This window comes from Mustela nigripes, chromosome 15 (genome assembly GCF_022355385.1).
Source record: "Mustela nigripes isolate SB6536 chromosome 15, MUSNIG.SB6536, whole genome shotgun sequence".
NCBI classification, from domain to species: domain Eukaryota; kingdom Metazoa; phylum Chordata; class Mammalia; order Carnivora; family Mustelidae; genus Mustela; species Mustela nigripes.
The window spans coordinates 60,268,911-60,340,910 of record NC_081571.1 but is presented as its reverse complement, the minus strand read 5'-3'; the positions used below and the strand labels follow the sequence as shown (position 1 = coordinate 60,340,910).

Here is a 72,000-nt window from a genome sequence, read left to right as displayed (position 1 = left end):
AAAAAAAAAAAAAAAGAAAAGAAAAACCTCTATATTTATTTATATTTTTATGCCTTTAAATATTTTAAATATGTAAAACAAAATGATGTGATGACCATTTACCAAATTTTATATATATATATATAATTTTATATATATATATATAAAATTATATATATATATATATAATTTGATTCTTATCATGCAAAATACAAACTACAGCTATTTATAGGTCCTACTGCTTCCCATGGTTTTGTGTTGTAATTGATGGCATTTTAAAAATAGATTTTAAAGCAAGTCCATTTATTCTGCCATTGATTTATTGATTTGCTCCCCTCCTCTTCATGCCATTGGTGAGGGAATCAGGTTCTAGGGTAGTGGCTTTTCCATCCTCTAGCTTGGCCAAACCACAAGACCTGACATGGTTGATAATTGACATTGACAGCAGGGGAGCTAGTGCAGCAAACCATTTGCCAGAGACATGTGTGCTGGTACTAGTTGTAATAAGACTAAAATGAAAAAAGAAAAAAAAATCTCCTTTGCATAGATTGGGAGAGCAATTTCAACATGTCTTTTGATTGACATGCTTGCAGATGTTTAAGATCTGTGAAGCAAACTGTAATTTATGGAAAGCGGATTTTTGCATCCGGTTGATTTCCCTTAGAAACATTTCACTGAAATATGACATTTGATTTTGATTTTTCACGACCACCTCAGAGACAAAATGTTATGTGCTGTCTCCTAATGCTATTAACATATTCTGTGTGCTGGTAGTGACTATCAGCAAGTCTTTCATCAGCAACACCAAGAATTGTAAATATGTTCCTAAACAAGTGGCAAATCTAGAAATAGATCATACATTTTTAGTGAGAGTCATTTCACCCAAAAGGGGAAAAATAGACTCCAAAAAATTGGAGTGACAGACTGTTAGATATTACAATGGTTTTTGAACCTCTATAGGGCCACAGGACAAATAGGATATATAGAATAATCTCTGTTATGAAAATTTCATGGGTGCAGGATTAGGAGAAAAAGAAGTCTGAAAAGGCTTTAGGGTTGGAAATAAAATGGTTTAAAAAAAAAAAGTTAAGAAACAATAGTATAGGGGCACCTGGGTGTCTCAGCCAAATGAGAATCTGCTTCCGTTTAGGTCATGAGCCCAGAGTCCTAGGATGGAGTCCCACATCAGGCTCCCCGCTCAGCAGGGAGTCTGCTTTTCCCTCTGCCCTTCACTAGGCTTGTGCTTTCTCTCATTTGTATTCTCTCTCTCTCTCAAATAAAAAAATAAAAAAAATTTTTTTAAAGAAACAATACAATAAACCCAGTCATTTAGGGTTTGAAGCTATATACTTAGTTTAACTAGAACTAATTTATCAAGCAAAGGACAAAATTTTGCTGAACTGGTAAAACTATAAATAAAATAAATACAATACTGTGCTAAATAATCATCTTCTAGAGAGTTTCTTAAAGGTGTTCTTTTAAAATAAGAACTGAAAACAAGTACAGCTATAAAAATTTCAAATAAGTTATTACCACTACTTATTTTTAGATGTAAATAAAGGATTAAAAGCATGAGCAAAATTATATGTTTTTAATGTATTATGCTTTAATTAATATATTTATTTCCAATTTCAAAGGGGTTAGAATATTTGATAATTATCAGTAAGATATTTTCATTTCAAATTAGTAACATTTATTACAGTTCCAAAGACGAGAGGCATTAAAGTCTAAGAAATTTTTATTGTGTATTTATTTTAATTATTATTTCCACTTAGATCCTAAATCAAAGGGACAATATTTACAATTTATTGTAGCCATATTTTTCAAAGACAGTTATTTTTATGCAGATTGTATGCTCACAAATAAACAATTGAAAGTAGTTAAATTCAAAAAGATTACAAATAAGGTAACAAATTAAGCTAAATCCAACCAGATTCAAGCACTTTGAGGTCAATTACAGTGATATGTAAAAATCAATGGCTGTGTACAAAGGCATTTTAGAAAGTTACTGTAAAACAAACTTTTGCTAAATCTACCTTTAGTTAGAACCTATTCTACAAGGGTTCCTGGGTGGCTCAGAGGGTTAAAGCCTCTGCCTTCAGCTCTGGTCATAATCTCAGAGTCCTGGGATCGAGCCCCACATCAGGCTCTCTGCTCAGCAGGGAGCCTGCTTCCCCCCCTCTCTCTGCCTGCTTCTCTGCCTACTTGTGATCCCCCTCTGTGTCAAAGAACCTATTCTACAAAAAAAAATCTTTTTCAAGAAAACAAGTTACTGTATGAGTTTTAAAATGCAAATCTAGTATCTAATGTAATAATTTCTGACATAGCTATTAAATTTGCTTTCTTTATTTAAAGGTTTTCATTATATTTGAAATAATCTATGCACATATATTTTCCAAGCCAGTCAATGAAATTTTTTTAGCATGATAATTTCAAGCTGTGCCATGCTGAAAAGAGGAGTAAGTAAAAAAAGGAAGGCAGAAAGAGAATATTATAAGGATTATAGACAAAGGATAGAAATTGTCCATTTTTTATACAGAATCTTATGTTCTCAAAAATAAGTTATTCCAACTTAATTGGACTAAAATAATAAACAAATGATGATAAATAAAATTAGTCACTTTTCCAAAATTCATACTAATTGGAAACTACCAGCTAGAGACAGAAAACCACACTTCAGAAAACATATTAACCCACACAAACATATGCATGTATACTTATATCTGTGTGTATGTATGTATTGGTACATATACTTGTTTATATTAACTTATATTAGTAGGTACTAGATATGACATCACATCCTAAGCTAAGTGATAGCCTTAGAGGACAAAGGCTTTGAACAAAGCAACATATCCCAGGAAAGGGATACCTCACTGCAATTTAGATATTAATTTAAGCTTGAAGTAATTGGAAATTTATAAATATGTTTAATGAATGGCTGTAAGTATGTTTAATAAATGGCTTGTTCAAGAAGAAACAGAAATGTAGCTAGTTAGCCTAGCTGCAGGGACACAAGTAGAATGAGAAATAACAAAATTCTCTCAAGGGAATTATGCAAGCCATGCAGCATCATATGTCAACATCAGCTTACCTTCTGTTACCTTCAGTGTAACAATTGAATATATGACCAAACGGCCACAAAGTTAAAACAACCTACCTACTAGGCATAGAGCCTACAGTCACCTACAGTGACACTGTGGGTTTTCAAACGTGATTACGAAGTTTAAATTCCTGTTCTGCATGCCTGTCCCATCATAGCCTGAAACCCTGAACCATCTTTGGGTCAAAATAGCCCCAAATTGCCTACTTTTTTGTACAATTTTTTTTTGATAAACGAGCATTAGAAAAAGGATTGGTAGAATTTGGGGGTAATAACCAACACAAACCAGACTTCCCTAGAAGAATAAGAAGGTGTAGTTAATCAGTTCATCCCACTTCAGATCAGTTTGATTTCCTGATTTACTCAGGCAGAAAAACCATGTAGAGAAAGGTAAATGAGTAGCTCCCAGAATTTCTGGAAAAATCAGAGAACCAGGTTGGGTACCTGGGCAGGAAGGAAAGTGGCCCCATAATCAAAATTGGTTGGAATTCTGCTGTAGCACTCCTCCGCTGAGGATGGTACTGCCAGTGCTCTATCCAGCAGCAAAAAGCTTGCAACAATGCCTTCCCCAACCTTGGACCCTGAGATGTTCCCTGCCGCAGCTGTGGAGGATATTCTCATTACTGCCATTGCTACTGCAGCCAGAGGTAATTCTTCTTCTTTTTTTTTTTTTTTAAAGATTTTATTTATTTATTTGACAGAGAGAAATCACAAGTAGATGGAGAGGCAGGCAGAGAGAGAGAGGGAAGCAGGCTCTCTGCTGAGCAGAGAGCCCGATGCGGGACTCGATCCCAGGACTCTGAGATCATGACCTGAGCCGAAGGCAGCGCCTAACCCACTGAGCCACCCAGGCGCCCCCAGAGGTAATTCTTTCACTAATTTTCCAACGTGTCAACAGGTCTAATTTCAACATCCAGACACGTGAGTCTGATTGGCCAGACCGAGTCATATGATCTGCCCTAGCTACCTGCAGATCTGGGAAAATGGGTGCCTAATGTTTTTATCACTTACGATAATATATGTGGTTTATCTCTAAATAAGACTTAAACGGTGGGAATTTGACTAGTATCAGGAATGGAGTAAGAGATTCCCCCATAAGCACAGTATATCGCAAAGTATGATTTCCTGAGTTTGATGCCAAAGCACATGATATTTTCACTGCTCTAGGCAACTGCTCATGTGAGATAATGCTTTTTCACAGTCTAATAGTTACCATAAATGCAAGAACTGCCAATTCCAACTGATTAGAAAATAACATGTTTCCTAATTTAATAAATAATATTTAATCCCTTTTCCTTGGGCAATTTAATGTCCTATAAGATTTCCATTTTTCATAATATTGAAATCAAAATTAGTTACTAATACATAGTGCTTGTGCAGAAATCTAAAAAAGATGGCGTTGACCTTTTTGTATCCACCCCTTTAATTAAACACTAGCCATCTGATTAGACACTAGCCATCTATGTGATGTAATTTTAATGGCCATCATAAAAAGACCTCGCCTCTCTTAAATGCATTTCTTTACCTGGTTTGCAATAGTGCATGTGATTTTACTTTTAGACATTTATTTCTCTGGATCAAGATATTGTATATCAAGAATCAAGAGTGAGAATGTAAGTTGTGGTATTGTCCATCTTATAATTTTGTATTCTGGTGTTTTGTATGCAGTAGGTAGAAAATGATACATTGTGCTTGCAGCATATACGTGTTTGTGTGTAGTGAGTGTGCATGTGTGTGTGTGTGTGTGTGTGTGTGTGTGTAAAAATAAATTAGTTATTTTAACCCTTTTTTTAAACTGATGAAACCGAATATGGGTATAATATATTTTTTAAATAGTGTATCATCTTGACATCACATAAACACTTGAAAGACAGATGGTCAAATTTTGTCTTGAAATAAGTCCCAAGGAAGACATAGTAATGTATATGACAAAATAATAACACAACTAGTGGGACAAGGAGAAAGACAAAGAAAGAAAAGATTTTATAAAAGAAAACAAGAGGAAAAGAAAAGATAATTTAGCTTCTTTAAGATTTTGCTGTAACTGTGAAAAGACTAACAGAATAGCAAATAATACTTCATTTCTATATATTTTTAAAACCTGATCAATAATCTGAGAAGTTGACCTCACTGGGTCTACAGACTTTCATGATTTTTTAATCTTTTATATTCACAACAGCTAATTTCACAAGCCACGTACTCTCACAAAAGCAGCAATGTGTCCCTATCTTTAGCATCGTCACACATTTATTGTCATCCAGGTGCATGGTACTGTACTAACTCTTATGGGATACACAAAATGTAGGCTAAAAACTCATTTTCTTGAGAATAAAAGAATTTCATAAATGTATGCATGATAATACAGGAAAAAATATATGAAGTGCACATAATGCATGGAAAACATGAAACCTAAAAATGTACCTAAATAACTCACAGATTGTATCACTTTCCCAGGTAACTAGTTTGTGAATTAATCCTGTCTCTGAGCTTTCTGACTCTTATGGTCTGTCCTATTCAGTTCATCACTACTCACATACTGCTTTATTTCACTGATGGAGTGTACATACATATGTATTAGGCACCCAGTACTCTTGCTAGGTGACAGATACAAAAATATAAAAGGGTTTGAGCTCTGTCTTCAAGCATAGTCCATCGTAGTGAGGAATCATTGCTACAAACAATTTTTAAAAGAATATACAACTTACTAGATACTATACTTAATCCAGTAAGGTGAAAGGGACTCAGACACATAGGTGGCTTGGTCTGGGAAGGACTCACAGAAGTAATTTTAAGCTAAAATATATCTTAAATTTGAAAAAAAAATGAGAAAGCAAACATACTCAATAAGTAATCATAAATTGAAAACTATTTGCTCAAGTAAATGGGTCAGCATTGGCTTCACTTTAAAAGTACTGACCAATTGGAAAATATTTTAAATAATGATAAATAGTGTTGGCAGGGGTTTAAGAAAACAGCAGATCTCATCTACTGCTGGTAGAATATAAACTGGCAAAATTTTTGAGTAAGCAGCTTGTCAGTTTGCATCAAAAGTCTTAATATTTTTCTTACACTTTGACCTGGCAATTCTACTTCTAGGAATCTGTAATAAAATAAATAATAATGTTCACAGTGATCTATGCGCAAGGTTGTTCTTTGCAGCATTACTTATGAAAGCAAATATTTTGGTAAGAACCCAACAATGTGAAGTAGTTCAAAGAATTACTCTAGGTCATTCATAGGAATTCAGCCTCTAATATATAATAGTGGTCATTTAATAACAAGGAAATTTATTTATTTGTTAGCAAATAAATGTTAAGTGCAAAAAATATATTGCAAAATATGTGTGTTTATACTAATTTCTAACCGAATTCTGTTAGAATTCTGTATATTTTATTTCACTTTTTTGCTGTTGTTTTCAGTGTTTTCTAAAATCTATACAAGTAACATGTATTGCTTTATCTCAAAATGTAATACATTCTTTGTAGGAAACAAAAACAGAATTCTTTATCTGTAAGTATCTGCAGGGTCTTGTTAGACAAATTTTAAAAAGTAGAATAGGTTCTGTTAAAAACAACACAACAGACCCAAAATGGAGTTGCTTATGCTAAGTCCTGCATCACCAAACTAAGACATAATTAGTTTTGGCTCTCCCAGAAGTGGAATCTTAAATCACCACTAGTGAGGTAATCTGCCCTAGAGACCCCTGCCATGTTCTGAAGAAAAAGTGACCTTGCCACAGCCAATCTGATTTTTGCTAGTACAGTTTCCTTGTTCCTGTTCCCTTCTGCCTATAAAAGTCTTTCATTTTGTACAGCTCCTCAGATCACTTCACTGTCTGCTAGACAGAATGCTGCCCAGTTCATGAATCATTGAGTAAAGCCAGTAAGATCATTAAAATTTACTCAGTTGAATTTTTTTTAATAATTATTAACCAATTGTATTAAAGCACCAATTAATATTAACAATTGTGCATATATATATGTTTTCATTTCATTGTAGTATAATGCATAGTTTTATACCGTTGACTCTTGAAAAACCTGGATTTGAACTGATGTCCCACCATTATACAGATTTCTTATGTTAGATACACTATATTACTATAAATGTATTTTCTTTTTTTATGATTTTCTTAATAACATTTTCTTTTCTCTAGCTTACTTTACAGTAAGATACAGTATAAAATACATATACATGTATTAATCAACATGTATTAATCAACTGTTTATTGATAAGATGTCTGGTCAACAGTAGGCTATTAGTAGTTAAATTTTGAGGGAGTCAAAAGTTATACGAGGATTTTCAACTGTGCAAAGGGTTGTTCAAGAGTCAACTGTATATACCTAAGTGTGTTACCCTTTTCAGGCAGATCTTTGTTTGCTTGATTTATGTTAAATTTAAAAAAAGAATTTAAATTAGAATTTTAAAAAAGAAATAAATTAGAATTTCCCTATATACAAATTTATATTTTTGATCAGTATTCTCCTCAATATGTTCAAAATAGTGATTCATATCAGGTTTATTAGACAATGAGACTTAATGAGAAAAATCAGTTCCAGTCAAAGATAACCAAACATTGGGCTCCTGGGTGGCTCAGTGGGTTAAGCCTTTGCCTTCAGCTTAGGTCATGATCCTACAGTCCGGGCATCTAGTCCCGCATCAGGCTCTCTGCTCAGCAGGGAACCTGCTTCCTCCTCTGCCTGCTTCTCTGCCTACTTGTGATCTCTGTCTGTCAAATAAATAAAATCTTTAAAAAAAAAAAAAAAGATAACCAAACATATGACCCAAAGCAATATAAATTTAAAGTAATATAAACATAAAAAATAATACTTCAGGACACAAGTAAAAATGTGAAAGTTTTGTTTGTTTGTTTGGTTTTTTGGCTTTTTGGTTTGTTTTTTGTTTTTTTTTTTTTTTTTTTTTTGAGAGAGAGAGTGCTCCTGTGCGCCTGCGCCAGGGGTTGGGGAGGGACAAAGGGAGAATAAGACAGAGAATCTTAAGCAGGCTTCATGTCCAGTGTGGAGCCCAGGGTAGTGCTCTTACCACCCTGAGATCTTGGTCTGAGCCAAAAATCAAGAGTTAACTGCTTAACCAACTGAGCCAGTCATGTGCCCCTGTAAGAGTATTTTTATATGTTCTACTTAGTTTATAAGTATATTTAGTGTTTATTTCCTTATAAATAAAAGCTACATTTTGACAAGTAACTAAGAAAATATTTTCAACATATATCTTATGGCTTTGCCTTCAGAAGTCATATAATGTGATAATTGTCTTGGCACACCACTCCCAGAAAATTATTTACAATCATACAAAAAGGAAATAAAAAGAAATAGGTGGAAATCTTGCATTCTAAGCATGTTAGTTTCCAGGTATAATTGTTTTATATTCTCATCTCTGAATTAACAGTTGTTATCACAGAAGGAAGAATTCCAGCAACCCCTTTATATTGTGAAACATAGGAAAGGAGACTAGTAGATTAAACTCAGCACTAATGAATTCTATTCTACAGTGCTTATTACATTTATTCTTGGTTTCAAACCCTAGTGACTATGCAAATACCTTAATAAAACATTCCAAGTCCAAATGTGAAAAGTCTAAGGAAGCAAGAGACACTGGTACTTTTCTGAAATTTTTAAGTTTTAGATTTAGAAAACACAGCCTGAAGGGGCCAAAAATTTCAATGAATTAATCTACTAGTAAGGAAACTAACGCATGAACAGATTAACTAAAGCAAAACATTTAGAGCAAATAAGGACTTAAGAGTGAGAATAAAAGTTTAGCTCATTTGTGTGTAGCTGTCACTTTTGGCAAAGTCAACTAGTATTATTCAATCTTGGTAAATTACTCAGTACTCCTCCGTTTCAGTCTCCACATCTATAAAATAGAGTAATACTATCAAAATGACTATACACAAGTTTGCTGTAGTTCTTTCTGGAATAAAAAGCATGGAGGAAGGCTAAAGATGGACTTTCTATATATAATTTTGTGTTTCTTAAAAGGTATTTTAAAATTAAAAATTAAAACTGAACACTTTTAAAATTGTGCAGGATAAATAATGAAAATAAATTAATGTTGGTTATGTTTTCTAGTCTTCCATCTTAAATATGTAGTGCACATATGGAAACATTGGGAAATTTGATCCCACTTGGGGGAAATAGATAATAAACTGGTAATCCTATTTTTAATTGTAATGATTCTGTGCGATATGTACAGCTAACTTTTGTCACTTGATCGATGAACCTATTTGAGGAAGAATAAGAAAATATGAACATTTAATGATACAGTTGAAGTCCTTCTGGCCACAGCCTAGAAACAAAACTACAGCCCTGAGCAAATATTATCAATTCTCATCATCATCTGGAGTATCCTTTATCTCAGGCTCCTGAGATCATCTGTTATGAGAGGCAAAGCAATTGAAGTAGTTCACTTGAGCTCAAATAGATATAGTAGAACCCTTTTAAAAAGAGTTCATGCCTAAGATATGTTTCCCCAAGGCATTAGAAATGTTTAGATCGCATACACATTGTCATATTTTTTTTTATTTCCTATCAAGAAATTTACTGTTATACCTGAGGAGTTAGCCTTTAGAGGGATGGATATGCTATTCCAGACTGCTTTACTTCTCTGAAATACATTTATTACAAAAATTATTTTTTAAAGAAAAATTTTGTGGGCTCATTAATGAGGGTGCTTTTTCAGCTGAGGTACATGTGTGTCTATGTTCTTGTAATTTTGTATTGAATATCTTCATATGAGTAATATTACCTTAATATTCTTCTGAGATTTGGTTGCTCATCTGGCTATACCAGAGACCTTTTCTTAGAGTGCAGAGATGATAAACTATTTGAGGAGGGTAAAATTGAAAAAAAAAAATTGTATCACATTGAAATAGAAAATCCTGATTGTAAATTTTCTAATGTGATGGGTGCTTTGGGAGGCAAGAAGCAGTCAGGGGACAGAGATATAAAGTTTAATGGGTGGGGCCAGGGATGAATTCTGAGTATCAGTTGCTTGTTACCTCAATTCTATTCATTTAAAATCAGCTGAAATATGTTCTTTGGGTCTCTTCATATAAAGTATTTATTCAGCAAGCTGAATAAACGAGTAACCAATTAAGTTTAATAGTGGGATTTTAGATGATTACCATCAATATTTTTCTTTCTAAACAGGGAGCATTTGTCTCTCTCTCTCCTTTAGAGCCTTGCCTACCTCTATCAATCACAGACAATGCAATGCATGAGGCTGCCTTCTTTCATAGGGTGGTTTCTGGAGCCAAGAAGTTTCAGACCTGAGTCCTATTAAAAAGATACAGGAATATCCTTCCCTTCAGGTTAGCTCCTCTTGCACATCTGCACTTCTCAACTGCATAGCAGTTTTCCTGTGACATGGTTTCAGATTAAGCTCTTTCTCTTTCTGCATGTAGTAATGGGTTAAATGAAATAAGAACCGAACTGTTTTAGAAGAGTAATAGGTTGTCTGTAAAAGGCCTCTCTCTCTCTCACACACACACACAACCAAACTGAATGTTCATCCATGCCCTCCTACTGAATTTCACCAGAAGACAATACATTTCATTATATGAAAATATTATATACAGATAATGAAAACTGCCTACCCCTAAGAATTAGCTTCTGGACCCAGGGAAAAAAATTTCTTCTACACTTTCCTGAATTTCCTCATCCTTGGTCCTTCCTGGAATTCTTTAACTCTCTAGCCTTTTCAAAATGCACACATCTTTGAATATTGGATCGCTTACTCAGATTATTAGTAGGCATATTAACAGGGGTCCAACTGTGTAAGACCTAATTAAAAGGGAAACTGATGTAAACATATTTCTGCTTCTACTGAAGAAAGGAAATAATAATAATATCCTATAAATTCAAACCCTAAAATCATGCACTCAAGTTTTAGAATATATTGATGGAAAAGGTGTCAACTCTGTCAAAAAAAAGTCAGCAGAACAGCTGACTTTTCCAACAAGCAGCATTCTCACATTTTCTCCCTTCTCAGATGTTTTTAGAACTTGGTGTTTATAAGCTCCATTTAAGTTTGAGGAACCAGATGATTCCTTCTCTAGCTGGGTGTTCCACCAGCACCAGTGACCCAGAGAAGAGAAACTGCCCACTACCTGCAGATAACATTCACACTGGGCTTTAGAAATCAGTGGTTTCTTTCTGTCTCTCTCTCTACCTCTCTCTCTCTCTTTCCCTCTCTCTCTCTCAAAGTGCAACTGGTTATTTACTTGTAAGCATTTTAAATTCGTCCATATGGATTCGGAAACTTTGTGTGTATGAGAGAGAGAGAGAGAGTGTGTGTGTGTGTATGTGTGTGTGTGTGTGTGTGTGTGGTGCGCGTGCCAGTCTGCCAGTGGGTATTTAAGAGCAATCACGAATCATAGTGGGATTTTTTTTTCCTGCTCCCTCCCTCCTTTTCCGGTTCTCAGTGAAAGCTTTAGGGTCTGGATTCAAAGACGCAAGCCATTGCATTGTATTTTCACTTTGCAGACTTAAATAACATCCAAGAAATATCATCAGAGAAACCTAACTCTCAACGACCAAATTGACTAAAATTCTATGCCAAGTTTAAAAAAGAAAAAGTATGTGTCTAAATTATATACCATGCAATAAAAAATCCATACCCAGTTATATTGTTTAAAAAATATATATGATATGACTATATATTCCAAATAACCACTTTCAACATGCCAAAAAAAATTCAAAGACATCAAATAGCATAAAACATTGTACTGCAGAGACGGAAGAAATGCATTTAAAGCACCGATGAAAATGGCGTGCCGTATAATTACCTCAAATTGCTGTTCGCTTGACACCCTGACACTAATTTTATTCAAGCCATTGGGAAATAAATGTTTTAAAAGCACTCCTTTCCAAATGCTGGAGGTAGTGGGGGCTGTGAGGTCGTTAAGGAAAGGAAAGGGTAAAGTTTTCAGCACGCAAAAAGAATTAAATAATCCATTTAAAATAAGCGTCTATATGGATCGACAGCCTTTAATGCCCACATTTTTAACGCTTGCCCTGTACGTGGATTGATTTTTTTTTTTTTTTTCCTTCAGCATTCCCTCACCAGATGGATTTTTGCTACTGCAGATCAGCAGAGGGTGTCAGATCTTTCAGAGTGCACCAGGCTGGAACAAGCAGAGCTTCTTAGCAACTCTCTTCTACCCCCCTCCCCATTCTCGCGTTCTCTCCCTCCCTCAGAAAACTCGCCCCCCCGCCCTCCACCCCCTCCACGTAATTCTGAAAGAGCAGAATAAAGAGGAGAAAAAGAAAAGAAGAGCTAGTAACCGAGAGCCGGAGCCCAGAAAAAAAAGCTGAAGAGGACCGAAGGGAAGGAAAGGAAAAGGATGGACAGCTACAAAACGCAGCGATTGCGGAAATTTTCCAGCGCCATTGGCTCGGCGGCGTGAGTTCCTCGGTCGGGCGTGATTTCAGCACCGGGGGGACTGGACAGCACCTCGGGGGGACTTCTGGGCAACCTGCAGCCACAGCAAGAACTCCATCAGCCGCCTCAGCTACAGAAGCCGCCGAAAACCCTGCTTTATATCAGAGGCAAGGTCAGTCCGACGCACAGCCATGCACAGGCAGTGCGCCTGTACTACGCTGCAAACCCTCTGCTTGTTTCTCTAACATGCACTTGCTTCTAATTACTAGCATTGTTCCTTTCCTGATTAGTGAGGACCACTAGACCAGGTTCTGTAAGGGTGTATTTTTAATTTATATGTATATATTTAACTTCTTTTGTTAATTTTAAAGGGTTGAGGGGGAGTGGGGTTATTTTTTTCTACTTTCTTCTTTTCTTTCTCTTCTTCCTTTCTTTTTCTTTTTTTTCTTTCTTTTCTTTTTTCCTCCTTTTTATTTTTCCTTTTTGCTTGCCTTGCACTACGTGCCTGGATAGTCTGTGGATATAATTATTGACTGGCGCCTGGGTTGTTGCAGTGCGGGGGGGTTAGGGAGGAAGGAATCCGCCCCCACCCCCCCAAACCCTTTTCTTCTCCTTCCCTGGGTTCGGACATTGGAGCACTAAATGAACTTGAATTGTGTCTGTGGCGAGCAGGATGGTCGCTGTTACTTTGTGATGAGATCGGGGATGAATTGCTCGCTTTAAAAATGCTGCTTTGGATTCTGTTGCTGGAGACGTCTCTTTGTTTTGCCGCTGGAAACGTTACAGGGGACGTTTGTAAAGAGAAGATCTGTTCCTGCAATGAGATAGAAGGGGACCTACACGTAGACTGTGAAAAAAAGGGCTTTACAAGTCTGCAGCGTTTCACCGCCCCGACTTCCCAGTTTTACCATCTATTTCTGCATGGTAATTCCCTCACTCGACTTTTCCCTAATGAGTTTGCTAACTTTTATAATGCGGTTAGTTTGCACATGGAAAACAATGGCTTGCATGAAATCGTTCCTGGGGCTTTTCTGGGGCTGCAGCTGGTGAAAAGGCTGCACATCAACAACAACAAGATAAAGTCTTTTCGAAAGCAGACTTTTCTGGGGCTGGACGATCTGGAATACCTCCAGGCCGATTTTAATTTATTACGGGATATAGACCCTGGGGCCTTCCAGGACTTGAACAAGCTGGAGGTACTCATTTTAAATGACAATCTCATCAGCACCCTACCTGCCAACGTGTTCCAGTATGTGCCCATCACCCACCTCGACCTCCGGGGAAACAGGCTGAAAACGCTGCCCTATGAGGAAGTCTTGGAGCAAATCCCTGGCATTGCCGAGATTCTGCTAGAGGATAACCCGTGGGACTGCACCTGTGATCTCCTCTCCCTGAAAGAATGGCTGGAAAATATTCCCAAAAATGCTCTGATCGGCCGAGTTGTCTGTGAAGCCCCCACCAGACTACAGGGGAAAGACCTCAATGAAACCACAGAACAGGACTTGTGTCCTTTGAAAAACCGAGTGGATTCAAGTCTCCCAGCGCCCCCTGCCCAAGAAGAGACCTTCGCTCCTGGCCCCCTGCCAACCCCTTTCAAGACAAATGGGCAAGAGGATCATGCCACCCCAGGGTCTGCTCCAAACGGAGGTACAAAGATCCCAGGCAACTGGCAGATCAAAATAAGACCCACTGCTGCGATAGCGACCGGCAGCGCCAGAAACAAACCCCCAGCCAATGGCTTGCCCTGCCCTGGGGGCTGCAGCTGCGACCACATCCCGGGGTCGGGTTTAAAGATGAACTGCAACAACCGGAATGTGAGCAGTTTGGCTGATTTGAAGCCCAAACTCTCCAACGTGCAGGAGCTTTTCCTTCGAGATAATAAGATCCATAGCATCCGAAAATCGCACTTTGTGGATTACAAGAATCTCATTCTGTTAGATCTGGGCAACAATAACATTGCTACTGTAGAGAACAACACTTTTAAGAACCTTTTGGACCTCAGGTGGCTGTATATGGATAGCAACTACCTGGACACGCTGTCCCGGGAGAAATTTGCTGGGCTGCAAAACCTTGAGTACCTGAACGTGGAGTACAATGCAATCCAGCTCATCCTTCCTGGCACATTCAATGCCATGCCCAAACTGAGGATCCTCATTCTCAATAACAACTTACTGAGGTCCCTACCAGTGGACGTGTTCGCTGGGGTCTCCCTCTCTAAGCTCAGCCTGCACAACAATTACTTCATGTACCTTCCGGTAGCAGGGGTGCTGGACCAGTTAACCTCCATCATCCAGATAGACTTGCACGGAAACCCTTGGGAGTGCTCCTGCACCATTGTGCCTTTTAAGCAATGGGCAGAACGCCTGGGTTCCGAAGTGCTGATGAGCGACCTCAAGTGTGAGACGCCGGTGAACTTCTTTAGGAAGGATTTCATGCTCCTCTCCAATGACGAGATCTGCCCCCAGCTGTACGCGAGGATCTCGCCCACGTTAACTTCGCACAGTAAAAACAGCACTGGGTTGGCGGAGACCGGGACGCACTCCAACTCCTATCTAGACACCAGCAGGGTGTCCATCTCGGTGTTGGTCCCGGGACTGCTGCTGGTGTTTGTCACCTCCGCCTTCACTGTAGTGGGCATGCTCGTGTTTATCCTGAGGAATAGAAAACGATCTAAGAGAAGGGACGCCAACTCCTCGGCGTCCGAAATTAATTCCCTACAGACAGTCTGTGACTCTTCCTACTGGCACAATGGGCCTTACAACGCAGATGGGGCCCACAGAGTATATGACTGTGGCTCCCACTCGCTCTCAGACTAAGACCCCAACCGGGGTAGAGCGGGGGTGGGGAGGGAGGCGATCCCCCCCCCCACCACCAACCTGTCCCCACCCCGCTGTCATCCCCGGGGTCAGAGGAGCCCAGACCCAAACCCAGCGCGCCCCAAGGCTTTATGGACATAAGTAAATAAATAACTATGAACTCGCTCCAGTGAGAGGGTTTGACCCCTTAGCTCCCTCCTGGAAACAAAGAGCAGACTGTGGCGAGCTGGGAGAGCGCTGCCAAATCGCTCTTTGCTGCGAGCTCCCTTTGATAAAACCCAGCAGGGGCCCTGCTCAAAGAACTAGCCCTCTGCGGTGGAGCTGATGGGGGTGGCTGCAGCGGTCCTATACATATATACATATACCCACATCTATATAGAGAGATAGATATCTATTTTTCCCCTGTGGATTAGCCCCGTGAGGAGGGGGGCGTGATGGCTCCCTGTTGGCTATGCAGGGACGGGCAGTTGCACGAAGGCATGAATGTATTGTAAATAAATAACTTTGACTTCTGACAAAAACAAAAAGTGCTGCATGGCTCGCATGGAAACCACGCGCTCCAGGGACGCTGCCCTCCTTGGCGACTGGAGACGGCGTCACGTTCACAGCACCCACCCTCTTACCTGATAAGTCCCATCGTATCAAACTTTCTATAAACAAAACAGTATAATCAGAAAGTGCCATTTCGCCATTATTTGTGATCGGTAGGCAGTTCAGAGCGTACGTACGTTTACTGTGAAAAAAAAAAAAAAATGTAAAGGTTTTATTTAAGACATTTGCATGGCTAATCATCAGTCCATTTTCTGAGTTAAAAATGTATTTTGTTGAGCGAAGTTTTATGGGTTGTTTTGGGGGTTCTTTCCTTTATTCTGATGGTGATGGTTTTTTTTTTTTTTTTTTTTGAGGGGGAATATTTTTCTATAGATATCCAATAATGCCTTCCATCTGAATGTAAAATAAGTACCCATGATTTCTATTATAGTATCAGTGTAATTATTAAAAAAAAAAAAGATTTTGAGGCAGTTAAGCATGACCAATTAATGTCATTCTAGTGCTTAGGCTGCGATCTTATGGTAGCAATTCTGTGCTGGTGTAAATCTTACTTATACAGTAGGAAAAAAGAACCGAGGAAGCACGTGAAACTTACTAATTCTATTCGAGGATTTTATAATGGCATATTTTTTCAGTATTAAAGTGAAAATGTTTTCAACTCTGGGTCCTTACATTTTTCCAGCTTCAAGTTTGCAATTGATAAATTGGATTTGCCGTGGAAGGGACCTGGGTGGGGGGGAGGGTTGGGGGTGGATCCCTTCTAGAGCGGTATCAAGGCTTTCTCTCTAATCGTTTTACTTAGCTCTTTATCCTTTACGTAGCTGCCCTCCTCCTCCATCCCCACCCGGGCTTTTCCAGCTTTCCCCTGTCGGTGAAGTAAGGTCTTCCCCAACATACCCTCCCCCACCCCTTTTTCCCCCTCTCCTTATGCGGCAGTGAATCCCTTTATTAATACAGGAAATCCTTCCCTGCTGCTTCTGCTGTTGCTGCACACACTGCAGATATATTAAGGATGTTAGTAGAGATTTGATTTAATTGACTCTGCCTAGATCGGTCTCATTAAACAGAGTGGAGATTTCATTGGTCAGCACTCTTCGATGAAAGACAGCCCTAATGACTGGCATTTGAGATGCTGCTGGCGTTTTGAATTCAACATCTGCTGAAAACGGTAAAACTAATTAGTGCCCACCCACCCTCCCCGCCCCAACAACTGCATACTGAAATTTGTTAAAGCACTCATCTTTATGGAAATCAATCATTATCCTAAAGAAGTGTTTCTTTCCCATCATTTGGATTTCTGGTTGTGGCCTAGTAATTAACAAGAAAAGCATTGAACTGTTGGAATTTTATGAGCCAGTGTAACCTGGCCTCAATCATACTCCTCTGGGATTTCTAAGCAGCCTATTTTATCAGCAGTTAAGGAACAAAAAGCAAACAAAATTACACATGTTGATGGGGGGGGGGTCTGCATTCCACCACATGTCCACCCTGGAGAAGTTTGTTAAAAGACTACAGATTGAAGGATATATATATATATATATATATATATATATATATATATCAGCTAATGAAAGCCCCCAGAGCAGTAGTAGTAAGATTTGCCTTCTAGAATTCATAGAACTCATATTTTAAAGAGAAGTAATTTCCCAGAACACTGATATTCTGGAGTATGTATTATTTATTTTAATGATCTTTAAATAAAATCTTTATTATAAACTATGACTATCCTTAAGGCCATTCATCATTTTTCTCTCTTGATTTTTTTGTTTGGGAGTGCATTTCATAGTGATAAAATTGGAACTTACTATCCTCTGACAAATATTATGGGCTGCTTATTTATTTTTCTTATGAAGGCCTTAATTTTTTTTTTTTAAGTACAGCTGGGTTCGTAATAAGCAATCTACAGATTCACTTGTAATGGAAAAGTTGGAGGAGGGAAAAAGTTTTATTCAACAATATTATAACCTTAAGAAGGAAAAGAAAAGATGATAGATATTCTACATCGTTGGTGAGAGTTGATACTTAAAAAATATCTAGTTAGGCATAATAGTAATTTTTAAAACTAATACATGATTAAGTCAGGAAACTAGAACTTCTCCTAGAAGATGTTCACTGGGGCAATAAGTTTTCTTCATACAAATTAAAAATAAATTATCATAGAGAGGACAAAATTTAATGAGTAAACCTATTTCTCAAATGTTAGCTTTAACAGCTTTTAGTGGTTATTATGTGTCAGGCCTGGGCTAAATGGTTTACATAATTATTTAATTTAACCCTTATAAATACAGAATAATTTAAAACAATATTGCTATTTCCATTATACGGATGAGAAAATTGAGGCTTAAGGAGAGTAAGCAATAACTCAGATCATAGCTGGTAGATACTAGAGCAATATTTAAATTCAATTTGCCTCATACTACAAAACCTCATTATTTGAATGGCACGGTCATATATATGGTCATATATATTAACAGGAAAAACTCTTAAAGAAGAGTATCCTTAAATACATACAGCTGTAAAAATACTTTATAACAAATCAAAGACCCAACTTGTATCTTCTTAATTAAGTATGAATTGGTAGCCCTTTATATTTCTAATATGTCTTCAGCAAAAGAAAATTGCCTTACATTTAGAGGGTATAACTTTAGTGTGTTCTCCAAGAATGTATAAAAAGGGAACATGTAAGAAAAAAGATGAATTGCTATATGCTTTTGTGAATTATAGGTATTCAGATCACTAAATTATCTATTTATTGATTCTAAAAATTAGAATTGTCAAATATTTTAATAAACACCAATATATGTTTTAAGATCCATGTAGAACACATAAGCAATGACTTAATGTAAAAGAAAATTCATTATTTAGAGAATGCTTTTTCATTTTGATAAAGAATCTCTGTGACAATTATATATATATATATATATATATATATAAACTAATATATAGCTATATATATTATTTTGCTTTAAAGTAATATATATTATGTATTAGTTTGGTTGACAAGATATACGGTCTTAGCACATAACTTTCATTTAGAAGTACCTAGCTTATTCTTGTTGTCTCTATGTGAAATGTTCATATACCTGTACCTGCCAGTGCACTAGTTGAGATACCTTGTTTCTAGTTAAATCATATTTAATTCATCAAAGTAAAAGAGATTTTAGTTGTACCAGATGGAAAAGGAGGAAAAAAGGAAATATCTTGTTTAGTTCTGCTGCTTTGAAGAAAGCAGTAGCTTCTGTGGTTGCTGCTGTGACTAAGAATATCCTAGAATTTAAGTTGTTGCCATAGAAATTTATTGTTTAACCATTTTTACATGTTTACCCAGGAGGAAGCTGGAATGGTTGATCTAACATTAATGTAACAGGATTCTTTTTCTTAACAGTATTTATATCAGATGTAATTAAAATTGTCAGGCATTTTAACAAGTGTTAAAAATTACATTGGTGATTCCAAGGACAGTTTGCTAATTTAGTTTTTTCCAGGTTGCTAATAAATGTCATTTGGTGTGTACAAAGAGGTGGATAAATGTGCAAGTGTGGGTACCGGAAGGATGCATTTTTAACGTGTTGGTAGAATATTAAGTAGATTGGTTTCTAATTCAATTCTTATGCTAGCTAATTTATAAATATTATTTTTTAATCTGTAAGCTTACTTGAAGTAAAATGGAAATATAAAATGTGCTAAAGATTTAATCTTAGCACACATTATTCAGTTGAAACATTATTTAATTTTTAAAAGATGAACTAACTCTGTATGGTATCAGTAGATACAATAAATGCATACTCAAGATTTTTAACTTATCTGATTTGCTTCAGTGTGGTGCTGAACCATAAAAAAAAGAAGGCTAAAATTAAATTTTTCATATAATTCCCTGGCATTCCTTTTATCTCTTTCTTTTATTTATTTCTTTTATCACCAAAAATATTATTATTATGAAAAGGAATATGCAGAACATGCAAGACTTTCTTCTTAGAATCAAAATTTAAAGATATGCCAATAATGTTTCCATGAAAACACATGTTACAAACAGAGCAATCCTGAAAGCTGAACCCATATTGACTCTACTGTAACCCATCAAAATTTGATGGGCTTTCAGAAAAAATTGAATAGCTAAGATAATTACAGATTAAGTATTTAAGAACTACAGTTGTATAATGAAATGAACCACTCAAAAAAATCATCTTAGATTATTGAAGTTCAGTATAACCCTTTGGACTCAATTGGCAATTTCAGTATATTGGCTTAGACTTCAGTTATCGGATTACTCTCTTCCTTCCATTTATTTGTTAAATTATGCTATATTACATACTTGAAATATAATTTTATTTCCATCTTAAACTTTGCACAAGTGTACAAGGGGAAAATTATCTAATAGTTTAAAGAATTTTGAATGAGTTTGATCTTAAATATTCAATAGACAACATTAATTGGCCACTTGCTATGGGAAAAATACTGTAGAAGTTCTTTTGGAAAAAGAGAATAAGGCATTTCTAACCTCAAGGAGTTTACAACCCACAAAACTGAGATGTATCCATCCTTGTAATTATAGGATAGTACATCATTTGCAATTATTAAAGAATACCACTAGAAACTTTTTTGTTTCTTTGGAGTAGTTTAGGTTTTTAGCCATTTGGAAAAGTGCAATGGTCACATCAGTTTTATCACTTACTTCCATTTTATGAGTTGTTATATGAATAGTTTAAAATCTTAAAACAATATTTTTAAATAAAAGAAGAACTTTATTACTTTGGTAGATTTATTTTTCTGTAAAATGGGAATAATATCTGCAATTTTATAACTTCAGTCAAGTTTTTTTAACAAATCATTTCAAAAAGAGACAATCAAGCCAATTTTTACCTTAAGTGAATGATAATTTTTCAATTTTAATTATTTGAGAAGTCAAATAAGTTTAGGAAATTGAATAAAATATTTTATGATATCATAAGAATTTCAGGATGGTTATCTTTGGTTACTTAGCTTTGATTTGCGTTTAGATATATAAAATACATCACAGTAACTTTAGTATAATATTAAGCATGCTTTTATAATTTTACTATAAAAATCTTACTATAGCCATTTGGAGTTTAGTGAAACCTGATATTCAGTTACTTAGTAGTATGGCCCAAATGTTTAACATGCAGAAAGCAATAAGCAAAAGCATACATGTATTCACTTCTATACCTTATTCCCTTTACCTCTACTTCAATTTCTTTTCTTGGCAGAAGAATACAGGAAGGAAACATGTTCAGTGGCAGCATATCAATAGAAAAAGTCAATATATAGTGAAAAATGAGAAGTGCTTCAAATATAGATGATAAATGGCTAATCCATCCTGCTATCAGAGAAGCAGTGCTTCTCAGGAAAGGGAGATGAGTGTAAAGGACCACTGTTACCATAAACGGTAATGGCTTTTACCAGATTCTGTGGTATTTATTGTATTTTCTCTTTTCTTAAATCGAATTTTTTTTTAATTTTATTTATTTATTTGAGGGAGAGAGACAGAGAGAACATGAACGGGGGAGAGGCAGAGGGAGAGGGAGAAGCAGAGTCCCTGCTGAGCTAGGAGCCCAACATGGGCTCACATGGGGCTCCATCCCAGGACCCTGGGATCACGTAACTGGAGTTGAAGGCAGATGCTCAACCTTCTGAGCCACCGAGGCACCTGTAAATCAAGATCTTTTTAACATTTGCAAACTGCACATGACGTGAGAAAGTAATGCTCCTTATTATGATAGCAGTATGATTTGGATAAATTATATATATATATATATATATATATATATATATACACACACACAAAGAACTTCTTACCACCATAAAATATTTTTACCACTGAAAATTTTTTGCCACAAAATAATAGGATAACAAAATAATGAATGAATTTGAAAATGTCATTACCTATACACTATAATAATCCATATGTCTTAGGCTATGCATTTTTGTTTATTAAAATAATTATTTTTATCAATTATAATTAGCCCTACATGATTAAACCCATTTTGCCTAAAATATATGTTGTGTAATATATAAAATGGTATCATATAATAATTATGTGCTAGTTTCTGTTCAGTTACATAATTTCTATAGCTAATCTGATTCAGTTGTGAGTCCTGTTAAGTTTATTTAATTGGATATATTTAGCACCAGTTTGTGTTTTGGTAGCTTATACAGAAAATGGTTAAGTATGGGTTTGTCATCATGGAGTTGTAAATTAGTGTTAGTGAACTTTTCAAGGATCCTAAATAATGAATCTAAATTGGTTTAATTCATTATCAGATGAATCTAAAGGAAATGAAAGTACTACAGCAGAGAGCTTAATGCTGTTATTCCTCTGTTTCCTGAATGACTAAATGTTTTCTGGTGTTTCAATACATGCTTTATTGAAATTATGATGATGATGATGATGATGATCAGAATCAGGGAACATTATATTTTGTTATTTTTCAGCAAAACTTTGATTTTATGACATTTGTATTTTTCACTAGAATGGTCATCTCTCTAACAATCAAATTTCATGTTACAGATGGTATTTGGTATAATTAGACATAACAAGCAGAGTATTTCAGGAGGGTATTACATCTTTTGGTGTAATATTATGAAAAATAAGACTTGAAGCCAAGAAACTAACAGCTGGAAGCAGCAATAATCCCCAAGAAATGAATTACATGCAATGTCATGTTACTATTATAACTCAAAATTTATAACCTCAAATTAAGAAGAAAGTCAGATCAGAGCACTTTTGAACATTATTTGCATAAGTGTGGCATCACTATTAGCCAGCCCAAAGTTATTTATCCCACAAGCTTCTTATTAACCTAGAACATTTTTTCAGCATTTTTACATGAATAGCTAATATGGTGCCTATTAAATCTCTATCCCTGCAAACCCAATTTATACACTTGGTGAATAATCAAATACATAAATTGGAAACAGAGTTACTTTCTTTTATAAACTCAGTTTTTTCTTTAGTTCATAATATCTTACACTAGTATGACATACATAAAGAAGAGAAATTTCAGCCCATATTTATGTTGACTTTTCAACCATGATTGAGAATTGTTTTGACTATCGTCTTTATATTGCTGTATTCTTCAAAACTAACACAGTTCTTTAAGGAAGCATTATAGCATTGGTGTCAGGGAGATGCATTTTAATCATGGCAAGTTTAGAAAACAAAAGGCCAAAAAAGAAAGAAAAACTATGGATGATGGAAATTTTACTTTGTTTGATTCAATATATATTTATCAATTATCAACTATGTGACAGGCACTTATCCACAGGCTCTAAAACCAAATGGAACAGACTGCATTTCTGCTTATCTGAATTTACATTCTATAGGGGGGTTACAGAAACAAAACAAAAATAATAGTTAAGATAAACTGGAATAATGAAGAACCATGTATGAAATGAAATGGGGGAGGGGCTGATAGCCTCTTTAGAATGATCATGAAAGTCCTATCTGAGCTCATGCATGAACTGATTGCAAATGGTAACAGACAACCATTTGAAGATTTGGAGCAAGACAGATCCTGACAAATAAAACATCAACTATAAAACATCCTGATTTTAAAATGTGCCTAGAGTGTTTGAGGACTAGAAAGAAGGCTCGAGTGGCTGGTATCTGACCATGGGCAGGGTTGAAGTTGAAGAGACAGAGAGAAGCTGGATAATGCCTATTAAGCCATACCAAATAATTTAGATTTTAAGTATAACAGAGAGTTTTAAGCAGTCAAGTGCTATGGTCCAAGCAGTATATTTAAATATCCATTTTGACTTGTGTTGCAAGAATGAATTACAGGAAGGCAAGGAACCGAAGGAGCTGCTGTTGGTTTGGGAGAGACGTGACGGTTATCTTGTATAATAGAGGCAGTAATGGAGATGGACAGAAGTGTGGAGAGCTGGTGGGCATATTTTTGGTGTCAACAGAAGTCCATATTGCAGCAGATATGAGTGAAAGATAGAAAAAATAGTTGTATGTGAGTGTGTGTTCTTTATCAAACAATTTGATGGTGGTGTCTTTTGTTGAGAAGGGAAATCTAAAAGAAGCAAGTGGTAGGTTTGGAAGCTGGGTTTTGGACATGGTAACTCTGAGATGCCTATTTACATATTCTAGATAGGCTGTTGGACATGGACATACGGAGATCAGGCACAGTTTAGAGAGGAAAGTATACACTTGTAATTTATCATTAGCCTTTTATTGTTGACTCCATTTAGTAGAATTAAAAACTAAGCCTGTGGTTGCATTTAACTGGTATACTCTATCTTCAGGGCAGATTTACTCAACATTTAATGTAAAGTTGATTTTAGAGGAAAACGATGTGGAAAAGTTATAAAACATGTGTAATACCTTTAGTATCTATACATTTCCCTGAAAACACAACACTATATATAAAACCTAGCAAACTATTGATTTATGAAAATCAATTGTAGACGGAAAAAATCATATGGGAGAGGATAAAAAACAACTTGTGATTTAACCATACACTGTAAATTTTAAATTGAAATGCTTAAGCTCTTTGCTTTAATAAGCATAATTCTGAATGAGAAAGAAGCAATAAATCTTACCCACCACAAGTGATAAAAGACTTCCTTTCATCCAAGAGGAAAGGTTTCTGACAAAGGAAGATGAACTTTAGGAATCAATAATAAGAAAAGAATGAAGATCAGGTCATTCTTAATTGATACTCAAAGGTTGGACTCCATTCTGGATGCTTTAATTTTACCCTTGCCTATGGTCAACTCCTTGGTCTGATCATTTTTTAAAAACCCTATGACACATTTGGCTTTTAGTCCAACACTTGCATAGACAGCAAAATGACATGCATTTCATGTTTTCTTCATAGAACCATTTATCCACATGTACCATTCAGCTCACCATCAGTAATGGGCCTTAATCCTTTATAATGTAAGTGTAATTGAACTCATTTTCTAAGTAAATTGTGATAACCTTTCATTTATTGAAGTCCTGCTATAACTTAAATTTTCATTTCAGACATTGTGTAAGGATAGTTTTCCATCATCGTAAGATTCTGAGTGGCTTCAGTTTTTTCTGTATAGGTGTGATGCCAAGTTGTAAATACTCAGTTTATTTTTAAAAAGAAAGTTAACTGACTGAGTTAACCGACTGAGAACTTTGCTTAGATTTTCACAACACAGCTTTATGGTGAGAGAGTTCAAAGTCTTCAGAATCATTTATGGGGTCCACAACAATGAACCTGCAATCAGAAGACCTGGATTTTGGATTAAGTCATTCTCTAACTAGCTCTGTGATCCTAGACGAGGTTCTTAATTCATACCTGAAATGAGACTGTTGGACTGGAATAAGAACTCAAAAAACGTTTTCTGTAATGGTCCTAATGTAAGTATTTACTCTTTGTAGACTAAGAAGCATAATCTAGGACATTATACATATTATATACATAACATATATACATATATATGAGAGAAAACGAATTTCCAAAAGTATGTATTGACAAAATTTAAAACTTTAGTCATACATACCGAAATTTGATTTTATGTAATTTTTATATGTCACAAAATGTTATTTTTATTTTTCTCAATTATTTAAAAATGTAAATACCCTTCTTAGCTCACAAATGGCATAAAAACAGGCAGCGGGACTGATGTGGCCTGTGGAAGGTAGTTTGTGAATTTTTGGACCAGATAAACTCTAAATTCATCTAATAAAGTTCATAGTCTTTATTATGTAGTCATTATAATATCTCCAATTATTTTGCTCTACGCAAATTATGTAAAATTTCCAAAATTATACAGGATGTTTGTCTAAATGTTTTCCATTCAGTGTTTTATATTTTAAATTATGTCAGGGAATTGCATCAGATTATAATTATAAATGTGTATAAAGTAGCCCAGGGATAAAATAATGATTGAAGAGAATTGACAATAAATTAATCATGTTTGATCAAGAATTATTAGAGTGGTTAAGAGTTCCATCTCTAGAATTAGACTGTATCAATTCTTATCCTAGCTCTGGCTAGCAATGTGAACTTGACCAAGTTATTAACCTTATTGCTCCTAGATTTTCTCACTTGTAAAATATAAATGACAACGTTAGGGCCTACTTCATAGCTGTGCCGTGAATAGTAAATGTGTTAATACAGTTAAAGTGCTTATAAGAGGTTTTGATACATTATGAACTTTCAGAAAGCATTAGCCATTAATTGTGGCTCTCTGTTGCATAAATAATTTTACATAATCCTCAAAACAATTATAATTAGTAGGTCATTTTTTAAAATCGCTATTTTTCAAATAAAGAATCTGAGGATTAGAAAGCAACTTGCCTGGGAGAATGCTGCTCAATGCAGAGCCAAAATACAAAGCCAGATCAGAGGGACTTTAAAACAAATACATTTTAACTACACAACCATGTATTTGATGAGAGATTATCAATGTCTATCCACTCCAACCTTCTGTGACATTTTGCTGACATCCATGTTGTTTTCTCTAGGATTGCAGGTTTATAATGTTACTATACTTTATTCCCCTTCCATACTCACCTGAAAATAAACACATTTTTTTTTAATCTTATGCAATTAAATTTACCCCCCTTTCCCAACTTGTTCAATTACTGGACAGTAACTGACATTCTAAAATTTCGTTTCTCTTCTTTTTGTACCTCCACTTCCTAAGCTTCTTTTAAATTTCTGCATTGTAGCTGATGTTAGCCAATGCACAGAAGGAAAAGAAAAATAAAAAAACTTGGATATGTCAAAATTACTTAATACAACAATTCTCTGCAAGAGGTGAGATACTTAAAAATATTTAATAACAGTATGTAACAAATAAATGCATTTTTATTTTTTTATTTTTATTTTGGGACCATAACCTGAGCTGAAGGCAGAGACTTTAACCCACTGAGCCACCCAGGCCCCCTAAATGCATTTTTAATGCTAGCATTTCGACGGGACCCTTGGTAGGAAGAGTGTTTCTTAGGGATTCTAATTACATATAAATAAGATATGCCAGCTAACAATTTTTTTTTGCATTTTAATTTATTTTATCATTATTATTATTTAAAGTAATCTCTACACCCAATGTGGGACTTGAACTCAGAACTTTGACATCAAGAGCTGCATGTTCCAATGATGGCACCGTCAGGCACCCATTTTATCATTATTTTTTAATTGAAGTATGGTTGACACAAAATGTTACATTAGTTTCAGTCATACAACACAGTGATTCAACAAGTTTATGTGTTATGCTATGCTCACCAGAACTGTAGCTCACTTCTAAAAAAAATCTTTAAGTTAAAAAATCAGAGAGGTTGCTTCTGATCATATCAGGAAATGAAAATGGGGAATTTTGCCTTTTTGCTGCTTCCAAAGTGTCCAATAGAACTGGAGAGGGAATTTAGACTAGTGTTTATATAAGGCAAATTCTCCACCCAAGTCAATTACAAAATTAGAGCAATTATTATATTTGGTTTTGGAATTTCTGTATTAGTTATATATCAGGGACCACAGTTCTTTTTGCTTGATTACCTGTCTTCGAATGACTGTATGATATAATATTGCTGCTACTGTGAGAGCACTAATAATCCATGACATCATTTTGGAAGGCAATTCATTTCACCTTCCAATACCAAAAGTGAAGCAGGGTAAGATGTCAGGATACATTTGCTTGGGATAGGAAACTTGCTTTTTCTCCCATGAAGTACTTGTAATACAATCTGTGTTGATTCTGTAATTTATAAAACCATGTTCCATGATTCCAAACGTCCAGGAGATAACAAAAAATCTGTAGCCTCTAAAAATGATTTCTTGACTTCAAAATTTGGAGAAATACTGCATTGTGTAACTTAAGTAATGATCTTTACTCTAGGACTTCTCTGATGTCAAGAAATACTCTGAAGCTCGGTCAGAAATGTAGGTGATATTTCCCATTTATTGACCTCAGAAACTCTACCCTCCTGCCACCGACCACCATTTATTTATTTGTTTCTTTTTTCAGAACCCTTATTTAGAGACTTGAGCGGTGAAAGAGAGAATTGCATGATTAGAGAATTGCCTATCTGGGAGGGAAAACAAAACAAGCTCAGATCTTAACTAAATTTATAAGGGGTCTAAAATAGTAGGCTTAGAGCTGGTTACTTCTGACAGGAAATTAATAATCCAGAGAAATAATAATGATAATAAAACAAAAAGAGAAGCCATTATATTTACTTCCTATGGCTTTCAGGCATTTCTGAGTCCAAATTGTGTTCCATTTACCATGAAGAGCTTGGACTTCCTTCAATTGTGCCATCTGTTGAAGCACAGGATAGATCACTACTTCATGACCTAGTGGTTCAAAATAGATTGTTTCAATAAATATAGAACACTCCATTGAACAGGTTTTCTCTATTAATTTGATTTTTGAAGATTCACCATTTAGTCCCATTTCTTGGGAATAAGATTAATTGATCACAGTAAGAGCTTCTTAGAGAACAGTGTACAATTCCAAATTATCCCAGTTGTCTATGAGTTATCTTTTTCCTATATGGACTTAATTAGCCTTACAAAAAAACATAACTAATAATAAACTAATAGTCTATGCTGATTAATAGACTAATTAATTAACTAACTAATTAATAAATGCAGGTCCTTAAATCTGTAACTGGGTTACTTTCTTACCCAACTTTATAAGCAAGTTTATTTCCTCTAATTTGGTGTGTTAAAATGCTGATTGATTTTCCATCTAAACTTATCAGTTAGCACCATGCTTAATGAAACAAAAGGTCAATTTGTTCTAATTTGCTACTGTTTTGTTAAATCAGTAAGCACATTCTACTTATTGAGGAATTCACCTTTCCTCTTAATTCACCTTCTTTTAAAATAGTTCATACCTATGCTAACAGTGATAAATAGATATTATTATTCATTAGCAAATCTGTACCCTCTAAATTCCACTGACATTTGTAAGTTCTTGAGCAAAGCTCATGTCATGTATTTTTTATCCTCCCTGCTTATTTGGAGAATGATAGTTGACTAATATTAGATGATTGAATGAGTACTTATGAAAATACATGCCGTTATGCTTTAAATATAGTTATAGAGTGGCAAGACAAAATTATTTTCAGAACCCATACTCTTCCGACAACAAATATTTTCCAAACCAGAAAGCATGATATTTATAAGTAAATATTTCCATTCCTAGGTTTGTTGTGGAGATAAAGGTGGCTAGCTTTCAAAGAGTGTATCAAGCTTTATCTTCTTGTTTAGTTAATCATAATATATTTGCTAGGTAGAGCTAGGAATAGATTTATATAAAATCAGATTTACACAAAAGGTAAACAAGCCACAGGCTATAATTCAGCAAAAGAAATGTGGCTACTAAGAGATTTTTTAAAAATCCACTGGAGTCTTTCAGGAAATATTTTCTTCTACCATATATTACCATATATTACCATATAGGGGTATAGTATACCCCTATATGGTAATATATGGTGTATATAGGGGTATATAGGAGTATATATAATAATATATAGGGATATAGCATACCCCTATATATTATTATACCCCTATATATATATATATTATAGGGGTATAGCATACCCCTATATGGTAATATATGGGTATATATAGGGTAGATATACCATATATATATGGGTATATATACCCATATATTACCAGTGGATATATACCCATATATTACCATATAGCATACCCCTATAGTGTAAGCATGAGAGCAGTTGTAGACCACAGCCTCTGGGGCATTAACTCATGAAGGATGGAATGGTACAGAGCAACACTGAATATAGGTCTATATTAAAAACAGAGATATACTGTCTTTTTTTTTATAACGTACAAGTCCAAAAGAATGATGAGAATAAAAATGGTTCATTTACATAGTTTATTGAATAAAGGAAAGTTTTGTTACAGATTTATTAAAACAACTTAGTTAAATAAAACTGGCATAATGTTTTACCTATGTGAAATTTGCCAAATACTTATCACACAGCTCTGAAATAAGTGTCAAATACACTTGCAAATAAGACTTGAGTTCTTGAGGTAATTTGAAATTTAAGCTTTCATTAAAAATATGTACTAAGAATTGTCAGTTACTATTAAACTCAATCACATCATAACCCAAATTGCTTTAGGCCAAAGCAAATTAGTTATTCAACATTGATTTTCTTTTCTTAGTAATACTTTATAATTCTTGTAATTTTTTTTATATTTCAAAAATAGTTTTATTCATAGGCAATGATTAATTATCATTCTTAAGAAATTACAGTTTATTGTCAAACAGAAAGCTTTCAATTCTTAGAAAATTTTAAGGACATTTATTGTTTTGTAACTGAATTTGAAGTTCATTTCCTAATTTGCGGCTATAAAATAAACTATGTCTATGAATGTTAGAGCAGAAACAACTGTATTACAAACTATGTATTCCATATTTTAAACTTTAATTAAACTGTATACTGAAATCTTAAATTCCTTTGGGTTCTGCAAGGGATCCCGCTTTATCTGATTTTATTAGTGGCTTTAAAACATTTTGATAGATTCACATCAGCAGCTAAAATTAAGATTGGTTTTTTTTTTTTTTTCATGATCACGGAACAGAAAATTTTTCTCTTTTGACAGAAAAAAAATAAGCTCTGTGACTCAGAATCTTCTTAAAAATTTCTTAAAAGCAGATACATTCTAAGAATGTTTACATCTGTTGCTGAAGTATTTAATCCATGTTTAGAGACATCAAAAATTTTGTTGATTTACTGAAAGAAAGCTCCTACCTAATCCATGAGTGTTTGGGAGGAAAATAAAAAACTCAAATTTAAAGGAAAAGTACATGTACTATTTGCTCATTACTGCTCTGGACAAGAGGAGAGAAACTCTCCAAAGTGTGCTGTAGGTATCAAAGGAGTTGATAGGAAACAAATAATGGACTTAGGTTGCCTTTGTGTTATAAACACACTTTGAGTCTTTCCCCTTCTGTAATGCATTATGGTTGGCATCACTTTGAGATAAAATTAAATGTGATTTTGACCCAAGCTGTGTAGCATGAATGCTGCTGCGGAGATAATTTCTCCCTTTCCACAAGTATGTTTCAGAGGGTCAGGAAGGTAGGACAAAAATGCCCAGAGAGCAGAGTCATTTTGGCCTTCTAAACAAAGGAAGCCTTGAGACCTTTATCCTACTGATCAGGAAGAGGGGAAGTGAATCTGTTATTCAGATGTAAAAAGACATTTTGTAAATTGGGCTGTTTGATTCTATGGGACCATAGATAATTATGAATCACATTATTTCAGCAGCCTAATATTATGACATAAGTACTTTACCATTAGAGTTTTTCTGTATAATGAAAGTGCAACTCATTTGCAAAGGTTATTTGTTCTACTGAATTTGTTTACTCAGTAAAATGTATGTTTGAGCTGTGTTTCATTTATATTAAGGAAGACTTTGTTTTGTGTTATATTTCTGAGTTATGGATTGCTTGAAGAACATTTCCTATGCATTTTCATGTTTATCTATTATTTACAATTAACCTAAGGCCTAGATGACTCAGAATATGGCTCTGCATATTCTCTCATATTAAGAGTAATTGTATAATTAATTACAATTCTTCTTTTAAGCCAACCCTAAAATCTTTAAATTTGTGTGAACAGGTAAACAAGTTCTAATATGTCTATCCTCTAGCTGATACTGAATACCAGCTCAGAGAATGAAAAAGTTACTGTTTAAAGAGACAGTGCCAAATTGAAGATACTTACTGGTACTCTAAAAACGTGGCTAGGGTTAAAATATATCACCCCGAGACATTAGTCGGGAAACCTGCACAGTTAATGGGATCCCTCAGTTTGACTAATTGTTGGCATTAAGAAGGAAATTTCAAGGTCTATTAAGAAGGAAAATGAAAACCCAAGTGCATATGTGGTTTAGAGTATTTAGTGGATTCTGGCAAGGACATGGACAAAAAGTGATGAACAAAAATAATAGAAAAAGTTACAAAGAGGCCTTATGAAAGACAAGTGCTGAAAAAGGGACAAGAAGTAGCCAGGGGTGATCCTGAGAGTAGCTTGATCTATGGTTGAAAGAATGATTATTCCTCACATTGGTAGTATATACCCTAACTGTAGGTATGTGTCTTTTAACTCAAGCTGATTTTGATTTTTAAGATTTTATTTATTTGTTTGAGAGAAAGAGAGAAAGCGAGAGAGAGAGCATGCACAGTCATGGGGGAGGGACAGAGGAAGAAGGAGAAACAGACTCCCTGCTGAGCATGGAACCCAGAGTAACTCCATTCATGACTTGAGCCAAAGACAGACGCTTAACCAACTGAGCCACCCAGACACCCTTGTACTTATTTAGATTTAATTTTTAAAATGTTCCTATAATATTTCCAAACCTTTGGTTTATACCTGAAGACAATTTATTTCCTATGTGAGTTTCAGGGAATTAGTCCAATGAAAAAAACATCTAGGGTGACAAGGCATCTGAAATTAGGAGTGTTAAAATAACCACTTCACTTTTTTATTAGTTAAACCTCAGTTAAGTCAGAACATGTTCCGTTACTAAATTGAAAAACACAATAGTTTTACTCTTGGTAATCCAAATCAAAATGAAACATACACATTATTCTGAAAATTAAGTATATGATCATAGTCACTAGAATTACTGAGTGGCCAGTACACATGGAGTGCTGCATTGACATTCACAGATATTTATAGATAGATTTTTAGATCCCATTATAAGGAAGTAAATACCACCTTTGAGTAAACATCTTTGTGCTACTGGTCTAGTTGGAGATTTGTGTCTAGGAGTTAGAAACCTAGATAAAACTCTAAACACTCGTATTTTTGCTTAGTACAGATGACGCTAACCAAATTCTGACTGATAGCTTGTCAGGCTGAGCCAAGGAACAAAGCTGATGCCTGTATGTACCCTTTTATTAAATTGACCTCATGACCTGTAAGGATTCCTGCTTCTCCCACGTGCTAGAAGACACTTGTGTTAACAAGCATTTATTGAGCAAAGGGCAGTGAGCTAGGTGTTGGATATAATATGATAAATAAAACAGCTCAATTTCTCCAGGAATTCACATTCCGAAAACATTTCTTGTCAAAATGAAGTTGTTGCCTTGCCTGTGCAAAAATTATCAGAGGCTCTTGTTTCAAGTGCGGGTTCCTGGGCATGGTCTTAAGTTTACTGCTTCACAATCTCTGGAGTTCTGGTAACCCGAATTTAAAAATCAACACCCTACATATTACTTATGCTTTTTTACTTACAATACTTTTGAGTCATAGATTCTTTTGCAGAAATTTATTTATTTATTTATTTATTTATTAAGATTTTATTTATTTATCAGAGAGAGAGAGGGAGAGAGCGAGCACAGGCAGACAGAATGGCAGACAGAGGCAGAGGGAGAAGCAGGCTCCCGGCTGAGCAAGGAGCCCGATGTGGGACTGGATCCCAGGACGCTGGGATCATGACCTGAGCCGAAGGCAGCTGCTTAACCAACTGAGCCACCCAGGCGTCCCCAGAAATTTATTTTTAAAACAATATAGTAATAGATAGGCTCAGGGCATTGCAACCATGGAAAGAAGACGTAACCCAACCTGGAGGAGTGGGAAGGCATCCTGTAAGAAGGAACATCTTAGGTCAACTACCACAGTGGGCCCCCTACAGTTCATGTGCTGTTTGGAATGGGAAGCATTCCAGGCCCTTTCTGGCAGCAGATAATTTCTAAATCAAGGAAGAGATGATTTGTCAGAGACTGGTAGAGATAAGGAAATGAAAGGAGTTTGTTTAGGGGGAGAATAAAGGACAAAAAGGAGTATTAAGAAAATGTTTAGACACCAAATCATCACAGGTCTTGAATGTTACATTAAGGAAATTTGGATTGTATCTTGTATTTCAGTGGTTTTGATATTCAAATGCAAATAAAATTAATTATTAAAGAAACAAGTCCGGAGAGGGAAACAATGCAGAATTTTTAACACGAAAGCTGTTCTTCCCCAGCCAGTCGTTGCCATGGGGAAATGTGGCATAGAATTGCCAGATTGTCCACTCCTTCAAAAATAGCCAAAAATCTGGTGTATTCATTAGAATTAGGTTCAGCTGCAAATAACAGGATATCCTAAAATAAGTGTTTCAGCAACAATGAAATTATTTATTGCTCACAAATTAGTCTTGAAAAGTGCAATCTGAGGCTAGAATGTCAGTTCTGTTCTACCAAAACTTTATGGAGCCAGATTATGTCTAGCTCATTCCTCCACCATCACTGGGGTCTAACTCTTACTGTTGTGATTCGTGTGTCTAGGCATCAGAAGAAATGAATGGGATGATACAGGAGGATAGTGTTCTCATCTAGATAACGTTGCTGGAAACTACTATAGAGTTGCATTCTATGTTCACCTGGCCAGGTGCAAGGAAGACTATACAATGGATTTTTTATTCTGAGGAACCACTGCTCATTAAACATTTCATTATAAGGGAAAAATGCAGAACGGTTATCGGGGGACCAGAAGCATTTTTTAACTACATTCAATTACACGTGAAATATTAAGTATCTATCTATCTACTGATCACTGTGTATAATCAACACTAGTAAGTCACACATACTAGTGAGTCATACATGACCTCCATGCTGCCAGGTTATTAATGGGGGGTCTTTGGCTTATAGGAGTCTCTGGAGATTATGAAATAGCAGATTAAGCTATTCAATATGTAGAGGAGGGATGTGTTCCTAAGCTATTGAATGGTCAAATTTTCTAAACTTTTCTAAACTATATTGTGGGATAAAAGGGAGAAAGAAAATTAAGGAATTATTTCCAGAGTCCCAGTTTGATTTATTCAACAGACTAAGATACCTCTAATTGGGACCAAAAAAATACCAACAGAATTATTAGTTTTTAGGGGAAGGTGAGTCCATTTTTGCCCATTCTGACTGATAATTCTGCATTGGCATACTGCATGCATTTTGACATCAAGACCAAAGGAAGGGGAGAGGTTTGAATTATAGATTTAGAATTTACAGATATGACAATTGAAGCCATCATCATAGCAGAAATCACCAAGATACACAGAGTGGGTATAGAGTTAAAAGAGCAATGATAATGGTGCAGAATACTGACAAAATGGTTATTCAAGAGTTCATCTAAGAGGTGTAAAGACCACACTCTTCATGAAAGTAAATGAGTGAGAACGGATGGAAGTTTGGTTATTAGCGCAGCAGATGTGCTGTAGGTAATGTCCACTGAATTTGTTAATTGGAAGTACGGTAATTAGTGAAAAGAGGTTTCACTCAGTAAAAGGAGATGTCTTGGGAAGGAAGACAAATTTTAGGTGTGGATGAATGGATGGTAGGTGTGGAAGTGGATACAAATAATTATAAATACATATCTTTTATAAGCATTGGGTAAGAAAGTATTGGACACAGTTGGGGGTAAAATAAGATCAAGGGGAAATCACTGATTTGTTTAGAAGAGAATAAATATGAGTTTATTTATTGGACTAGAAAAAGAGACAATATAGAGGAAGACTTTGAAGGTGTCTAAATTGGATATGATGATGACTTGCCCAGGGTCTGAGGAAGAAATGATATAAGACATACTAGCATGGCTTACTATTTTAGGAGGTTATTGGTGATGTGGCTGTACATAAGCTTTAGTTTGGGGTTTGAGAATTTATGGACAACTATTCCTCATCAATACAGTGTTCATAACTAATTTATCTTCTGTGAATAAAGGTGGCAAGTGCCAATGAAAAGAATTCAGAGACAGATCAGAAGCTTCAGCTGAATTAGGAAACAATGATTTTGTAATGAGGCCAATTAGAGGGATTTCTCTCTCTCTCTCTCTCTCTCTCTCTCTCTCTCTTTCTCTGTGTGTGTGTGTGTGTGTGTGTGTGTGTGTGTGTTAAGGCTTGGCAATGGGATGAAAGGACACACATGATATTAATGCAGATATGAATTTGCTGAGCCTATTTAGTGAAAACATAATGGTACAAATGTACTAGATGATCTCAATAGAGAATTATTCAATGGATAAATAATTAGGTCCAAACTACAGAGGAAAGAGAAAGAATAGTTCCAGTAGACAGTGACAAGTTGGAAGACTGGACAGTGGTGGTCTTTAAGTATCTGAAGAGCAGATTTAACAGAAAGAAGCTTTAGAAAGAACTGAAGAAAATGGAATTTGTAGTCAAAAAGGAGGATGCTGTGAATTAGATTCTGAGCTGGACTACTCCCTGGGAATAAACTGAAATAAAGGCAAGGTCTTAGGTACTATATTTTCCAGGCATTTCAAAGGCTATTAGTTGTTGGCTGGGTATATATCAGTACGTTATAGACATGTATTATGCACTTTACAAAGATCAGGTTAAGATTTTGATACATAGGCCTAGGAGTAAAAATAAATCCTCTATTTCCAACACCTCGTTGATTTTTAACTACTAAAAGGTCCCCTAACTTTTCTCCATTTTAAATACTGTAATGGTAAAATGGAAGTAGCAAAATTAATTACCTTCGATAGTGAGGAATGAAAAAAAATAAGCTTTTCAAAATCAGAAATCAGCTGTGTCATTTCATAGAGAACATCATAAACAAAAAGATAAAGAGAGAAGTTTATTCTCCCTTCCCCGTTTGTAGCTCGCTGAATAAACAGCCTTCTGCAGCCACTCTCCTTCCTGGCTTACTACGCACGACAATTGATCATCACTAAGACACACAGAAGAGGGAGTTGCAGATGTTCACATTGATTTCACTGAGAGGTCATAGTGATTTTTTCTGAAGTTCCTAATGCACTAAAATCTGAAGAGAATTTCAGAGAGATTACAAATAGGACATGAGCCATCAACATAGTCTTTCAACTGCAATTGGGGAATTTCTTGAACACTGGGGGAAACAGGAGATTCCTTTATTGTTTTTAAGAAAGAAGTTGTTTCAACACTAAAAGATAATAAGGAAATTGACAGCATTTCTCAAAATAGTTCCCAAGAAACTTAGTGTGTATGTATATATGCATATATATACATGTTTTTATATTTAGATAAACACTAAATCCATCTCAAGATGAAGACAGCCTAATATTTTTACATTTCCAAAAGTAATGGGGATCATTAGAATTTGGGAATTTTGGAAAGCATGTGAATGCAATTAATGTCTTACCCTAAAGGAGTAATAAAAATTTCTTATGTCTCAGCCAGTGGTAGGGGTTTATTTCTATCATGAGTTAGTTTTGATAAGGGTATGGAAAACTAAATCTATGATGAGGTCAGGAATTTTAGATCATGAGGTGAGTTAAAAACAAAAGCAAAAACAAACACCACCAATTAGGCCATGATCTAAAAATATTTTGGAGCCAATCATACATGGAAAACATGGTTGTAATTTCAAAGCTAAATATTTCAAAAAAAAAATAAATAAATAAACATCTAGGGGTTCTAGGGGTTCCAGGGTGGCGTAGTTGTTTAAGTGACTGACACCTGGTTTTGGCTCAGGTGGTGATGTCAGGGTCATGGGACTGAGCCCTGCTTTGGGCTCCGCACTCAGCATAGAGTCTGTTTGGGATTCTCTCTCCTCTGCCCTTCCCTGCCGCACCCTATCTTTCTCCTTCCCTCTCTCCCTCTCTTTCTCTCTCTCAATCTCTTTAAAATAAATAATCTTTTTTAAAAAAGGTATAAACATCAAATAAACAAAGACTATATGCAATAATATTATTTTAAAGATTATTGGATTTTTCTGATATTTTCAACTCTGGAAACAAGATAAACCTGTTTTAATTTTCCTTCACATCAACAATTATTTTACTAAATCAACTTGGATTTTTCATGGAGCTGTTCAGTATTTTGTAGTATGCATTGTGCTTCCTTGTGGACCACAAATGATACCAAGTGGAAATTTGCCTAATAACCATTCTATTGTTTTGTAGGATTCAATTATAATCATAGATTTGGAAGATACCTTAGAGATCAGTCTAAACCAACTTCCTCATCTTTAAATTTTAAATACAAAAATTGTTTGTAAAACACTCAAAACACTTCTTTCCTAGCTTCTAGTTTGAAATTCTTATTATAACCAAAGCCTGTTTCCCTGAAATGTAGGTGAATAACTAATAAGAGAGATGGGGGAATAAATGAAAGAGAACGTTCACTCTCTGTTTTTCCAAATTGCTATTTACAGTTAAGGAACTTCATTGGTTTAACTGAAAATTCTTTGCATTTCTTGTGTAGCTAATAAGGTTGTAAATGACATTTTGCGTCTTTGCAGAACAGAGAGGAGACTTTAGTCAGATTTAATAGGTGTTGAAAATGGAAGGTGACGAGGCAGGATTACTTCTTAAGGTTGGCAGATGGAGAAAGAGGAATTGGGATTTGCATTCTTGGAGGAAGGGGGTTGCCTTGGCAGACGGCTGTAGTTTATGCTGCTTTTTGCTCCTGTAGTTGACAGCCCTTATTCTTGCTGTATTTTCACATTCTACTAGACCCAGGAGTCAATACCGGTGGTTTACAGTTTGATAATCTGTGTTCTCATTTTGTAGCAGGTAGAAAGGTCAAAGTCATTTTTACCGAAGTGGCAAAAATATGCTTCTGAAATATTATAATTCTGATTTAATTTGCCCATAATAATAATTTCCTAACCGAAATATGTCAAGTGGGTCAATTATTCTAAGGTGTTATGTTTTGGGGGGACAGCAGGTTAAGACATAATGATAATAGAATGCAAAGATACATAGAACTGCAAATATTGATCTATAGTGACTATAGAATTACTAGTACAGACCACTCATAAATTATATTAAGGTGTTTTGTAGATTTTTGTGAATGGACCTAAATCTCTACCAGCCTTAAACTTTATTGATTCTTTGTAAAAATTAACCTTGTGTGCTAAACAATATGAATTTACAAACTGTTTTTTGAAGCAATATTCATATGCGAGTTATGGGGTTTTTTTTTAATTCATTTATTTCGCTGTTCAACAGAAACTGTTCTACAAGTTAGAGATAATACCATGGTCCTGTGCTCAAGCGATCTTATGGTCTAGTAAATAAACCTGCTCTTATATTCTCTATTCTTTATGACATAAAATTTATATCATTAAATATAATTTACAGATTGATTCCTACAATCATAACTGCATATAATTGTATAATTTATAAATATATTTTTAAAAGTCAACCTATTAGTTTTCTTACCTGTAATTGAGTTGTTATTGTTGGAGAAGGTAGTAGGGATGATCGTATTGTGACTTTGCTTTGAAACTGATATTAATTGGGATGTTTTTGGAGTTTCATTCATTCATCAACTATTAATGAAAGCCTGAGATGTAACTAGCATGGAACATGTTTGTAAGTTGTGCATGAAATTATCTCCTTGCAAACATAAAGCCATCAGCATAGTCTTTGTATTACATTTAACAGAATTAGAAAAGATGAATGATATATTTGGTAGGAGATGAGAGAAGGATCCAAGAGTCATTCTATTCCTGGGGCAGCACAGATAAGTGGGAATCAGTTTCCCGCTCTCTTCAAGGCTCATTCTGGGTCCGACATGTGACATTTTCCTGTGATATAAGGTAACACGTTCCAAGCTCCCTTGATGTTTTCCAGGAAATACGACTTTTTAAAATAATTCAAATATTTATATATTTCAGTGATAATTACATTATTTTCAGAAAATGTATGAGGATCTTGAGATGATGTTTATGAGCCAAAAGTATTCCTCCAAAAACAGCCAGACAGATACATTTTCCTATATGTTTTCCCAAATAAAATAAGGCCAAAGTTAAATAAATATTTGCTCCAAAGCAATCGAAGTTGTAAGTATTAAGGTATGGGTCTATTCCTTAAAGGATTTATTCTTCATAGAGAGTATTATTAAGCTTTTCTTCTTCAAACACCAGTGTTTTTCTCTTCATATTTCTCTGTGCTCTGTCATGGAACAATTTAATTGCCTTCATATAATCCACAGTGATTGGCTTTACCCATGGTGTTTACCATTATTCCAGGTTATTATCCAGTGTTCTAGGATAATTTGTATTTGTCCTTTACAAATCATCTCATTACATTTTTTACTGTCACTATAATAACAAAATAAACCTAATGAATTTTTAATCATGCTCGGATTAATTTTAAGGATAGTAATATTTTTTAAGACTTTTCAACAGTGAACATCACATGGTGACAAAATGTTTCTGTTAGTAAACGTGGATAAAATACAACTTATTTTTACTATTACAATACACATTTCTATTTTCCCAAAATCTGTCAAGAGGAAAATCCAGACACTTCAGTTTAATTTATTTGCTAATAAGGTTAAATTAGCACATTTTAAAATACAAGTCAAATAATCATGAATTTAAATTGAACTTAAAAACTAAAATGACCTGTGTAATAATAATTGTCACAGTCACAAAGACTGAGTGCCTAGGTAAGTTTATCACAGAACAGATCTAACAGTTCATATTTTGTAAAGTAATCTGACTTACTCTTTCTTTTTCTACGATTTTTTTAGGTAAAGGAGCCACAGAAAAATCCTGCCATTCAGAGTGTTTCCCACTAGTGTTGGAAAACATTAGATCAGTCCCTGTCTGGGAAAAAATATTTTGTTGATTCTGTATTTTATGAAAATTTGCCCCTTTATCACAGACAAATACGAACAAACATTTTAAAATGCCAAATACAATGTTAGTCCTTTTCTAAATAGATTAACACAGGGACATTCCAAATGATTGCAAGTCAAAGGGAATTGCGAGATTGCTAAAGAAAAACTGGCAACCAAAATGGTTATTCTTCTACCAATATACAATGTACTATAATATACTATCCCAAATATGTATGTATATATCATTATAAGCTGGTTCTGGCCTCACAGGCAACTTTCAGTCTTCATATTCTAACCATTGTTTGCTACACTCAACTAGAAAACACAGATATTCTCCAACAACCTCTTACAAATGATAACCATGATGGCAATTGAAGCCACTTTCAAAAATACAAGCTTGACACAGATTTCTATAACAATAATACATTTTTTGTATAAAATACTATGTACAGAATAATGCTGAATAAAATGTTAGTGCTCTTTTAAAGCATTTCTTATAGATTTTACTTGATTTTTAAGAAAAAGAGTAGATATTCCAGCAATGTTACTCTTGTAGATAGTTGCTTTTTACTGGGTATTTACCGCTGCAAATATACAATCCTATATATTTGTTTTAAACTTTTTAAGTATTTAAGTGACTCCTCAGATGACCTAGTTACCAAAATGTTTTGAAAGAAGGAGGATGTTACTTTTATTAGGACGTGTTAGTGTTTGTGAGGTTCTATTTATAATTTTTAAAATTTAAAATTTTAAAATTTTAAAGTGCAACTTACTTTAACTTGGGTGGTCAAATTATTTTTTGTGTGATTTTGGAAAGGAACTCATTTATGGTTTTGAGAACTTATTGGTGCTTTATAATTTAATTATTCTACATTAAAATAAAACATTATGCAGAGAAATAAAGATAGTTTTACATGTTTCAAATACAAGGACAAATAAGGAATCAATTTTCATGTTTTAGTAAGGTGTTAGCATTTGCCTCAGTACCATCACTAAGGAGAAAAATACATAAATATTAGGTAAAATAAATTAACATCTAAAATTTTATTGTAGGAAATTTAGAGTCTTTAAAATTTACCATGGGCTAGTAGAGACATTCAAAAGAGCACCCAATTAGATTAATCAAATCTTGAATATGTATCAGATAGAACTTGAACTTGAAGAGACTTAAGGTTGCCATCAGGCTACCCTTACCTTATTTATTTTTTAAAGATTTATTTATTAATTTGAGGGACAGAGAGAGAGAGAGTGCATGCATACATGCAATTAAGGAGAAGGGCAGAGAGAGAGAATCTTAAGCAGACTCCCTGCTCTGCATGGAGCCTGATGTGGGGTCCATCTCGGGCCCCTGAGATCATGAACTGAGCTAAAACCAAGAGTTGGATGCTTAACCAACTGAACCACCCAGGTGCCCCCCTACCTCTTTATTAACTTAAAAATTTCCATTGTCACTTAAGTGTCACTGTTTTATTTTTTACATATTCCTTTCAAATTATCACTAAGTTTCAGAAAACTTAAAAAAGCAACTTTTCAGGCACCTGGGTGGCTCAGATGGTAAAGTGTCTACCTTTGGCTCAGGTTGTGATGTCTAGGTGCTGGGCTCCTGGCTCAACGGGGAGTCTGCTTCTCTCTCTCCCTATGCCTCTCCCCCTGCTTGTGCTCAATCTCTCTCTCTCAAATGAATAAATAAAATCTTTTTTTAAAAAGCAACTTTTCCTTGGAAAACAGTTTGTTACCTTGCCATAATTAATAAAGAATGGAATGACTATTGTTGAAAGGGTGATTATAAATGGTCTAGGCATTTCTAATATATAAATTGATCTTTAAAGACTCTTTTGAGTCAGATAATATAATTTGGAGAAGGTACCAATTGCAGAGCACAGAAATATCATTACTACAGTAACAGTGGGAGGAAATAAGAAGCTAGCGGGGGTCAGGAAGTCACATCCCTAATCAGTACTTTTGTGTACAAGTGAAGTTAAAACAAACTAGACAAAAGGATGTAAAGTTCTAAACTCAAAAGTTGTGAAAATTATTCTTAACTAGTAGAATAAATAAAGAAAAGGCAGGAAGTAAGGAAGCTGTTATGTGGGGCTTATGCCAAATTTGACTTAGTTTTGAATTATAGTACTACTGGGGATATAGCAAAAAAATGAGTATGTCTACGTAAGAAGATTAACATCATAAGCCTCCCTAAAGTTGGCATTTTTGTTATTTTACTAAACAAACAAACAAACAAGCAAAAAAACCCAGAAAAATCCAGAAAGTTTAGGATTTGAAGTTATCAAACAGAAATCCAAGTAAGATGGGTCAATATCATAAAAAATATATATAGTACATTATGTTAGGCCAATAAATGTTCAATGCATATTTTGTTTGAACACCCAGAATTAATCTGATGTGGCAAAATTACTTAAAGCATTTCCTGAGTTTCCTTTATGCATTTAGTCAATAGAATTGCATCATTCTTATCCTAAGCTTCCCATACATTGACCAGTTTAATTTATTTAGTAATTTGACATACATCCTCTTAGAGACTGATTTCTTTTGGTGCTCAACCTCAGCCACAGGATGAAATAGGAAATAGCAATAAACACACAGGTTCATAAGTTACTGAAGCTATAGCTTTCTAGGTCATATACTTGTGATACAAAGGAGTGATTTGTTAGTAACAAGCTTTAACATTTATAGACTATATTTCCTTAGCCACTTCTTGGAACTGAAGAATTCTAACTTAATTGCACTCTTTAAATCAGATTTACTATAGTTTTTTCCTTAGCAGCATTTCAAGAATCACCATATTATTCTCCAAGGGAATATCTAATGGAGTCTTTTAGCTTGGATCTTTCCTTTAGGCCCCACATGAAGAAATCAACTCAGAAAATATTAGGGGCGCCTGGGTGGCTCAGTGGGTTAAAGCCTCTGCCTTTGGCTCAGGTCATGATCCCAGAGTCCTGGTCCTAGTCCTGGTCCATATCAGGCTCTCTGCTCCGTGGGGAGCCTGCTTTCTCCTCTCTCTGCCTGCCTCTCTGCCTACTTGTGATCTCTGTCTGTCAAATAAATAAATAAATAAAATCTTTAAAAAAAAAAAGGAAAAAAAATAGTATTAGTTCCTCTCCAGAGGTGTTCACGAAAGCCCTTCTTCCAATGCCAGCGGTGGGGGATGGAACACGGGTGGAAGCAAGGCTTACCAAATTACAACTTTTCATGCTTATCTAGTCATCTTTTCACTATCTCATTAAGTGGTCAATGTATATTCAATTTGTAGATATGATATAAAGATTTTTGTTTCCTTACCTTATTTAATTTTCATCAGTGACAGAATAACTGGGTACTAATAAGTTAGATAGGCAAAATGAGGTTTACTAACACTTAAAGCCTCCTGCAGTGGTAGTCTAGAAACGAGTTTTTTGAAAAGATAAATATTCTCTCCCAAATCTCACTTTTTATTACTGGAATGATAACTGGGTGTTAGAAATAATGGGAGAAACTAATTTTTGTTCTCTCCATTGAAAGTTTTATTTTGAAAATTTATTACTTCTTCTAAATGACATGTTATTATGATTTTAACTGATCAGATACAACCCAAATAACCAAAATACTGTAAATTCTCATGAGATTAGAAATCATCTAGTTTCTTTTCACAGCTTCTCTTTTTGATCCAATGATCAATTTACCAAAATATTAGAGACTATAATCTTTAGCTATATATCCTATAACACATCCTACATTCTCATTGCTTAATTTTGAATTATTACTATATATCCTTAAATATGACTTTCTAGAATATTCACTGACCATATAGATAACTAGACAATAATTTATTTTTGCTCAATGGATATTTCAAGATCAAAAATTTTTTGAAGACTTTTAAGAAAAAATTATCTATTTATTTGAGAGAGAGAGAGCCTAAGGTGTGGGGAGAGGCACAGAGGGAGGGGGCAAGTAGGCTCCCATCTGAGTGGGGAGCCTGACATGGGGCTTGATCCCAGGACCCTGAGATCATGACCTGTGCCAAAGGCAGATGCTTAACTGACTGAGCCTCTTAGGAACCCCTCAAAAACCTTTAGATTTAAACACATAATTGTCCTACTATTTCTCTATATTTTTAGTATAGAAATTTGTATGCTTAAGAGAAAATTATCATTACTCAGAATAATTCTCTATTATGGTTTTCTTATGTATCTTTTGACCTTATTCTTGTCATGTCTTACTACTACAACATATTGGCCTTCCTGTTGTTCTTTAGAAGTATTAGATACTATTGAGGAGGAAGACCTTCTTCTGCCTGGTGATCCTTCTAGCTGGACTTAGAGTCAAATTGCCATGAGACAAACTAACAGGAGAAAATCAAATTTAATGGTATATGTATGGGGAAATCCCTATAGACATAACATTCCAAAGACAATGCAACATGAAGCTTACATGGACTCAGGTGACAGGTAGGGTCTGAGAATATAAAGGGAAGAAGGGCCTTTAGCTGGAAAGTTAAAGGACTTGTTTTGAAAACAAAGGTTGCCTTATTATGCAGATAAGTCTCTTAGGTAAAGAAAGTCTCTGGTAATAGCTCTCTTCTTAATACAGGGTCTACTTTCCAGTCTAAATTCAGGCAGCTGAGGACCAGAAGAGAGTTTTCCCAGCACTACTAGATTTTTGATTACTTTTAACTCAAAATAATATTCATGTGAAGTGATTTAACTTGGGGTAGCCTGCCCTTGGGCTGTACGGTATTTACCTGATACTGCCATAGGGCCTCTACACTTCCTTTGCCCCTGCCTGGAATTATCAATCATATAATATCTATATGGTTGGCTCCCTCACCTCCTCAAGATTTTTGCTCAAATGTAATCTTTTCAGGGAGGTCTGCCATGACTTCATTTAAAGTTGTAGATTCCAATTGCCACAAACCATCTCCCTTTCCCTTGTCTAATTAATTTTTATGCCATACTTATCACCATATTAATACTATATTTATATATAATATCTATCTATCTATATATATATAATTTTTTGAACACTTAAATGTTCTTTCTTTTTTGTTGCAATGTAATTGACATATAACATCGTATTGTATTGGTCTTAGGTATAAGCATAATGATTTGATACATGTATATATTACAAAATGATTAACACAGTAAGGTTAGTTACTGTGATTTTTTTCCTCATGATAAGAACTTTTAGGATTTATCTATTTAGCAATTTAAAATATACAATGCAGTGTTGTTAACTGTAGTCACCATGCTGTACAATACATCCCCATGACTTACTAATCTTATAATTGGAAGTTTGTATTTTTGACCACTTTCACTCATTCCCCCTTCGACCCTCCTTTGTTTATGGCAACTACCAATCTGTTTTCCGCATCTATGAATTTGTTTTTCTGTTTGTTTTGATTCCACATATAAGTAAGATTATACAATATTTCATTTAACATGATGCCCTCAGTATGCATCCAAATGTCACAAATGTTGTCACAAATGTCAGAATTTCCTTTTTTTAAAGATCCAAATAATATTCCAGTATATGTAAGTATGTGTGTGTGACATTTTCTTTACATTTTTAAAATTACTTTTGTATATTTCCCCCAGTTATAAGCTAAATTTTATGAAGGCTTTTTTTTTTTTTTTAACTATTTTGTTTGTTAGTGTATCTCCAGTGTCTAGAATAGTTCCAAGTCAGCAGCAGGCACTTACTTATTGAATGCATTCGTTTTTTATTGGCATAATTTTATCAAGTCTTCAAAGATTTAAAATTGTCTTTGTCAATTAAAAAATGCACGTTTAATTCACTCAAAAAAGTATTATTTTTAACATGCTTTCTATGTATCAAGACTTTTGTCAGGCATGTTGGTTACAGAGAATTAAGTGCAAGATCTTTGCTGTAAGAGCTTCCTTCTGATTGGAATTCAATGATATTAATAAACCCTCAAGGTCAGTCACTGTAATGGAAGTTGTGGAGCAGGGAGAAGCATACCTAAGATGACATGAAAATAAGAATCGACTTGTAATCATGTGGACCTATTCAAACTGCTTAACATCACTCTATCATTGGTCCTCACCTATAAAATAAGGATAAAACCTTCCTTGTGGTATTTTGTGGGGAACAACTTTGGAAATAAAAATAGATCAGCCAGCTCTGGTTTGCATGTGGTAGACACACATTTAAAATTAATCTATTCCCTTTGTATTCTTGGATTCTACCTAATAACTTTTCAGCATTCATATATCAAATGGTAAAAATAATAGACACATGGAAGTATAAAAATTCAATGTTGGAGTAATATTATAGATAAGCTAAAATCTGATAGGCAGGGAATCATTTTGAATTAATTAAGATTAATTAATTAAAATTAATTATAATTATATTTTATATTATAATCAAATTATAATATATACTTTTATATAATATATAATGTATAACTATAATATGTAAAGCATAATATTTTATATTATAATTATAATTAAAATTGTGTTTTTCTAGTAGTATATATAATAGATTTAGAAATGAGGAAATGGAAGTTAAGTTATGCTAATATTTCACAGGAATATTAATGCTGATTTTAGGAGATTAAAAAAATGAACTTGTAGGAGAGATATTATAGATGTAGAATCTGCTAAACTTGGAATATTATTACATATATCAATCAGGATGGAAAAGGAGAAATCAGAAATGACCCCAGGGCATTGATTATGAACAGAGGCATCAATGAAAACAGAGACTGGCTATGGGGTGAATGGTGAAGAGACATGATGAATATAATTTGAATATAATTGTAAATATAATGAATTTGAAATACACAGTAGACTGCTCTTTCATGCAGACAGAGAAAGAAGGTTAGAGGACACTTGTAGGTCTTTGGGGTACACTGGAAGACAAAGAAGAAGAGATTTAAAAGAATGAGTAAGAACTTGTCAAGAATAAACACATTTATAGAATTATCAAGAAGGACAAAAATAGCAACAAGGGTAATTAGTAATTCAACAGGAACAAATTTAAGAATAAAGGGATTTTCCAAATAGGATTTCCTCAGATGTAAGAAGGAAATAAAGAAGGGAAGGAGGAAGGAAAAGGAAAGATAAAGCTGTGAACATTTTGTATAGGAAGGGACCCAAATATAAAGGGAAACATCTTGGAATCTTTGAATGTCTTGATGGTGGAAAATTGGCTGCAGAGTATAGGAGGCCTGGAGAAGTTTGGGAACTTGTAGAACACGGGTAAGATTATGGATTGCTACTAGATCAGTGATTGGCAAGGGTATTGAGAGTTGGGGAAAGACTCTGTGAAGCCCCAGGAAATTCTTTAACGCACATTCATGGTGGTGTCAGGCAGCTGAGCTTGACTGTTTGGAAGCATACAAATGTATGGTTGGTAGGTTTTCAGGAACAGAATGAATTAAATGTCTTTTAGCATGGTAATATTATTGAGTAGGAGAAAGCCTACGTTTTTGAGGCAGTGGGGAAGAATCTGAGGACTAAACGAGACTATCATGGAATGCATTGAAATCACAACTTTTCCTCAACACACAAGTAGCCATGCAATTGTCTCTTCCATTTACTTCTCAGACTCCTATAAAAGGCAAACACTTCACCTCAGATAAAGGGATGCACCCTCCTTATTCAAAGGGAAGCAGAGGAACTAATATCATTAACAATTCTTATGATTGATTCACAGTCATTTGGAGGTACATAGATTATCAAATGATGGCATTCTTATCAAAAACAACATGGTAAATGTAAAAGCTTGCACAAAAGAAATGAAAGTTAAAAAATTTAAAATAAGCAAAGAGTCAAGGTTACACCATTGAGAATGACTAATTTTAATTTTTTGACAAATTTTAATTTATCATATGCTAATTCTTAATTAATTATGACTTTTAGACACCCCACTAACAAATTTTAAGGCAATTCAAATAGTTTACAGTTTTATCTATTCCTCACTGAGAATAGAATCTTCTTTTTTCTTGTATATTTATATTTTACCTTCCTCAGTTAATGTTCACATCACTATTTTGGTATTAGTTGCATTTCCTACATTTAAAAATTATATTATGTATAAATTTGGAAAAGATTTAAAAATCAAGAGGAATAAAAATGTTTTAAAATACTTACCTAAAGTTACTTTCTATATTTTCTAAATTTTTTGTGTAGATAATTTGCATTTTAAAAATTGGGTTGTAATTATACTACATATAGAAACCTAAATACATTTTTCTCTTTGCCAACTTTTAGCTATTTTTTGTTTAGAACACAATAATTACATTATTTGTTAATGATTATATAATTTTTAAAATTAATATTTATTTTTACTGCATAAGAACAACCTAGTGGATATAGTGACTTCTTTCTCCCCTTTTATTGCTAGCTTTGGACTGCCTTAATTCTCATAGAAGATAAAAATAAACCAAGAGAGAAATGTTAGCAACAGTCTACTCCAGTTGCTTCAGATGCCAACCAACCTACTTAGGACCCCAGAAAAACAAACATCTATTCTGCCATCATCCTAAATTTCCTCCAGGCAACAATGCAAATAGGTAGAATGGAAAAATATAAATATGCAAACGCAAGATTTATTTGATTACTGCCATCATTACTAATTTAGGCATATCACTTTTATTGCATCTGGTTGCTTCTGACTATCTGTACTTAAGTATATCTTCTTGGTGATCATCTTCCTATAATTCAAAATTTTAGTTGTTTTCAATGAGTATTTTGACATTGCTTTAAGAAGTAGAATGCATTGGCCATAAGGAATATAAATTTTTAAAATGATATGGCCTGTTCCGAATGAAGCAAACCTGAATTCTGGGCTTCTTGCGGGGGGAAACAAGTAAATGTTCCTTGAACACCTCTTTCATTTTTTGGACAAAAATCGAATGAACAAAATGAATACTCAGAAAATGCTGGTATTTTAGTTAAATTTGTCTTTAATGGATTTTGTCAAGGAGAACTTATACTAAGAAAGATCTGAAAAGATTAAGAACATAAACAATTCATCAGAAAGAAAAGAAAAATAATAACTTTCTTGATTGCATGTCACAGTCTAAATGTACACTTCCCCAATAGTATCCATATGGCTCTGAATTCTGTAGCAGCTTTTACTAATGCCAGTCAGTCAATAAGCATTTTCTGAAGACATCTTTGGGATATGGTGCTTTGCTAGGAACCCAAATCTTTTCTCCTGATAAATCTGAAAAATAATTTAGTGAGAAATGCAAACTACCTTCACACTTATCTCCCACTGTATATGGTAGAGAAAGAAGGGAAGAATGACAACATATATCAGCTTTTAAAATTTTATTTATTTTTTAAAAGATTTAATTTTTTTAAAATTTTTTTTAAAGATTTTATTTATTTATTTGACAGAGATCACAAGTAGGCAGAGAGGCAGACAGAGAGGCAGGAAGAGAGAGAGAGAGAGAGGAGGAAGCAGGCTCCCCGCTGAGCAGAGAGCCTGATGCGGGGCTCGATCCCAGGTCCCTGAGATCATGACCTGAGCCAAAGGCAGAGGTTTAAGCCACTGAGCCACCCAGGTGCCCCAAAAGATTTTATTTTTTTATTTGACAGAAAGAGACAAAGCGAGAGAGGGAACACAAGAGCAGGAGTGGGAGAGGGAGAAGCAGTCTTCTTCCCACAGAGCATGGAACCTGAGGCGGGGCTGCGGGGCTTAATCCCAGGACTCTGAAATCATGACCTAAGCCCAAGGCAGACAATTAACAATTGAGCCATCCAGGCACCGAGTTTTTTTAAATCTTTAAATCAGAACAGTTACCACAGACAATTTTGGACCAGAGCTGAACCCTAAACACTTTTTGTCTTCCTGGTCCTACTGCTCCATTAAATAAATATTCGAAATTATATGTTAAGCCTGTGTTGGTATAAAGGCAAATATATTGGGGCACCTGGGTGGCTCAGTGGGTTAAGCCTCTGCCTTCAGCTCAGGTCATGATCTCAGGGTTCCTGGAATTGAGTCCGGCATTGGGCTTTCTGATCAACAGGGAGCCTGCTTCCCCCCTACCCCGCGGGGAGCCTGCTTCCTCTTCTCTCTCTGCCTGCCTCTCTGCCTACTTGTGATCTCTCTCTCTCTCTCTCTCTCTCTGTCAAATAAATAAAGTCTTAAAAAAAAAAAGACAAATATATTAATGATATATATTAAACATTTTATACTTAGGAGTACAGATTTTCTTCTCAGTTCAAAAGAAATTAAAACAGCTCCTAGGCTGTTAAAAATAATGTGGGCCTTTCCTAAGCACTGTGACTAATGGGTCTACTTCCTCTACTTTATAACAAGTCACAATCCAATTAACATTTTACCTCCCCGCTTTGAAATCATTTAATGCTTCTGGATATTAAAGATGTGGGAATTTTGAAGCTGTTAATGGTGGCTGCATTTGCTGGATCTCCTTGGATGATTCTGTTGTTTGTTTTTTAATCTTATTTTCTCAGAGTGAAATGGACATGAAATAGGATGTGGAAGTCCCCTCGAGTGTGTAATTTAAAGATGCATATGCAAACCTGAACTTGCTAATGATTATTCTCTTGTGTCTTCTTTGCAAATGACAACAGTTGTTAACTGTGTTGTCAAAGGATTTTTACAGGTATGAGAACCATTGCTTCAGCCTGTGAAATGGGCTCGAAGGACCACTGGATATTCACTTACACCTGGGATGTTATTTGCAATATAGAGTCCAACCATCAAATCAAAGTTTCTCAGAGTGGAGCCTAGGAAATTTATTTTAACAATATCTGTAGGTGTTTCTTATGGATTTAAAATGTGAGACCCAAATGCTTAATAATAAAATCTCTTGAAAGTCTGAGATTTTATGATTTTAAGATCACAACCTATAAATAAAAATGAAGTATATACTGGGGTAATATATTAGGAGTAAAGTGGCCCAGACTTGCTTTACCTATTGAATATAAAAGGGAAGTAACTTCCTTTGTCCCCTCTACCCCCCGCCTTTATTTTCACTGTTGAAGGCAGGAAAATTGCATCTGAGTCACATGTGGAGCCTAATTGAGTGCTAACAGAGAATTTTCCTCGTGTGTTTGATTGTACACAGGGATGCTACTTCTTAGATGCCTGTGGTGTTTATGGCCTGCATGTTGCCTTGATCTAGGGCCTCTGGGATTCATTCAGTGCTTTGATGATGCACTAAATGGCACCTAATGCTTTGTAAGAGTTCAAGAATCTTCCTTGTTGTTTAATTCATTCCCAGTGAGTGACTCTGGAGTAGAGGAGACAAGAGTTTATCCCGCTGGTATTCACTTACTCGTGCAAATAGACATTAAAAAAAAAAATACTATCTCCTGCATGAGAACACACTGAGAAGGCCTTACTGATAGATTTTCATTTTTTACAAAAAGATAGATTTTTGTTTGTTTCTAAAGAAAGATTCAGTTTTTATGGATTAGCATAAGATATGCCTGCAGAAAATTTGGAGACATAAACAGGTAAAGATGATATTAGACAACTCTAAGATCTTAACACTTAGCTCTATCCATTGTTAACAGTTTGGTTCTCTCCTTTCTGAAGGTCTGTGATGCATTACAAACCCACACACATAGTCACATAGGTGAGACACACTGTATTTATGATTTTATCCCTTTTAAAATAATATAAAATTATTTGAAACTATTTGTATCAGTTGCATAATATTCTATCTTATGGATTCACATTATAATTATGCGCTACTCTTACAGGAAATTCAGAGTCTTTCTAACTCTGCTCTATTGTGGATACCTATTAAACTGTATTTTTAATTATACCCTTAGAAAGATGAAGTAATTAACATTACACTTGCTGAAAATAGGGTATTTTTTAAATTAGTGTACATGTTATAAGATCAGTTTTCATAAATAATCTTTCATTTTTATTGCAAAACTAACAAACATTAGTCTTGAGAGGAAACACTTGTAAAGTCTCTTGACATTTGAGATATTTGACTCAATGACTGAAAAAAAATTATATGGTGGTGGAATCTATGGCAATGACTAATTGGAATACTGAGTAAGAGAAAGTAATATTTCAAAATGTCCACCATCTTGTTAATATGACATTATGGCTTTAGAAACCCTATAGTAAAGAAAATCATTAGGTTACCAAAAATTAAGGAGCTGGGGTAAGCATACAGAAATAGGAAAGGGAAATAGGAAATAGGAAAGAAAATAGAAATAGGAAAGACTGAAGAGTCTAAGAGAAAATTAAAAAAAAAAAAAAGATTTGAAAAGAAAGGAGATTTATAAATCTTAGGCCTGTCGAAAGATTTGAATTTATCACCTATTGCTGAGGTAGATACGTAATGTGTTGTGGCAGAATAATAATGCCTCTTGGATAGCTACCATTTACATGTAGTGTAATCATGAAAGACTTCAAAGATAAAACTGAAAAAGGAATTTAAGTCTTCACCCTTAGCCTCATCACAAAAGGAAAAAAAAATTTTTTTTCTAAGATTTTATTTATTTATTTGAGAGTCAAAGAGTGAGAGCAGGAATGAAGTGGGGGCAGAGGGAGAGGGAAAGCAAGACTCCCCACTGAGCAGGGAGCCCTGAGGCAACATGGGACTCAGTCCCAGGGCCCTGAGATCTTAACCTGAGCTCAAGGCAGATGCTTAACTGACTGAGCAACCCAGGCATCCCAAGGAAAATAAAAAGTTTTAATTAGGTGCTTATGCAGTCCAACATAGAGAAAAGAAAGAGGGAGGTTATAGGAAGGGAAGAAGTTCATTTAAAAAAAAAAAAAAAAGGTCAATATTAGGAAGTTAGCTATGACTAAGTCTTTCTAAGACTCTGTTTTCTGAGAGACTGAATAAAGAGAATAGACATAATTTAACATTACCCAGAGGAGGTAATTTTGCAGCTCTGTTTGTATTAAGTACCAGTTTTTATACTATCAGGAGAATGACTCATTAATTGCATCACCATGATCCCCGGGATTTCGGTCCCTGAACCCAATTAGTTTACTAAACTGGACAATTTCAACACAGGACCTAGGATCTCTGTTGGAACTATAGGGGAGGAAAAATGTTATATCTACCTTGCTAGGTTATTTTGGCTGGTCTATTCATTACACGGACACAAGACAGACTAACAGGAGAAAAACAAGGTTAATTACATATGTTCAGGAGCCCCATAAAAAACTATGGGACCTAAGGACTAGTTGAAGTTTGTATGCCATCTTGAGCTAAGAAATGAGGGAGGGGCCTGGGGACTCAAAGGGGAGGAGGATAATTCACATGACTTTAAGGAGAGCAAATATCTGGTAATTAAATGTTTGCGCTGCCGTATAGGTAGGTCTTTCGGATAAAAAGTTATCTCGGCTAATAGGTCTCTTTTTGGGTGAGCCCCCCCTTCCCCCCATCTAAATTCTTTTAGGCAGTTAAGGGAGAGAGAAAAGTTTTTCTTGAGTCTGCTGGGTCTTGATTGCCTTTAGCTCAAAATAATCCGTACGCCAAAGTGGCATATGACAGGGTCATCTATTTTGCTTCCTTTCAGTCCCACTTTTGAAACTTTCTCAAGAAGTTTCACAGCCCAGAATTTGAGTTGATAGGTTGCTGTATCTCATTGAAATAATCTCTCAGTCCTTAGCCCAAAGAATAGATCAGTTTAGTTAAGTAGTTGTGTCTCATTTTAGGAGGCAGTGATGCAGGTGGGCTCCCGAAGTTAGGCCTATGGTGCAAGCAATCAGGTATTTAATAAGAAGTATTTCTATGGAAACAAGAGGAAAACAATGGGTATGAAGTGGAGCGGGCTGTAATCTCAGTTTCTGAGTTATGAATGTAACCAGTCAAGGTCTAGCTTGGAGGGTTTTTAGAGGAAGGACAGGGAGAGGCAATCTGATAGATTTCCCTGACTTGTAATTTGACTGTCTCTGATAATCTTTTGAGGGGTCCATATAGCAATAGGCATAAAGATTTCCCATATATGGGCTATTGGGTTGATTTCCCTGAAATTTATATCAAGTTGCCCAACCTCAGCTTGCATGGTTTTGGAAAAGGGGCTTCTTTAGTTCTCAATGACTCCCAAAGCTGAAGGGTGGGAAAAAAATGGGAAATGTTAGTTTGAAGCGCTTTAGCCAAATATCAAGGATATTAAAAGATTTTAGGATCCAGTCCAGTGTAGAGATGGAACCTCAAAGACCGTTCATGGCACTAGGATCTGATACCTACCAAGGTATGTTACTGAAGCGTAAGTTTTCTCTCTACCATCACCTGCCTATTTATCAAGGATAACCACAGTGAGATCAATTCATTTGCAATTTAAATCTAGTTTTAAAACATTTGGCCTGTTTATTTACATAAGAAGCAAGACTAGTAATTGACCAGGTATCTTTCAGTCTCCTTTGCTGGAACTTTTCAGAAGGAATCTCAGATTGGACTTTTAAAAGCCTCATCAGACTAAGAAATCAAGCCAACGATTCCCCATCAGACTTTGGCTGCAGCATCTATACATTTGGGTGAATTCCTCCTCTCTTCTTGAGTCCCCTGAATATCCTGAATTTTCTGTCCCTGCTAGGAAATGACCTTCCTTTCTCACCTGGTAAATTCATTGGGAACCCTGTAAACAGGGTACCTGCACAGTATTTCCTAGGAGTTTTATTGGCTCCATAAAGTCAACATTGGTTCCTTAAAGCTGTCTGGTTATATCTGAGTATGCATGTGTCTCTCAGACATTTCTGATGTCTTAGCCTTAGTAATATAACCAATATTTCTAATTGTGTCCTTTTACAAGGAAAACAGAGTCTCACTGAACGTCTGCAAATAACTAACTGTAGTGCCATAAAAAGAATACTCAGGCGTTTTCCAACTCTGAAGGGATCAGGTAGAAAAAGTAAGCGTTTCATCTTTGTTTACGAAGATATATTTTACCAGTTTGTTGTAGGCCATAGTGAAGAGGAAAAAAAAACTTTCATTAAATCTGTTAAAACAAAAACATTAAAGAACAAGCAAGATCATAAAAAGAATCATAATCATCTTTCTCAGTTCATGCAATCCCATGTAATTAATACTTGTTCTTCTTGAATCCAGTTTCCATTAGCTTTGGAAATTCAGTTTTATGATCTTAAAATTATCAGGAACCTGTATTCTAGAGTGCTTTCCTTGAGTTTCCTTGAAGATGAAGCACTTTTGCAAACACTTTTGAAAAAGCTCACGGTAAAACAGTAAGCATCTGTTAATGACAAGACTTCAAAATGACCATGAATAAAGGCCTGATGAGAGTTTACTATAATGCAGTTGATGAGAAAATTTGCTTATTTCTACAAGACAAAACATTTTAGGGTAATGACTGGAATTATGACTGATAACATTATACCAGGACATACTAGATTTTTAGGGGGATTCATCTAGTTTATAGAACAATACAACATGAAGAAGGAGAACTTTTGGTCAAATTGGATCATAGGTCACTGTGAAATAATTATCCATTTAACCATAGTGGCAAAGACTTCAAAGGCCAACACAAAAAATTAAATAGTTATAAAAAACAAACTAAAAAAAACACTCTAACTCTTCTAATAAAGACTCAACTTTCTTAAGTAATCAAAGACCTGACACAGACACAGGAAATTATTTTGATTAATTAAACACAAAATCCTTGTTCTTTTAGGCAGACTACTTTATAATATAAAGGAAAAAATTTTAAAATATCTTATAAATAACAGAGCAATAGTCCAAGAAAACTTTGTCCTTTTAAGAGAGAGAAAAAAACAAGTTTTAATTTTGTACCAGTGCACTTTTAATATTAAAATTAATTTAACTTAATTAAGTTTTTTCTAATCATAGCCAGCTTGACCACAAATTAATATTCCTTTCTAAAGATTCTTTTTTCATAAGCCTTCTGTAATTTTCTTTTTCACATTCAGATTTTGTCTTGTTTTTCTCTTTCTCACTTTAAAATAAGGAGCATCTCCTTAGGCAAAATTATTTTCTTTTCCCTCAACAAAAGTGCATTTTCACATCTCATACCCCTTCTTACCAAAACATATTTAACTTAGCTTGTATACAGAATTGTTTCCCTTGTCTTTTTTAGTTGTTTCGACTACAATTGTTAATTAGAATTCTCATTACTGAACTTGGTTCTCAGTGAGGGCAAGTGGCTCACCTTTAGAAACTTTAACTAAAAAGTAAGCAATTGCAAACTGTCCGTTACACCAGAATTCTTCACACTGGCACATTTATGAATGTATTTCATATTTTCTAAACATACATGCTTCCTTATAGTATATGTTTTATTTTCAGTGTGGCATGAGTGTTTACTAATAGACCCAAAGATCCTTTAGTTCTTCTGTAAAAAGAAGCCAAAAGGAGATAAATTTATGTTCAGAAATTAATGCCTCAGGATTTTATATTATTCATAAATGATCTGAATAATTGACAAACTTATCATTTAGCTTAACTTAGCAAAACTTAAAGGTTTCAGGCTACCAAAAAAGATTTGGGGAAACTATTTGAAAAAGTAACCTAAAGACTTTGTATTCTATTTATATCTGTGTAAATCATTTGCTCTTAACAATTACATTTAGATTACTCATGAAAACTTCATGAGATATTAGACAAACTCAGCCATCATCCAGCCTATTTTTCTTACAGACAAATTCTTGTAAGATATCTAATATAAATTTACTGGACTAGTAAACCGAGGCAGAAAAATGTCATATGTCTGTGAGTTTATATTATACTATTATATTCAGTGTTGATAACTCTAAAGTCATACCTTTTGTAATTAAACTAGTGAATGTAAACTAGCTTTTTTTTTTTTTTTTAAAGATTTTATTTATTTATTTGACAGCCAGAGATCACAAATAGGCAGAGAGGCAGGCAGAGAGAGGAGGAAGCAGGCTCCCTGCTGAGCAGAGAGCCCGATGTGGGGCTCGATCCCAGGACCCTGAGATCATGACCTGAGCTGAAGGCAGAGGTCCAACCACTGAACCACCCAGGCGCCTGAAACTAGCTTTAATATTGAATATCTTTCCAGCTGATATGAATCTGAAATGCATTTGGGCTACTTTCTGTTATATTTCTGAGAACTTTAAGAATGCAAAATTTATAAGCCCTTAATTTTAAGCCAATTAGATAGAACTCTTTACAAATTAATTTTGGCAATATTATCTGGAGGTAGAAAAATATTATATGGTATACAAATATAGACATACATAAACATACAGACCTCCACAGAAATCTCATAGCTTTCATTCCAAAACTTTGGCCATGAATCTGGTACAACACTCACTAGTTTTAAATACTTGCGTCTCTGGCAGATAGAACAATTTAGAGTTACCTGCTTAAAAACTTGTCGCTAATATTTATGAAGAAGACTTTTAAAAATTTGTATTTGTCCCTGACAACTGATCTTTAAGCAGACTATGGTCTAGAGTTTGGGCAAGAGAGCCTTTCTAGCAGTTGTATTTTTTTTTTTTTAAGATTTTATTTATTTGTTTATTTATTTGACAGACAGAGATCACAAGTAGACAGAGAGGCAGGCAGAGAGAGGGAGGAGGAAGCAGGCTCCCTGCTGAGCAGAGAGCCCAAAGCAAGGCTATCCCAGGACTCTGGGATCAGGACCCTGGGATCATGACCTGAGCTGAAGGCAGAGGCTTTAACCCACTGAGCCACCCCGGTGCCCCTCTAGCAATGGTGTTTTAGTGATTGCGTTTTAAAAGACTCCCTGCCCACCCTTTTGTTTTGCTTTCTTCTTCAATTGTAGGAATTTTCTTCTTCAATTGTCTAATTAAGAGTTAACATTTACTTTTCAAAAGCACTGGGAAAGACTGCAAAACCCAGTCTGGTTTCTTAAAGTCAATATTGTATGTAAGCCTTTATTTGAGATAAATGGGGAGGTTTTAGGATCGGTAACAAGAAATAAGTGGATGTTGAATTGTCTCTGGAGTTGCAGTTTTCATTTTGCAAACATTTATAAGGTAAGGACCATTGCTCCCAATTGCTCAAATAATTGGGTTGTAACTCAAATGACATCATAGGTTAGTCCACCCATAAATCCTTTTAAAAGGAGTTTAAAAGGTTTTTCTTTCCTTCTGGGTACATAGTTATATTTTAGCTTACGAAAGGAGGGCCAAATTAAAAACAAAACAAAACCTATCATGTTCTGAATATCAGCTTCCAACCTGGTCAATCTCCAATCACAGAACTATTTAAAAAAAAAAAGCAAAACCAAAAATTTTTGTTTAAATATATTGCCAATTTTTGGGACACCTGTATAACTCACTCGATTAAGTGTCTGATTCTTGGTTTTGGCTCAGATCATGATCTCAACCTCTGGAGATGGACTCCCACTTGGTACCGTGCTCAGCAGGCCAGGGGCTTGAGATTCCCTCCGCCCCTCCCCCTGACACACATCACACATTCATACTCTCTAAATAAATAAGCAAATTAATAAATAGGGTCTAAAGAAATTCTGGTCATCTATTTTCTACATTAGGTTCTTTTTTTTTTTTTTTTTTTTTTTTGCCATGGGCCGTCTGGTTTGTCTGAGAACTAAAGTATATAAAGTACAATCATGGGAGGGAGTAACACTTGTTAGCAGCCAGTCAAGGTCTCTGCGAGTGAGGTTGTACATGGACACTAATCTTTCTAATTTCTCTCTAAATTTGGTAGGATTTTCTGAAAAGTGGAGGTAAAGGAGCTTAATAATTGAAAAGATCTGCTGCTGTCTAAGGGACATGAATTGTTTGGGGGGGGGGTGTTCTAAGATGTATCTGCAAAAAGACACGGTGTAAGAAGGCCAGCTGGAAAGTGTGGGAGCATGTTTAGAGAGCCCGGCAAAAGAAGCTTATGTCTGAGCCTTATTAGCCATCCTGGGTGCTTTTGTTCAATTTATTTCCTGGCTTTTTAGTATTTACATGAATAAGCTGTATACCCTGGAGTGCTCTCTGGAAATCTTGCAGGGAAAGGGAGACTAAAAGTGGCAGGGGGTTGTTAAAGGGGTTTTCTGGAGAAGGTGGGGGATTTGGGGGAAGTAAGGTAATCTGCTGAAGAGATAGGGACAGATTTTACAAATGAGAATTTACACTGGGCGTGGAGCTTAATTTTTGTTCTAAATGTAATTTCTGTCCTTTCATCTTGGTAAAGGTTATAAGTATACTTATTATACTTTTAATTTGGCCTTTCTGATGCCTGCTGGCCAGGTCCACAGAGGGACAGGGACACAGAGGTGGTCCTGTAGGACCAACCAAGAGGGTCCTTGGCTTTATGTAGGATGGAAATCAAGTGTAAACCAGCAGGGGGTAAGAGCAGAATTTGTTGAAGACACAGAGAGGACGGATACATACAGAGCATCTGGGAAACACGGAAAGGAAAAGGAGCAGGAGTCTCATCTTTGGGTCTTGGGGGGGGGGGCGGGGGTTATTGAGGATTGTGGTCTGGTCTTCATGTGCCCTCAGGCATCCAGGAACAGCATAAAACAAAGACGAGGCCCCAGGTATTATTTCTTGGATCCAGGGAGATCTTGGCAAGTTGACGTGTCTAGCTCCAGTGGTCTGGAATCCGCCTATGATAGCTTCTTCAGGTCTTTCTCACCTGGCCCTTCATTAGATGGTATCCATTGTAAAGAAATCACTAACTCCTCGTCCTTTACAAGGAGGACATACGCTATTTGCATTACAAGCCATGTGTAAAGTGGGGTGGCCAATGCAGGGGCTAGCATGAATAGAAGCAGGAAAAGGAACAAAACCAGATTTTTATGGAATCCTTCAGTTTCCAATCTCATTTCCATAACTACCAATAGAAAATTGTTTAAACTAAGATCTCTCTAAAACAAACAAACAAAAAGTTAATATTGAAGTTTGTCCAATTCAAAGAACCCATCATCTGGCCATCAACGAATAAGATCTTATTTTTATCTCAACAGCAACTCAAACCAGTTAGCCTTTTCACAGCTTAACTATGGATGCAAGGACCATCCCCAAGGAGAGTGTAAACGATGCAGTCTCACAAGATCCAGAAAGTTTCCTTCCAGATTTAGCCTCAAAAAGCAAAGACTTCATTGTCACAGGTGCTAAGAATGGTTTAATGTAAGAGGCATCTCTGGTTTCTCATGAGGATATGAGACACTGCCAATCACAGACCATTCCACAGACCACTGGAATGGAACTTCTCCAGCACTAATGAAATAATGAAGGCTGAAGCAACAGTGTCCCTTATGGACTTGGATCCCTTATGACAGACGCCCCTGAGAACAGGCACAGTTACACAAAGGGAATAATGCCTAAGACCCAGCTCTCTGTTTGAATCTGCAGCCTAGACAGGTGTTCACCAGGTGAGCACAAGTTCTTGAATCCTCTGGTTGGTGGAGACTAGAGAGAACAGGGTCCCAGGTCAATAGCCAAGCTCCAAAAGCATAGAAAAAGAGGAGAGGGAACTTCACCCAGGTTTTTGTTTTTGGTTTTGGTTTTTATTTTTTTGTTTTTTCTTTTTGTTGTTGATTTTTTTTTTTTTTTTAAATATGCACATTAACAGCTTCAGCTAAGCTTTCAGTCTATCAGAGCCAAACCGAAAGCTAAGAAGGCTGAGCTGCTGAATTGGGGATTGGGCAGTGTTTTAGAGCACCTTGTTGAATGGAATTTTTTCGAGCTTGGCAGATGACCTAGTGTCAATCTAAGCTATCCAGATGATGTAGTTTTTAAAATTTTGGTGAGGTCCGGAGCCGGCGGCCAAGAAAGAATTCTTGAGGCATCTTTGATGCAAAAGGTGATTTTATTAAAGCATGGGGACCAGGACCTGTGGGCAGAATGAGCTGCAGCACAGAGGTTGTGAGGGGTGACTGATTATATACTGGGGAGTGGGAGGAGGTATGGGAAAAGGGAGGTGTCCAAAAGGACTTGATATGCTAAAGAAGACTCAGGATCCTGGACTCATTACTAATGTCGAGCTAAGGTCCTTTTCCCTTCTAGTAAGGCATTAGCATTAAGACAGCTGGGAGTTTCCTGAAGGGATGTTAATGTTACCCTCTGCCTGCCTCAAGTATTTGTCAAAGGGCTGCAGGTTAGAAGGAGACTTAATTTTACCTCCATTTCCCTGTCTTTGTTTCCCACATCCCTGTAGAAGCGTGGATGATGTTAGAGCTCCAGGAAATGGAGTCTGTCTGTCTCTAGAATTTAGGTTATGGATGAGAAACCTTTTTTCCTTGTGAATCGCTAAGCCATTGGTAAACTGATGGAGGCTCATGTCTTGCAGGGCTGTGATTTCTATTTGATAGCCATTTGCTTTTCCTTTTCCTTAGTTTTTGGGCAGCCGGGAATGCCTGAGGAATGTCACACAGAGCCCACCCAGGGGTGTGTGTGTTTGTGTCCGTGAGGGTGGGGGGTTTGCAGGGTGTCATCTTGTGCTTTGCCCGCAGCTTGCCTTCTGCTTCCTCATCACAGTGACCAACTTGTCCTAACATGGGAATCTCTAAGTTAGGTAAGTGCTCTAACAGCTCCTAAGTGCTCAATCCACGCCCACCACTTTTTTTTTTTTTTTTTTTTTTTTTAGCTCTGGCTTCTAAATGTCCCTTAGCAATAACCTTTACCTCATGTGCACATTTCAGTAAAAGAAATTTTTCTTTATTTACTTATCTGAGAGAGAGAGAGACAGAGACAGAGAGAGTGAGCACAAGCAGTGGGGAGGGGCAGAGGGAGACGGAGAAGCAGACTCTGCTGCCCTGAACAGGGAGCCCGACTTGGTGTGGGGCTCGATCCCAGGACCCTGAGATCATGAGCTGAGCTAAAGGGAGATGCTTAACCGGCGAGCCACTCAGGCACCCCACTTCATGGGCACATAAACTCACAGCAAAGTTTGTCAAAATAGATTCAGGTCTGGTGAGAAATATGAACTCATCAGTCTGTGAGAGCGGCTCAAATAGCAGCAGGCTTATCGGACACTGATGCCCACATTCTATCCTCTGGTATTCCTCCTATGACAAATGTCACAGAGAAGGAGGCAACAAAAAACAGTGATCACCCCCGGGAAGAAAAAGATCAATACAAACTTGTCTCAAATCTTCACCAAAGTCGCTATACACAAGGAACTCGTTCCACGGATATTTTCCCCCGCTAACCTACATTTAGAAAAGGAAAAAGGACTCACTACTCTAGTTCCCACTGTGCCCTGCAGGTAGAGATCCAAGAGACTGACCTGGTAAAGATTCTTACTTTCTTGTCATAGATCCCAGCATCTCTCAGAGACAGAAGCCCTAGGACCAGCGGTGTCCACCCAGGGAGGCTTATCCATGTGGGTCTCCAACTGGAGCGGAGAAGACATGTTTCCTTTAGCCTTCTAGATTCTTTTGGCTGGTCCTTTAATTAAATTGACATAAAGCAGATTAACGGAAGAAAAACAAATGTGATTACGTCTCTATGGGAGCCCCATAAAAAATATGAGACCAAGGAGCTTCGGTCAGATGCAGGACCCTGAGATCATGAGCTGAGCTAAAGGGAGATGCTTAGTCGTCCATGGTCTTCCAGAGCTAAGAAATGCGAGATGGGCTTGTGGCTTCAAGGGAGAAGAGGGTAATTCACAGGACTCTAAGGAGAGCAGATGTCTGGTGATAAGCTGTTTGCCCTGTAGCGCTGAGAGGTCTTTCAGATAACAAGTTATCTCTGCTTCATGGCTTTTTTGGGGGGGGGCCAAGCCCTGTATTAAATTCTCTCTCTTTTATTTTTTAAGATTTTATTTTAAGATTTCTATGAAATCTTAAAAAATGATTAAAATCTTTAATCTTTAATCTTAAAAGCTTTAATTTAAAAATCTTTAATCTTAAAAAAAGATTAAAATCTTTAATCTTTAAATCTTTAATTTTAAAATCTTTAATCTTAAAAAAAGATTAAAATATTTTTTTAAGATTTTATAGATGTTTTTAAAGATTTTTTTTAAGATGATTTAAGATTTTATTTTTATTTTATTTTATTTTTTTTAAGATTCTTTTGACACCGAGAGAAAGAAGAGAGAGAGATCAGGAGCACAGGCAGGGGAGCAGCAGGCTGAGGGAGAGGGAGAAGACTCCCCGCCAGGCCCAAACTAGGATTTGATCAGGACCTGAGGACCTGAGCCAAAAGCAGCTTAACCATCTGAGCCACCCATGTGCACCTATTTAAATTCTTTTAGGTAGTTAAGAGCGAGGTAAAAGTTTTTCTTCAATCTGCCGGTCTTGAGGGCCTTCGGCTCAAAATAATCCACAAGCCGAAGTGGCATATTTGGGGGTCACATATTTTGCTTCCCTCAGGACCAGCTCAAACACGGGCATCTGATCTGCACATACTAGGCTAGACTCTCGGGTATATTTTCTTATTCAGAGCAACATGCCTCAGAGGGTACAACATGCCCTACATCCAGGTTTTAGCTTTGTCGCCATCAACCTTGCCTTTTCACAGGGAGACGAAACCTGAGACCATCATTTTATTTCCAAGAAGTAGACCATGAACTTCCCAGACCCTAGCTCTCTGAAAAGAAAAAAAAAAAAAAGGTCAGCATTTCTTTATATCAAAAATGTGAACAGCCCAATCGGGATTGTCAACATGAAGTGGAAACTTCACATTTATTGCACGATTCAACTATGTGGACGTTTGATTTCATAATTGTGTTCTCAGTCAGGTACAGAATCGGATTCCTGTTTTTCAGAGAGGTGTTAGCATACAATAAATGGTATGGTTTGCAACAGAGTCTCAAGATAGATATTCCGGGTAGATACTCAGTCAGGTTTCTTAAACAGCCTATCGTCAGTTCCTAGAAGCAATCTGACACTCATTGACAAAGTGAAGTCATGAACAAAGGAGCCAGCAACGCAACTATATCATCAGCATAGAAATGACACTCTCTGCAGTGGCTCTGCCCTGGGCAGGACCCAGCTTGGGGATGGATAGTGACATAAGGGCATCAAAGCTGCTAAAGCATTCAGAGACTGCAAAGTAAACAAGTAAGTGCTTTAAGGAGAAACGGAAGCAGAATGTTAACGGATTCAGCCCAGTTTTACACGCCTGAAAACTCCTAGGGCAGACTCAGGAATCTGACTTGAAATGGAGATAGAGTTTTTCTCTTTTTTAAAATATATAATTGGAAAGGCTATAGCAACAGATCCTGCAAGAGTGGGTGTTGTTGGAACCCAGAGAAGCCTTTTCATTTGTTTGCATGATGTTTTTGATTTTTAAAAATGTTACTGTCTGATACAAAGTGTGTCTCCTTCAATTTAAAGAAATAGTGACAAAGAAGCGTTTGCTGAGCACTCACGAAATCCAGGCATAAGACATGGTCCCTGCTCATAGGGCTAACCAACAACCTAGAAACAAGTACTTCAAATTATAGAGAGAACAAATTGAGTATGTTCCAATACGATTTCTAGACAATAAAATCTACTAACCCATGGAATCATCACCTAAAGGAAGTGACTCAGGTAGACTACTAAAATCACTAAAATTTGTAGAACAAAACAGAACACGCTGAGGAAAGAAGCCAGAATCTGAAAGGTGCCCATCTTCTGTTTCACCCCAATGTCATCTAGTTCGATTCCCCATGCTGCTTACTTTTTATGTTCTTTTTCTGCCTCCAATCAAATAGATAGAAGTACTTTTTTTCCCCGTGTAGGTAATATTATAACTTGCCTAACTTTTGAGATAGGACATATGATGTAATAAGTTAGAGACCAATATACTATATTTTATATTTCCCCTTTTTTATCAGTTATAGTCAGAACTAACACATCACACTGATACATTTGATTTTTGTAATATCATTTCTTTGATATCAGTCATCATCAATATGGCTCATTAGCAAAAAAAGACTGCTAAGGAAAATTTTTCTTACATATTGGAAGTGAAGAATCATTCTGCCAACGTACCTGTATGCATTCTGATAGTTTTAAAGTGGTTTTATATAGTTGCCACAAGTGTGATGTCCATACCAAATCATTCAAAGTTACATATTGGGATAATCTGACCAAAGTAGTCTGAGAAATTACGTGGAAATTGAGGTGTTTTAAGAATTTAGGAATATGGGCGCCTGGGTGGTTCAGTGTGTTAAGCCTTTGCCTTCGGCTCAGGTCATGATCTCAGGGTCCTGGGATTGAGCCCCGCATGGGGGTCTCTGCTCAGCAGGGAGCCTGCTCCCCCCCCCTCTCTGCCTGCCTCTCTGCCTACTTGTGATCTCTCTCTGTCAAATAAATAAATAAAATCTTAAAAAAAAAGGAATTTAGGAATATAATATGACTTGGCAATTGTTCAGATCAACATATAAGAGATTAGAAAAAAATGAATGACAGTTTGTAATCCTTTAAATGAGATGTTGCTAGAATGCAATTATCACACTGATGGAAATTTATCTAGTAATTTAATGAGGACTAAACTATTTTTAATGCCCCACAGATGAAAAAAAATACATTGAGAATTTTAAAACCTTGAGACCTCTGCAATTTGTAATTTCAGATCTTTAAAAAAAATGTCTTATAACCTGTGTCCAAGCTATCATTTTCAATAATATTTCTATTAATATTTTATATATTATTGTATATAAAGTACAGTCACCATGTATTATGCCATGAACTTTTCTTAACCTTATGAGTTATTATTGTCATTTTATAGATAAGGAAGTTTAGCTTTAGTAATAATAAATTACCCAATTATTAAATGATAGAACTAGAATTAGAATCCAAATTTGCCTTGATGTCTTCTCCATCTGGTACATAATTTTATTTAGTTAGATCAGCCTTGTTTAGTTCATCTGTATAGAAAAATCAGTACATTTTGAACTTGTGGAAATACATACAGTTTGGACCCATCCTTATTGTCATATTCTAAACTTCTGATTTCCTCTCATACACATCTTAGTTTTTAGCAACAGTGAAACAGCTTGAGGTGTTCTAAGGTATTTGCTGGAAATACCATGACCACACTACAATGTCAGCAGATTACTTGGAATTTAACCCTATTTTGAAATCTTCATGTTTCAAATAGTCTTTTTATTAGAAGGAGAGTTTATGTAATCAAAGATGGGGATTGGGGCTGATACAAATGAGATGATGTGTCCTGAGATATTCCTCCCGAGATTTTTTTTAGAGTAAGCGAACAAAAGCCTCATCATTTTCTAAAGCCAAAAGTAGGACTGATGGCTTGGAAATCTTGGCATGAAATGAAACACAATACCTGAAACTGGGAAAGCTGTTGGAAATCCAGTACATCATAAACAGAATAAAAACTCATTTCATCAAGGTAGGCTTTGTTGACCTAGACAATGCTGGATTTCCTTTTAATAAATACTCAGCTCCCTCTTTTTCTTTAGAGCATGTACAATCTTAGTTTAAAAAAAGGGCGTATGTTAATTTATGGAAGAGCAAGAATTATATGTAGAATTTATCATGTTCCATATAATATATGTAACAGGCAGATAATATTCATGTATAAGTTTCCAATACATGAATGATCACACAAATAAAATAATGAACTCAAAAGTCAGCTGTCCTAGATCCTAGTTCTGATTGCTTTGCATATTTGAACAAGTGATTCCTAGAACACTCTCTTTTTTACCATCTTAAAATATACCCCAGTGTACAGTGTTCTTGCAAGGATCAAATGAAATGAGGTATGCAGAAGTCTTTGTAAAGCATTACGTATTTTTTAAGTTATATTGAAGATGCAGAAAGAACTTTTTGAGATTACTTCAGTTCCATAATTTTAAGTTAAATGTTAACATTATTAGCAATCTTCAGAATATCTTTTTTGAAAGGAATATGCACATATATGTTTTATAATTTAAAAATTTCTGTATTGTTATATGTATTTATTTGTGGATTTACTTTTGAACATTTTCAATATTTTTCCCTTAGATTTCTTTCCTATTTCTATAATGTTTTTAAGTTTTTTAAAATTCAAATTCATTTATTAATTAAATTATATAATTTTTAAAAAAATCTACCTGCCTCCTTTTTCATGTATCATCATCTAGGTAGTAGCAATGATTATTGATTTGGATTAGGAAACTCGGAGATTACTTGCTGTGTCTATTGTCCTGGGACAACAATATCACAGTAGTGACCTATTTAAATTTTTATACTTGTGTATATATATACAAGTATACAAAGTTTTTCATTTCATTCATTTCATATACAAGTTTTTCATTGTATAACATGCTTATAACAAAAAGAATTTTATTTTAGGGAGAACAGTGAGATTTATAGAAAATAAACCAAAATGAAATGAAATCTTATGGTACAATGTTGAAAATACAGGATACTTTATATTGTGATGTTAGTAGGTTCCAACTAAGCTGAGTTTAAAATATCATCCAAAGGAAAAAAAAAAAAAAAGAAGGATTTTACTTTTCTTTTTCAAACACAGAGAAAAATATGAAATATGCAATATATGCAAAACTGATATTGAACCAAATACTTAACCTGTTTTATAGAAAATGCACTGCAGGCTTTTTTCAAAGACTATTTTCTTCTGTAATACTGCCAAGGTCAATGTGATCTTAGTTTGGCCGAAGTATTCCAGTCATCACATTAGGAAAAATTGCAGAATTGCATGCTGTTTTCCAAATGTCAAGAACTTACTAGAATTTATATGCTGTACTTTTGCTTTTCCATACAAAAAAATTAAATCTGTTAAATGGAAAAAAAGTTGTTTCATTTTTTTCACGTAGAATATTTGCTTTATGGGGACAGTAAAAGGGATAACAAAGCAAATCCCATTAAATCTTACTGTCATGGCAAGTTAGGAAGATTCTATATTTTCTTTTAGCCTACTAAATGTAGCTTTCTTTCCTTTTTTTTTTTTTTTTTTTTTTTTTTAAGAATTATTTTAGAGAGAGAGAAAGAGTGCAAGTGGGAGGGCATAGGGAGAGAGAGAGAATTCCAAGCAGACTCCACATACAGTGCAGAGCCTAACACCGGGCTCCATCACAGGACCCTGAGATCATGACCTGAACCGAAACCAAGAGTCAGTTACCCGGCCAACTGAGCCACCCAGTGGTCCCAATCTAACTTTATTTTCATCATAAATAATTTACTTCCAATACTAAATTACTAATATTTATTTCTTAAATATTATTTGATGAATGTTAATGAACATGTGACACTTTATTTGATGAAGATGATTTGGAACTTCTGTAGTACTTTCTCCAAAGAATTGATAGTGAAATTTAGTAAAGTCTTAATGGTGAGTAACTAATTCATCTTGATCCTTTTGGAAGAAAAGAAGTAAAAAAATAAAACTTTCAAAAGGCATTATTATTTCCAGAGGACTTTCATTTAAAGATTACATATTTTTTTCTTTTCCTACTAAACTTTCCCCCATCATTTCCAAAAAAGAGAATTGAAGTTTATAAAATGCAAATTGATCTATTACTCTCATAACCTTTTTTAAATCTTCTTGTCTCCTTCCTGAACCTTTGGGAGATTGGCATTTGAGATTAATTTTTCCCAGCATATGTAAAGAAATCTTCCAAAAGATGTTGAAAATACAGGATACTTTATATTGTGAAGCAGCGATCTGCAACTGTTCCTCTTCCTCTTCGTCTCTCCTCTTCCTCTTCCTCCTTTTAGGACTACTTTTGGGATTGAGCTGACTCCACAGTTAGATCAGGGCCTCTTCTTGAAAAATTGCTGTTCCCTCAATTCATTCAGTTACCCAATTAACAAAAGTTTGTTTTTGCTTTTTGTTTGTGTGTTGGGCCACATTATTCATGAGGCATTATTTTAGGGACTACCATTATATGAGTGAAGACAATGTTCAAATTCCTAACCTTCATGAAATTAATCTTCAAGCTGATTAAAAAGTAATAAATTTGCTTTAATATAACACGATTTCAGAGTGTTATACAAAGGTAATAAAATTGAAGCAGAGGATAGAATATGATATAGGTGAGGGGCGACTGTACTCAAGAGTGGTCTATTTCAGCCCAAATGCTCAGAGGTCTCTTGGTGAAAGTGGTGTTTGTGCACAAACCTGAAAGATGAAGAGAAGGAACCAATGTGGTCAACAGTGTATGAAGAGGATTTTAGACAATATCCTAAATTGGGAAAGTGGAAAAGCAAGAAGCCTATTATAGCTATTAGTAAGTGGGAGTGTGTACGCAGATGAGGTCAGAAAGAGGCAGGAGCCTACAGGCCATGGTGAGCAGTTGTACCAGCTAAGTTAAAAAAGTTAAAAGTAAGAGATCTTCTCCTTATAAAATGAATTAATGTGTACTAAAATTTTCACTACTGCATCAAAGCATGTCATGAAATGGAGATGGACATGGAGATGGACAGCTGATATCTCATGGATTCATTTTGATTATTAATCAAGTGGGAAGTAACAGAAAGATATGACCTATTTTCAGCAGCTGTGCTAGTCTGGTTAATGTGTAACTTAGTATTTCAGGATCAAGGTAAATATCCTTGAGCTATGGAAACTATTTGGCTGTCTTTAAGGGTGAACATCCAATTGGGGGTGCTGGGTGGCTCAGTGGTTTAAGCCTTTGCCTTCAGCTCAGGTCATGATCTCAGGGTCCTGGGATGGAGCCCCCACATTGGGCTCTCTGCTCAGCAGGGAGCCTGCTTCCCCCAATCCCCTCTGCCTGCCTCTCTGCCTGCTTGTGATCTCTGTCTGTCAAATAAATAAAAAAAAAATTTAAAAAAAAGGAACATCCAAGGAACTACTACCCTCTAACTTCACAGGCATTATTTATAGGGGTATATGCCATATTCATCCATGGTCCTCTCTTTCTTATTCTTTGTAACAACTATTTTATTTACATTGTCTTTGGACTCCTACTCTACCTGCACCTTGCTTTATCACTGCAAATGACCATCTTTCAAATAATCAAGAAAAATACAGATCATCTGTCAGAGTTCTTTCAACTCCCTTTCCTCTGTGCCATTAGAATCTATGCAATATTTATGTTCTTCCTTCTGGGATTAAAGCAAGAAATTTGCTTCCTTTACCTTTCTTTCCAGAAAAATCCCTTCATCTGCATTCTGAATACTATCTCATAGTGCCTATCAGAAAGTTCAATTCTTAGCTTAATTTTTTGCATAAATCATCAGTTTCCATCCTTCCCTCCTTCTCTCCTCCACGCCTTACATTCCTCCTCCCACTTTCCTTCCTTCCTCTTTCATCTTTGTTTTTTTTCTTTAAGGAGGCCAAATTTGCTTAATTTTTTTCCAGCATTAAACAAAATAAACAAATGGTTAAAAATGCTTCTAATTTATTGTTCTTCCCTCTAAACCTACTGATCTATTTGGTCTTTCCTTTTATTATAGAAAAATTTCCATATAGGAGTCTACTCTATCTGCCTTTATTTCTACAAATCTGAGTTGCCCTTCATCATAATATGAAGGTTCTGCTTTTATTCCATTTCTTAAACACATTAACTAAATTTATCATTTTTATATATTCTAACAGAAACCTTTACTACATTTTGCTAAATCCAGTGGCCTTCCTTGATTCTCATTCTTTTGACTTCTTAGAGTATGTGATATTGTTGACCATCTCTATTGGAAAATATTTTTTAACAGCTTTATTGAAGGGTAATTGACATACAAAGAGCTGTACATATTTAATGCATTCAGTTTGATGAGTTTGGACTGTGCAAACACCTGTGAAACCATCACCACAACTGAGGTAACAGATGTGACCAACACCTCCCAAAGTTTCCTGTGTCCCTTTTTGGCTTGTTTGTTTGTTTTGTCTTAAATACTTAACCTAAGATCCACCCACTTTATAAATTTTGAGGTGCACAATGCCATGCTTGTAACTAAAACACAATATTGTACAGCAGTTCTGTAGAACTTAAACTTGTCATTTATAAATGGAACTTTATACCCATTAAGTAGAAGAAGAGTAGACCCTAAACATAGTAGAACATAAATGTTTCACCTGTGAGCAAAGAAGGAAAACTATCCTTCACTTCTAGATAATCTCTTGTAGTTTCTTCCTGCCTTTTCTTAGTCTCTTTTGATAGTAATCTCTTCCTTGGCTCACACAGTAAGCATTTATGTTCTCCAGGGTCTTCTCTTCATTTTTTCATTTACCTTATGTGTGCTACATGGTAATCACAAAGCATGGCTCAAACTGATTTAATAAATATATCCTCCACTCATATCCTTCTTCAATTCATATTGTGATGATGATGACAAGAGTCATGTACCCCACAAAGGAGGAACCTCAGCATCTTCAACCTTCTTTCCCTCAACCCACATCTAATCAGAGACTAAATCCTTCAGATCAGTGCTTCTTTCTCTGTGGTAAAACACGTTTGAAGGTTTCTGTCTTTTCTATTGCTGCTCTAATTCCAATCTATTTTAATAATTACTTAATAAGCAATATTGCTTCTTGACTCTTTCTAAATGTAGACTTTACTCAATCTTAAATTCTTATAAAAATACTTCCACTGTCATTCTTACAACAAAACAAACAGTTTTAACTACCTCCAGCTTGCCTTGCCAAATCCTTACACAACAACCCTTCACAAATTCACTTCAGACCACAGCTAGAACTACACAGAGTTCACTGATCCACAAATACCTCACTTGCTTTCTTTGCTTAAGGTATTTCCTTGGTCAGGGATGTCCTTCAGTACCTTAACGATCTGGAGAAATCCTAGTTATCCTCATGGTATCACTCATCATCTCACACATTATCTTTTCTTCCAAGT

General features: G+C 35.4%; 1 protein-coding gene and 1 non-coding gene across 2 annotated transcripts; one reads left to right on the top strand and one right to left on the bottom strand.

Annotated features, from left to right (window-relative positions):
• Positions 1 to 12,210: 12,210 nt before the first annotated feature.
• On the top strand, positions 12,211 to 16,504 carry SLITRK1 (SLIT and NTRK like family member 1). The gene is made up of 2 exons (XM_059377867.1): positions 12,211 to 12,650; positions 13,151 to 16,504. Exon 2 carries the CDS (start codon positions 13,204 to 13,206, stop codon positions 15,292 to 15,294), a length of 2,091 nt encoding a protein of 696 aa, XP_059233850.1. The 5' UTR covers positions 12,211 to 12,650; positions 13,151 to 13,203; the 3' UTR covers positions 15,295 to 16,504.
• A 39,914-nt stretch (positions 16,505 to 56,418) lies between these two features.
• LOC132003055 (small nucleolar RNA SNORD103/SNORD85) lies at positions 56,419 to 56,498 on the bottom strand. Its single transcript, XR_009400127.1, has one exon. It is a non-coding gene; the product is annotated as a small nucleolar RNA SNORD103/SNORD85 (small nucleolar RNA).
• Positions 56,499 to 72,000: the final 15,502 nt, after the last annotated feature.

What these genes read in the sequence shown, in the direction of transcription:
- SLITRK1 (XM_059377867.1), top strand. Translation starts at nt 13,204, where the DNA reads ATGCTGCTTTGGATTCTGTTGCTGGAGACGTCTCTTTGTTTTGCCGCT.